We start from the raw sequence: 72,089 nt of genomic DNA, 5'->3' as shown, positions 1-72,089 counted from the left end.
GGAGAGTGAGGGAATTAATGAATGAGCCAATTATATATATATATATATATATTATATCACGGCCAAAAGCTGTGTGCGCCTGGATGATATTATGAATAAACGACTGCGTCGGGTTCTCCGACGTCTCTGGTCCTTCCACATCAATCTGAAGTCGCCGTTCAATCTGGACTTCAGAGTCAAAGCCAAAGTTTATTCCCCCAATTCCTTCCTCCACCATGGCCGAGAATCAATACACGGCTCTTATTTTGCAAACCTGCACCCGCCTGTACCCGCGAATTACGTTCCGCACTCGACCAGACCCACTATGACTGATATCGACGCCCGACCCCCACCCCAAGGACATTAGACCTTAGATGGAGCGCCGGGGTTACACGACCTGGCGTTGTGGTGCTTTAGATGCTGTGCAGAAAGCACATCCTCCACTGTGGACGGTTTAGACTCCTCCTGAATAACACCCAGCACCGGAGAAGTCTGGCTCACCATCGCAAGACCAGCGACCGACCCCACCCCCACCAGACCCCCACCCGACCCCCACCGACCCCCACCGACCCCCACCAGACTGCTGCGGTTCACTCTGGACTGCAGGGAGTGAACGCTGATTGGCTGTTATGTTACGTTCCTCAGGGAGTGACACTGATTGGCTGTTATGTTACGTCCCTCAGGGAGTGACACTGATTGGCTGTTACGTTATGTTCCTCAGGGAGTGACACTGATTGGCTGTTACGTTATGTTCCTCAGGGAGTGACACTGATTGGCTGTTATGTTACGTCCCTCAGGGAGTGACACTGATTGGCTGTTATGTTACGTCCCTCAGGGAGTGACACTGATTGGCTGTTACGTTATGTTCCTCAGGGAGTGACACTGATTGGCTGTTATGTTACGTCCCTCAGGGAGTGACACTGATTGGCTGTTATGTTACGTCCCTCAGGGAGTGACACTGATTGGCATTGTGGGAGTTGTCGTCTTCAATCCACAAGCGCCAAAAAGTCGCTGTCTGCCTTTTCTCAGTCAAGAAGGCACCAAATCAGAAATGAATGTTACTATTCGACTAAATCTATGACCCACTTTCAATACAGACTCATGTCTCCACCGGTGAAATTCTCCTTTAAAACATTCACGTGAAAGTCTGGAGAAAGCGGTTCTAGCTGTAGTGCTGGTTATAAATGTACCAACTTTGTGAGTAGCAGGTTAATTCAAACCCATGAACTCCAAAACTGAACCGTTTTGACACAGAAGAAAAGACAAAAAGACGACAGAAATAGAGCAAGCAAAAGTCAATCATCAGCTCCTCTCTGTTTTGGCACAGCTGTGGTAGAAGGAGATCCCTGCTGAAGCCAGGCCACAGCGTCTTTCCCCAGCCCCCGCAAAAGACTCACCCCCCCCCCCCCCCCCCCCCCCGCACCCTCCTACTTATTGTATGATGTACGTCCTGGCACTTATTGTGTGTCGTACTTCGCTATAGTACTTAGTTGTGTAGCGTCTTATCCTAGCCATCCTTGTTACACAGGGAATGGGTTAACCTAGTGATGGTTAGTGTGTACGGGGAATGGGTTGACCTAGTGATGGTTAGTGTATACGGGGAATGGGTTAACCTAGTGATGGTGAGTGTGTACGGGGAATGGGTTAACCTAGTGATTGTTAGTGCTTGACACTTGGTCCTATGAACATCCTCACTGTACCCACAGAGATATATTGTTGTTTCACCTTCTACTGACGTATGGACTTATTGTCAGTCTCTTTGGATCAAAGCGTCTGATAAACGCCCTTAATGTAGATAGAAATGCAATAGAGATGATGCATAACGAGATGAGGGGGACAGGAGGAGGACGGAGGACGACATCAGCTCACAGCAGTGCTCGGGTGCTTTGTTGCCTCTGCAATTACGGAGGTAAACACGTTACAGGTAATACGCTGCAGCCCAAACAAACATGGAGATGATTATTACCAGAGGAGCAGGCAGTCCTGCGGGCAGTTGTGTGTGTGCGGGCACCGTGGACGGCACCGTGCCCGTTCTGCGCGTGACCGGGAATCTCTTGAGTGGATAAAAAATGTCACGCGTGAATGAGTTCACAACCGCTCTTAGCTATCGTCGCCGTCACAGAGCAGGATATTTTAGGTAATGCTGTTCGCTCTCTCTCTCTCTGTCTAACTCTCTGTCTCTCACTACATTCCCGTTCATCAGTTTTTAACGCGCTTTTGAAACTTGCGGATTCAAAAACCTGAGTGGAAATGTTTACGCTTGGGGGAGCTGGGAGAGTTTATCGATGGCTTGAAGCAGAACTGTTCAAGCACAGAGCTGTAATGCCAGTTGTTAAACTCTTAACTTGTAAAGTGGAGAAAGGGTTAAATATCCTATTGATGCGCACTTGTTTGCAAGTAAAGACACTTCTAATCAAGAACACCTTTTAAAACTGACATCTGGTATTCCAGTCAGTTTTCCAGTCAAAACCAAACCGAATGCTATGCAAAATATCGATTTCTCTATAACTTCCTTATTGGAGGTTTGACTGGAGACCTTGTTGAGCCTTCTATTTATTAACAGTTGTATACTGGTGATGAACCAACTTCTAATAATCTAATAACAGTATTTTGGATGGAGACATGCATACATTTGTTTTCCTTGCAGACACTTCTATTAAAACTTGAATGGAAACGGCACCGTTTGCCTCTCTGTCATAGTTCTGGTATCTGGAGCTTTACAGAAGCTAGGTGAGCTTTAGATAACCTTGTCTCTTCAACGCAAAGCCCCAACCTTGGGAGAGGACACACACACACACACGCACACATACACACACACACACACACACACACTGGGATTCATAGTAGTACATCTTATCTTGTGATGTCTACATTGTTTTATGTCGATATATTTGTGTGTGCCCAGAGCTCTGCTCTGTGTGGTGATGAGAGTTGAGGTCAGCTATGGTAAACATGTCAGTGGAATGAGTGGGCTGTGTGTTAGTAGTATCAAAGGGACCTTAATGACAAATGTTTCTCTTATTGATCCTATTTCCCCTCTTCTCATCCTGTCCACTCCTCCCCCTCTCGTCGTTTCTTTATTAATAATAATAATTAATAATTAATTGAATTTATATAGCGCTTTTCTAGACACTCAAAGCGCTTTACAGTGAAGGGGGGACCTCACTAACCACCACCAATGTGTAGCACCCACTTGGGTGATGCACGGCAGCCAATCGGCGCCAGAACGCTCACCACACACCTCTCTTCTGTCCTCTCCTCCTCCACCTCTTCCTCCGACACACCTTCTCTCTGCTCGTCCTGACACCGCCTCTTCCTCCCACCTCATTTCCCTCTCGCCTGCTCCTCCTCCTCCTCTCTCGGATTTCCTCGCCTTCCTCCTTCGTTCCTTTCTTCCTCTGCTCTCGTCCCCTCACCTCCCCTCCTCCTCCCGGTCTCCACCTCCCCTCCGTCTCCTCCCTCACCTCTCTGCACTCTACGTCCTCCCGCATCCGCAACTGGTAACGTGTGGAGTTCCACAAGGGAGCGTCAGACTAGGTTAGTCAGGGTAGTGCCGGGGCTCACATCAAGGGGTCATGTGGGTAAGCTCCAGTTCCAACCGCTGCGCTGTTGGAAGGGTGGTCCGTAATGTTTGCAATCAAAAGTCACCGGCGTACCTTGAAAATCACTTCATAAGGAGTAGGGATGCCCATGCTTACCACACCAGAGCTAGTAATGCAGACTTGTACTTGCCTAAGTTCAAAACAAACATTGGTAAGTGTACTCTCAGATATAGTGGTGTGGTGAACTGGAACAAATTACCTTTGGAGATTAAGAGCATAGACAACTATCATTGTTTCAGAACAAAGGTCAAATCCTGGCTCATGGTGAATTTAAACCCCTAGTGACACTAACATCTCTTCCTCCATGTGAGTTGTGTCTGTTTGTGTTTGTCTTTGTCTGTGTATGCACATTGCACTTTAATACAGAAAGTAAGGGTTAGGGAAGATTCTTTTATATTTTCAGCCTCTCATAGTCTATTTTTTATGATGTTTAATGTTTTGTTTTATGTGGATATATGTCCTGTCTTTACATTATCCCGCTTATTACACGGCTACTTGCCAAAACTAAAAGATAACTTCACACGGTGTGTGTCTTTTCACAATTCATTTGTTACCAGCATCCGTAGCGTTGATCAGCAGAGGAACAGTCCGCCAAAGACGTTGACGTTGCTTAGCAACCGAGTACGCTGGGGTTGATAAGTTACCGGACTGCTTGCGCAGTGACACGAGAGACGTGGATCAGAGCCGCCGTCCTTTCCAGCGGTCGTTACGTGCTTAGCAGCGGTCAATATCGAAAAATAATTCACCAGCGGAAGTCGGGAAGGCCCAACGCAGGTGACCGGAGCGTTCCACCGCGCTGAGGAGAGTCATCAGATGTAATGAAAGGTACTGACTGTGACCCCCCCCCCTCTCCCCCCCTCTCCAGTCGGGGCTGGGCCTGGCGGCGTTGACGGCGGCCACCGCCCACACGCTGCTGTTCGGCTGGGACCGCGCCTTCGACGCCGAGCAGTACCGCCTCTGCCTGCCGCCCACCTTCGCGGTGGCGCTGGCCCCGGCCCTGGCCGTGCTGTGCAGCCGCGCAGCGCTCGGCCTGCCCTGCCTGGCCGCGCCGCTCGGGCGCATCCGCCGCGGCTGGGAGCGGAGCGGCCGGCTGCGCTTCTCTCTGCCCGGGGAGGAGGAGGGGGGGGGGGCGGGCGGGGCGGCCGGGAACGGCTGCTCCCTGGAGGACATCAGCAACGTGTAGCTGCGGTGTGTGTGTGTGTGTGTGTGTGTGTGTGTGTGTGTGTGTGTGTGTGTGTGTGTGTGTGTGTGTGTGTGTGTGTGTGTGTGTGTGTGTGTGTGTGTGCGTGTGCTGTTGGTGCACACACTCACACTGATGCAGGGAGACTAAGCTGGTGTAGTTTTAGTCGTAAAAAGACTCAATATGTTGTAAGTTATAAAATAGTTTATTACAAACTAGTTATTAATGAATCGGAGATTTAAAAAAAAAAAAAATACCGGTACTATGCAATCTAATAAGTATGTATTTATTTAGTTTGTGATCATTTAGAGAAAATAAAACATTTGATTAATTTGTAGAGTTAGTTGCGTTGTGACCATCGTCAGTCCCTGAGGTGGTACCAGGCGGGGGTCATCTACGTCTGGAAACAAGATGAGCTTGTTTGTGAACGTCGTACCGGTTTCCCACAGACCAGGACCTCTGCCCAGAGTCACTCTGTCCCAGGAGAGAGAGCAGTTTGATTGTTGAACGTTAAGAGAAGTCACTTGTACCCCAGTGTTAATGTGTGTTAACATGTTACTCTGTGGTACGTTCAGGAGCAACAACGTCAATCTGTCCCAGCGGGTCTCTGCTTTGCCGAATCAAAACACACATCCACCTCATTTAAGAACATCATAATGTTGTGAAGCTTGCTCTACTGTCTTTCTATTGAGTATTACGATTTGTTTTGTTCGATTCATATTTTTCTATTTAGTTAGAACTGGACAAGAAGATAGCGATATAACAAGTGTTTGTTTTGTTGAAAAAAGCTCCTTCAAGCTGCCATGTTGGATCGGATGTATCGATGGCTAATTGTTTTCCAATGGAAATGGACGGAATAAAAAAATTTGATATCTGTTGATTGTCGTCACTTCACTAAAACCATGTATAGTATCAGTGTATGTGTGTGGGGGGGTGGGGGTTACAGCATCGCGGGTGTCGACAGTGCCATCTGTTGGTGTCTTAATGTCATTACATGTTGGGTACTGGCGTCACCGGCGGTGGTGAAGAATGGATTATAAAAACATGGACATCCTTTTTTGTCTGGCATTATTTGAACAGCATTGGTTCAGTTCGAACACTCCCTCCAGGTCAACGATAACCTTTCACACACATCGTGTCCTCGGTGGGTGCTATGCAGATGGACCGGTTCTGCCACCAGAGCCTTTAAAAGCAGCGCTGCGCCCTCAGAGGTAAGAGAAGAGATCCAGCGGCCGTCATGTCTGTCAGTAACGTCTCTTATTCATTTCCCAATCGGGTCCATTCTACCATCTAACCCTGAACCACATCATGCTTTCCTCCGGTATGTGTTTGACGGGTTGTGTTGTGCAGGAGGAAGAGTTCCAGAGAGCCGTGGAGGAGTCGAAGGTCCTGAAGGTGAGGCCGAGTACCGAGGACCTGGGGGTCCTGTACGGGCTCTACAAGCAGACCACCGAGGGGGACGTCATCACCGGTGAGGCCCTCCACATACTGACCATCTGGTTACGCAGTGTGTTTAAAGTTAGGCCTGGAGATCGTTTCTTCCCCTCCAATATCACATGAGAAAGACAAGGCTGATCATTATCTCTGGGCACTTTGGGTAAAGCGAGATCGGTATATACCCAGTTGTTTCCGTTTCTTTAAATGAACAAAAGGGAACGAGACCCTAAGCATACATGTTTGAACTCTTCTGTACTGAATGTGTGCGTGCTGGGTTCGTATTTTGGTGTAAACTAAAGTCGAACGGAGGTTTCATCCAATAACCGGTTAGGGAGGTCGATGACGTGTGTTTATGGGCGTGGCTTGAACAAGTTGGTTAACATGTACCACAGGGTTCCCCAATTAGTTTTGCCAGAGGGCCAAATTTGGTCAAGCATGCCACGCCAAGGGCCGAGAATTTTTTTAATTCGCCATTTTTATGTGCACATTTTGCTTTAATTATCATTACTATAATTATTAGTAGTAGTTGAAAATACCCTGTGTTAGGAGTCACACAATAATGCTCTCTTGAAACTAAATTTGTCCAAAACCTACCATTAATTTATTAAAATGCCGCTGGAACATCAGCAAACAAAAAGTCCAGCAAACAAACACGCACACAGTGCAGCAGCCCCAAACATAAAAACTTAAATAGCATCAGCACAGTGTGTCTTCAACAGGGCATTGGGCCTGGTGCCATCCATCCAGATCAGTGTGTGTTCACATCCACTCTCTTCCCCTCTCTATATATGTCTCTCCCTCCCTCTCTAAGAGACACAGGAAGATTTTAGTTAGCTTTAAAATGTGATACCACAATATGTGACATTAGTTTTAAACTTTTTAAATATGTGTAGCAAATAACATCAGTCTGTAAACAACGAAAACTTTTTATTTTTTTATTTTTTTATTTAAATTTTTTACATGTGAATGCCACTGGGTCAGCACGGGCCGGACATTTGGCTCCTGCGGGCCGGATCTGGCCCGTGGGCCGCTAATTGGGGTTCACTGATGTACCACAATATATCTATATCTATATTTATACCATGGTCTGGGGGAATACTCGATTATATATATATATATAGAGAGAGAGAGAGAGAGAGAGAGAGAGAGAGAGAGAGAGATTATACATGCATGCAGTAGAATAAGCTATAGATCATAGAGATATTTGTTATGTGATTGTTATCATATCACTGACAATTTTTTATTTTTATTTATTTTTTTCTATTCTTATACCCTGGAAATCCAGAGTTCTTGCAGAGCACAATTTCAATTTGCTCAGCGAGTCACTCTGGGAACGAGCAATATACTCACTCCCAGATACCCCTGGCCCAGAACATTAACCAATCACATCGGTGTATCTGAAATAGGCGGGCCAAAAACTTTGCTGTTTTAACCTACCGGATAGAGAGAGTCTAACCTATCGTAGTATTATCCAATTGTGTGCAGTGATATTTTCAAATGCATGCTTGGTGCCGCCCCTCGAGTTGGGCCATTTTCATTACTCGTTGCCAGACCCTACAGCTTTCTAGATGTGGCTCTGGATTTCCAGGCTACTAGAGGTGGATTTCATGATTTGTTTGCTTGAATCAGTTCACCAAGAAGAGTCGTTCGAATCGTTTGTTCAGTCTCGTTTCCGGTAGTGGTGAATCATGATTCTCAGTCACTGAGTCGGTCAGACTCGGCTCCTCCCTCGTTCTCATTCTCAAACGAATCACGATCGTTCAATGGTGCAAACGGTCATCAATCAACACAACATTAACTAAGTTCCTTTTAGCTGAGGAGCGCTTCATGTTCGGAATCGGGATGTTGTTGCCCGGGTGGCTCTCGTGACTTCTCAGTCCTCGAGTCTTCACCGCTAAACACAGTCAGTGAACGAACGGCGACTCGCGAGTCAGCGCGACTCAGCGACTAGTGGGTGGAGCTGGGAGTCGAGTCTCGGAGAACGAATGATACGAACGAGACGAACTGAAACGGGGAATCAGGTCGGTGCGTTCATGTTAAAGAGTCGTTCGTTCGAACTGATTCGTTCACGAACGAGCCGCCACTACAGGCTACTATTCTTAACGAACCCGCATAGAAGGGGTCGATTGCATTAGGCGCGATTGATGATGAACATTTAAAATGGCTAATGGATATTTAAAATTGACGATGAATATTACAAACTGTGTACGTTTTGTGATTAAACATCTGGGGTTGCTTGCAGAACGCCCTGGGATGCTAGACTTTGTTGGGAAGAAGAAATGGGACGCCTGGAACTCCAGAAAAGGTCATTACTTCAACAAATACCACACTCAAACTCCACAGTGTATTCACATATATTAACAAATACCACACTCAAACTCCACAGTGTATTCACATATATTAACAAATACCACACTCAAACTCCACAGTGTATTCACATATATTAACAAATACCACACTCAAACTCCACAGTGTATTCACATATATTAACAAATACCACACTCAAACTCCACAGTGTATTCACATATATTAACAAATACCACACTCAAACTCCACAGTGTATTCACATATATTAACAAATACCACACTCAAACTCCACAGTGTATTCACATATATTAACAAATACCACACTCAAACTCCACAGTGTATTCACATATATTAACAAATACCACACTCAAACTCCACAGTGTATTCACATATATTAACAAATACCACACTCAAACTCCACAGTGTATTCACATATATTAACAAATACCGCACTCAAACTCCACAGTGTATTCACATATATTAACAAATACCACACTCAAACTCCACAGTGTATTCACATATATTTTTCCCTGATGTAATTCTTATTTTATCCCTAATCCTGTGCCTGTGAGAGTAGAGTAGACTAACGATCTATTTAAAGGACAATTCCGGTATTTAGCACATTGAGCCCCGTTTCTGGTTTGTCTAGGATGAATAGAGTTGTTGATACCGACATGTTGACTACTGGTCCCGTCTTGAGTATTTGGCTCATTTAGAATCGCCCTGCCTGCTTCAGAATGGCTGGCTACGGGCATGTTCCTTATCTAGTATCGTAGCAAAATACAGTTTCTGTTGTGTTTTATTTGGCATTTTGTAAATCCCATTGAAACGAAAACCTGACCGGAAACGGAAATGGGGCTGTTTACGTTTGGTTGTAGTCTTTTCGCTCGGTTCTCCGTCTCAACAGTAGGGCTAGAACCGAGCGAAAAGACTACAACCCTTTCTGTTTCTGGGTCAACGAGCAATGAGTCTTCCAACAGAAATCAATGGATTTGCCAAATGCCAAATAAAACTCAACAGAAACTGTATTTCGCTACGATACTTGATTTGGAACATCAACGAACACCACTAACCACTCGGTGAGTTGCACATTTCTGAAAACGTACGTTTATGGTTGTTTTAAGGACAGGTTTGTGAATGCCCGTAGCCAGCCATTCTGAAGAAGGCAGGGGCGATTCTAAATGAGCCAAATACCCGAGACAGGACCAATAGTCAAGATTTTGGTGTCAACCACTCTATTTCATCCTAGACAAACCAGAAAGGGGCTCAATGTTTAGAAGACCGGAATGGTCCTTTAAATAAACATGGTTCGACTTTTGAATATTAAAGAACATACAAAATTGAACTCTTAAACAATGTGAATCTCTCTCCCAACTGACTGCCTTCACTGTGTCTAACCAACAGGTCTGTCCAAAGAAGATGCAATGAAAGGCTATATTAAGGCTGTTGAAGATTTTAAAGTCAAGTACGGCATCTAGGTGCTGTTCCTAATCTTTACACTACATGTAATGTGATGTCTTAACCCACCCAAATGTCCTCTTTTGTAATATTTTGTTTGTCGTAAAATAGCCCAGTTAGGGTTTTTACTGGAAAAAAAATAAAACTTCAAGCATTTGTACTAACTCTGTAGATGTGTTGGGTTTTCTAAAAAGCACATATACTGTATATATTTTGCATCTTTGTGATTTGGAGAATAGACGTTTTCGGCACAATAACAAACAGTTTGCTTTATTTCGTCTGCATCAATTTCCATCCCACCAGCATGTATTGAGATATCAGATGAAGGACAGATGATTGTAGTAGACCATCATCACTGGAGCTAGACTTTATCCTGGAATAGATCATAGAGAGAAATACTTTTGGAAAAACTTGAGCTGAAAGATGTGGTGAAGGGTGGTTGAGTATAGGCCTTCTCACTGAATTATAAGGTAAGGCTTTATTGTAATCTAGGTACTGAACAATGTGCAGAAAGGTCTACATAGGTAAATTGTAGTTTTTCAGGGATATCATTTCAGATTATATCACACAGATCTGTATAAGCCGTGCATTGCTAATTAATGGAAGCAAAAAAATGTCTGCCTCACACACACACACACACACTCTTTTTAAGACGGCCACCTCTGTAAATAATAATCATAACGATAACAAAAGTAGCCATATTCGGGGGTTCTGTAGCCAGGGCCGCTGTTAATGGGGGGGGGGGGGGGGGGGCGCGCTGATAAAGGGTGCTCCGCCTCCGATGCGAACATTGTAATGTAATAATTATCAACCTTAATTTTGGGGGCCCCCCCAGGTACTCGGGGAGCTACGCGCTCTGCGTACTCTGCGTGTGGGGAGCGGCGGCTCTGTCTGTAACCAGTCTAGGGGTGATAGAGTTGCGCTTGACATGAGTCCGGTCACTTCACCTCAGCGTCCACCGGGGGGCGCTGTGGGACCGAGGGGAGCATGAGGACCTGAGTGAGAGCAGAGACAGAGCTTTAGCTGATCGAGCCGTGGTGGGGGGCGTCTTGGCCTAATGTGACCACCGCCACCCAAATGGCGTTTTGAACGCCATCTCCTCCACCGCCTCTGGGTCTCCTGCTGCACCTATGGGTGGTGGTGGGGTGATTAGTGTGGAGGGGGTCAGGAGGGGTTCATGGGGCAGGGTTGATGGGGTACAGATCCTGGGGCTGAGGTGAGATAGGTGAGATTGGGTTCTGTGTGTGTGTGTGTGTGTGTGTGTGTGTGTGTGTGTGTGTGTGTGTGTGTGTGTGTGTGTGTGTGTGTGTGTGTGTGTCTAAGAAATGTATCGCATATGTTTTCAACTGCTGAGGTGTAGTGGCGGTGGCGTAGTGGATTAGTTTAAGACCCGAACGCCAGCCACCGGGGCTCAAATCCGCCGGTCCATCATGCGTTTTACCCCATAGATGTGGTGCCAGCACGGCCTTGAGAACAAGGGTTCAAGTTCGAAATAAGCACAAAAATAGAATTCCATAAACTTTAGTGAATAAGTATTCCCTATCCCTATGACATAAGAAGTGGGACTTTTTACGCTTCACACAAATGCGCATCACTTGGGAGACGAACCCCGCACGCAGAAATTCAAGACTGACGCACTACCCCCACTCGACCACTCTCTCACGGAGACACCCTGCTCAACAGTACGCACTGTCTACATAAGGTCCAACGAGGACGATCAAATAGCGAATACCCTCTGATGAGCACCTGTATCTCTCATAAAGAATATTCTCAGGCAATGCCAAGGGATCGGATCTGTCCCGAAAGACCCTCTGTCTCCGGAGAGACCCCTGTACGATACGGGCTCCGAGGTCTACGGGGAAACCCACAATGGTGACGTCATTGTCAACGGAGGGGCGAGGAAGCTGCGCTTATCTCAGCTGAGAACCTGCTCCCGACCAGGTTTGATTGACAGCATAAGTCACCATGGTGATACAGCGACACTAAAAGAGAGGGACTTTCGTGTCCCAGCTAACCCAGGCTTTGAGCGCAACACACCTCTCTAACCCACTAGTCGAGGTTCGTAGTATACCCCACCGGTCGGTAAACTCTATCCCCCCACTCTCTTCCCCTGGAGATCAATAAAGGATCACTCTATCTATCTATCTATCAGCCGTTCTCAGGGAATGGGGATATTCTGATAGAGGAACATCCGTGTCCGTGACATGTTTAAGCCATTGCTTTGTCAAAATAGAGCTTAGAAGAGTGAGTATTGTATTGATTCTCCTCGAGTGTTGTTCTTGTCGTAGTGCTATTTGTCACAGCTCATAGGGGAAGGAACAGAATGGAAAATGCTTTTCGCAAGACCGGATGAGGGATAAAACTCTGGAACTCTGTGAACGACAGTGGTCCCTCAGTGGCCACTGAGGGGCCACTGAGCGTATCTCACCTACAACCCCCTTAAGTTGTTCAAAACCACAGTGGCCCCCTCTTAGAGTGAATATTATACCGGGATAATCTACTGGAGAATAGCCATTTGATAAAAACTGTTCATTATTGCATGGTGGTGCTGTAGATAGGCCCATGGGTTGAGGTGTTGCAGGCTTTTCCTTCCATCCTTCTGTCTGCCGAGTTAATCAAATAACTATGAATTGTTTGTAGCGTCATATACTCCCACATTCACCAACATAGACACATAAACACATTAAAAAAACATTAAGTATGTACAAATCCCCCATGAGAAGAAGTATTGAGATGGATTGGTCGTATACGGCTTCATCTGAGTATGCCTGAGGAGGCTATTACCTTCTGTGTTACAGTGTGTGTGTGTGTGTGTGTGTGTGTGTGTGTGTGTGTGTGTGTGTGTGTGTGTGTGTGTGTGTGTGTGTGTGTGTGTGTGTGTGTGTGTGTGTGTGTGTGTGTGTGTGTAAGAATTCAAATTGTCCCACATTCCCATGCAGTCTGAACAACTGGATGAAAGTCTAATTATTGATGACAGTAATTGAACAAGTTTGTACATTTGAACACTACAAGGTGTCGAATACTTTGTCTTATTGTGCACTGAATGTTGCGGACATTAAATACAAAATGTTAATTAAAGAGTGAATCAATTGTTTGAGACGAAACATTATTATCTAAAATATATAATAATGTTTTTCCAAGTACTGCCACTAGATGTCCATATAGTAATTCAAACAAATAGATAAAATCCTGCCCTCAAAATAACGTCTTCACAAAATGCCCAAAACCTAAAAAACATATATATATATATATATATATATATATATATATATATATATATATATATATATATATATATATATATATATATCGTCGGTGTGTGACGCTGTTTTATGTCTTGACAACATGTCTGACAATATTATTTGACTGTAGTTTGGGGCTATTTCTGATTGTGGACACATGGTAGCCTCCCTGTTTCTGTGGACGCATTGAAGGCAATCTAAATATTAATTTAGGCATTTCTCTTCTTCTTTAGCAAGAATGATATTGGAGTGACGATCTGGCGATGACTTCGCCTGCAATTCAAAATAACAAAACCCAGCATCAATAAATGTATAATGGTCTCTACCTCGAATGACAGTAACATTGTTAACACACCTGCTGCGAAAACATGACAACTACAACGGCTACAATATTTAACATAATGTCCCCTTTTTTGTCCTCGACGACCACACACATAATAATCAAAGATTAGATGTCATGATGAAACTTTTCCATATCGTTTTATTCAACAAATGATCATTCGTTGGCCTTGTAAAACTCAACCCATGGAGCCGCCCCCCCCCTCTCCATTCAGCCCCCTCCTCGCGCGCCTTTGTGTGTCACCATGGCAACCACTGAGGTGGCCGTGTCACCATGGTGACACCATGGAGCGTCTGACGTTGAGCGGGTAGACGCCACCGGATACAAACGAGAACCAAGCGTCCCTGGACCCTATAGTCGAGTTAGATAGTTAGTTAGATAGTTAGTTAGATAGTTCTACCGCTAAAGTGCACATTAACTAAGTGGTGGTGTTACCGAGGGCGTCTAAGCTCCGTTAAACGTCCGCACTGTCTTCAACTGTAAACCACACACAACTAGGTAAGACGACCATCGCGCCTAGAGGCTCGAGAGAGAGTGTTTACGTTGACGTCCAGATAGGCGCGCGAGTGTTTACGTTGACGTCCAGATAGGCGCGAGAGTGTTTACGTTGACGTCCAGATAGGCGCGAGAGTGTTTACGCTGACGCCAGTCCGTCGGCTGTGGTTTCGTGTTCGTTAACTTCCATAACACCGCAGCGTGCTTCCTCCTTGCGGTTTAATCTCGACTATAAACGTGGCGTTGGGGACCAGCCTGGGCTGTGCGAGCTGACGTCTTATTCGCTCTGGCGTGTGTACTGTACACCTGGGGGCCGAATGCTACGAGGGGGGTTCCGGCTGCAGCCTGTAGGACATCCACCTGCCACCGTCACACCGTCCAGTGGCGAGGCGTGGTTCACAGGGCGTGGAAAGTGTATCTTCTTTCAATCCCTAACCCTAACCACTACTACCCTAACCCTAACTCTATCCACTACTACCCTATCCCTAACCACTACTACCCTAACCCTAACCACTACTACCCTAACCCTAACTCTATCCACTACTACCCTATCCCTAACCACTACTACCCTAACCCTAACCACTACTACCCTAACCCTAACTCTATCCACTACTACCCTATCCCTAACCACTACTACCCTAACCCTAACCACTACTACCCTAACCCTAACCACTACTACCCTATCCCTAATCCTAACCATTACTACCCTAACCCTAACCACTACTATCCTAACCACTACTACCCTAACTCTATCCACTACTACCCTATCCCTAACCCTAATTCTATCCACTACTACCCTATCCCTAACCACTACTACCCTAACCCTAACCACTACTACCCTAACCCTAACCACTACTACCCTATCCCTAATCCTAACCATTACTACCCTAACCCTAACCACTACTATCCTAACCACTACTACCCTAACCCTAACCACTACTACCCTAACCACTACTACCCTAACCCTAACCACTACTACCCTATCCCTAACCCTAACCACTACTACCCTAACCCTAACCACTACTACCCTAACCACTACTACCCTATCCCTAATCCTAACCACTACTACCCTAACCCTACCCAATACTACCCTATCCCTAACCCTAACCACTACTACCCTAACCCTAACCACTACTACCCTATCCCTAACCCTAACCACTACTACCCTATCCCTAACCCTAACCACTACTACCCTAACCCTAACCACTACTACCCTAACCCTAACCACTACTAACCTATCCCTAACCCTAACCACTACTACCGACCCTAACCACTACTACCCTAACCACTACTACCCTAACCCTAACCACTACTACTGACCCTAACCACTACTACCCTATCCCTAACCCTACCCACTACTACCGTAACTCTAACCCTAACCACTAGTACCCTCACCCTAACCACTACTTCCCTAACCCTAACCCCTACTACCCTAACCCCTACTACCATAACCCTAACCACTACTACCCTATCCCTAACCCTAACCACTACTACCCTAACTCTAACCACTACTACCCTATCCCTAACCACTACTACCCTAACCCTAACCACTACTACCCTAACCCTAACCACTACTACCCTATCCCTAACCACTACTACCCTAACCCTAACCACTACTACCCTAACCACTACTACCGTAACTCTAACCCTAACCACTACTACACTAACCCTAACTACTACTACCCTATCCCTAACCCTAACCACTACTACCCTAACCCTAACCCCTACTACCATAACCCTAACCACTACTACCCTAACTCTAACCACTACTACCCTAACTCTAACCACTACTACCCTAACTCTAACCACTACTACCCTAACCCTAACCCCTAAAAAACTGAAAGGGACCTCATTTACTAAACATCATCGCTGGTGTGAAGGATTTAGCCAGTAGCAGTTGGATGTTGATGTCCTACAGGCTGCAGCCGACATTACCGGAGTCTACCAGAGAATGTCTGCTACTCTCTGGTAGCTTCCGGTCCATGTGAGGGCACTGGTGGGCGAGTGCAGAATGAACGGGAGTCGACGGGGTTTCACCCTCAAATTCCACTTTTCTCAGGGTGTCATTTATTGTCAAGTCACTTTGAAAGTTGCATTCAAACGAGGGGGCTAAAATAATACACTCAGCTGAATATTGCACTTTTTTAAGTTCACTTATCTGTTCTAAAAATCTGTTCAAAAAGATGACGACGTCACATATTTGGATACTGCCAGAGGTCCTGCTTTAAGGCAAGTTCTGAGTCACTTTGACTGACAGACAGACAGACAGACATAACATACAAGTAACTTACCCTAGCTTAGCTGTACTAGTACTGGCCTCACCCCACTGACCTACCCCCATCAAAACGCTCCGCCCTGTCTTTGTGTTTCTCTTCTCCTACCCAGAGCCTCTACACCACCGCGGTCCTCAGTGAAGAGGACCACCTACCTACACCACCGCGGTCCTCAGTGAAGAGGACCACCTACCTACACCACCGCGGTCCTCAGTGAAGAGGACCACCTACCTACACCACCGCGGTCCTCAGTGAAGAGGACCACCTACCTACACCACCGTGGTCCTCCGTGAAGAGGACCCAGCACCTACCTACACCACCGTGGTCCTCCGTGAAGAGGACCCAGCACCTACCTACACCACCGTGGTCCTCAGTGAAGAGGACCACCTCTACACCACCGTGGTCCTCCGTGAAGAGGACCCAGCACCTACCTACACCACCGCGGTCCTCCGTGAAGAGGGCTGCCGTGACGCTGAGGCCATGGCAGTGGCCCACCTTAGTTTCCCCGCCCTCAGACGGGGCTCCCCGGTGCCCCTGGGCCAGCTGGTGGAGGACAGCCGGAGCCCCAGAGCCTCCAGCGCCCCCCATCCCCTCCTCTCGTCAGGTGATAGCCATCGCCGCGTCCTTCCCTTCTAGGACCGTGACGGGGAGCTGAATCAACGGGAATGTGCTCACGTCTCGGCCGCCCCGCAGGAGCACATATGGAGCCGACCTGGAGGCCTTAAAAAACATTCAACGTTCATTCCTTCATTTGTCCTTTATGCAGGGGGAAATCAGCTGACAGATTATAAAAAAGACATACTTGCTATCTGTTGTATTAGGGGGGTTCTATTTTTATAAAATGATTTGAGTCACTTTTGCTACATCAATATATATCTATATATATATATATATATATATATATATATATTATATGTCACTTCTTTGAGATTCTATTTCCAGTTCCCCCATAGCCACGGACTGTCACTCATGTGACTGTGTTGCCTATTAAAATGGACCCAAATCGACTGGCAATCTTCATCCATAAAAAGATTTCTTACATCTTAACTAAAATGTCAAAGCGTATTATTTTGAATATCCTTTCATTCTTTCAGAGATGTCCAGTCGATGTCTGACGAGCAACAGACAGATACAAGCAGAACCGGCCGCCCTCCATTTTAACGGCTTCAGTCTGGGTGAAGGCCACCAGAAGGTCCTGGTAAGCCATCCTTCCCTTTCTTTCTGCTGAGTCTAGCTGTTATTGTTGTGCCAAATCTGTAGCCCCTTCTCCCGTTCTCTTTGGTCCAATCCCAAATAGCCCATATTCATCTTCACCCCGTCCTCGTTGTTATATTTACCCACGGGAATGCATAGCTGTTACCGTTTGGGATTAGACGGATATGTGCACAGGAATTCTTCATCTGTTGTCATGTTGATTCGAGTCATCATCTCGGTTCTAGATGTCGGATTTGTAGACATGTCGTACCAAGAGGATTGGATTGTATAAGATCTGAATTATTTCACTCAGAAGCAGAATTCTGAATTATGTTGGCACACTTGGTGAGGTTGGTGTATAAAAGTCAAAGTGCTTTACCAAATGCTTTCGTTAGAATTCTTCTTCTTCAAAATTGAGTTAACATTTAGTAAATATATATATATATATATATATACAGATATATAAACAATATTAAACAAGAATTCCAACCAAATATGAATTAATATTTATACTCTAAGTTATTTAGAGCTATCAATGGTGTAGGCTGTAAAAGGTTTCCGTGAGAGGGGCTTGAGGCTATGAGATGGGTCTGAGGCATGTCAACTATAATCATATCATCTCAGAGTAAATATCAATGATCTAGATTGGTGTGAGTGTGTATACATGTGCATAGCACACGTTCATGTACCACAGAGGTTAGAGTTCTCTGTGGTGCAGGAACATCGCTGCGTTGGGGAGGAAAGGCTTTGGTCTTAATGGAAGAGTTGTTTACCTCCCCCTCTCTCTCTCTCCCTTAACTCTCCCTTTCTATTTTTTTCGGTTAGAAATTAATCAATATCTCATCCGAGGTGATTAATATCCACATCATTCCCACGCAAACCAAGTACTTCCGAACGACGTATACCAAAAAGGTATTTTGAGTTATTAAGTAATCCACCCTTTAAGACGTCTTTTGATTGGACGGCTCCCCTGGACGACCTGATCCTTGTTTACTGTTGTACCCGCCCCTGGTTCTAGCACCGCCTCATCCCCGGCCTGGCCTACGCCGTCAAGGTCCACTTCTGTCCTGACCAATGGCGCTACTTCTACGACTGCCTCCGCATCCACTGCAAGGTCCGCCCTTTTCTTTTTGTCTGTGTTAGTTGATTTTTCTTGTTGTTCCCCTGTTGTTATTTATATTATTATTATATTTAGGGTCATGTCAGAATGAATCCCATGTCCATCCTCATATATTAAAGGTAAAGTGTGTCGAATTTAGTGGCAATTAAGCACTATTAATAAGTGCTTTATTTAGGGATTAAACCAGTGAAAATAAGAATGGTTAAGCATGTTTTTCTACAGTAGCCCTGGATGGAAAAACTGCCCTAGAGTTAACCCCAAAAAGCCTTTTATGCAAAGAGTTGTAGGAACGAGGGGGCGTGTTCTCCCCATGGCTACGACCCATTTGTGACTCTTTCTAGTGCCGTCGTCGTGTAGGAGTGTTATAATCAGCGGTGTTGTGTGTGAAGTGTGCCACAACGCTGTGGCGTTATGCCATACGTGTGGAAGAAGCCAGACCCTCTCTGGGACGCGCCTCCTGTAGCCAGGGAAGATGAGCATGAGCAGCCTCCCCGAGCCCCGCGGGCTAACCCGTCTGACCGCCAAACACAGTGCAACTGAATGTTACATTCTAATCTCTCTCTCTCTCTCTCTCCTGTGCCTTATGCTCCCTGACCCGGCTCGCCCACTCCCTCCAGGGCCAGGAGACCCTTTTAATTCCAGTTCATGCCTACCCTGTCATTGATGATCTGTGCATCCCCCCACACATCCACCTGCCCAGCATACCTCTGGGACACAGGTGTGTGTGTGTGTGTGTGTGTGTGTGTGTGAGTGTGTGTCTGTGTGTGTGTGTGTGTGTGAGTGTTTTAGTGAGGGGGCGGGCAGATTGGTTTTTGTTGTATTTATTAATGCATATGTGGGTCTCTCTCTATCTGTCTGTCTCTATCTCTCTCTATCACAAACACATCTCTCTCTCTGTCTGTCTGTCTTTCTACCTACCTATTGACACATCTATCTATCTATCTACCTCTCTCTCTCTCTCTGTCCCTCTCTCTGTCTCTGTCTCTATCTATCTATCTATCTATCTATCTATCTATCTATCTATCTATCTATCTATCTATCTATCTATCTATCTATCTATCTATCTATCTATCTATCTATCTATCTATCTATCTATCTCTCTCTCTCTCTCTCTCTCTCTCTCTCTCTCTCTCTCTCTCTCTCTCTCTCTCTCTCTCTCTCTCTCTCTCTCTCTCTCTCTCTCTCTCTCTCTCTCTCTCTCTCTCTCTCTCTCTCCCCTCCCGTAGTGTGAGCCACAGCCTCCCCCTCCGCTGCAGCTGTCCCGCTGACCTGGAGGTTGAGTTCCAGGTGCATGTGGTGCAGGCCCACCCAGCCTTCCAGGTGCAGCCCCTCGCAGGTACCCACCCATAAGGAACATGTCAGCAATAGATCACGACAGTCAGTGAAATGTGCTCATTATACCACAGTTAAGGGCCGTTGTCCATCCCGACGCGCAGCAGAGTTACGTAAGTATGGCAAAATGAAAGTCATAGACACCCTCAATTTTGAAAAAGCGAGAAAGTCGGAAAAGCATTTTTTTTAACAAATACAAAAAAGTAGTCCCTCCTGGCTGCCTGCAAAGTGTACGGCGGTTGCTATGCAACACACTGTAGCATCCTTCAGAGAGAAGGCTAGGCTAGAGATGGTAGCTTGGATCGCCGGGAATTTAGCCTACTATCGAGTTCACTCACCGTGTGCCTATTGCTTTACAACATTTCCACCCTCTCCAGCAATCAACATGTTTTTAGGCTTCAGTGAACTATGCTATCGCTTTTCTATATAAATAAACGATCGATCCAATTCCTTATCAATTCTCTTACCGATTCCTGAGTAGTTCATTGAGTGGCAAAAAATGAGTTCTACACAGTTCACACCAAAAGCAACCATTACATTTTTATTTCTTACATACTGAACAACACCATGACAGAATATAGAGTAGGAAAGAAAATAGAGGGCTAACTTGAGCCGATGTCGAGGGGCCAGCTGCCTGAGAGCTATCGGTGTCATCATCAGCATGAAACCGGAAGATATTTGTATGCACGACTATACTACTACTATAGAGGGATGTGACTTTTGAAAAAAAGTTTGAACGGATATCAAGCAATGTATTCGAATATATTTGAATATCTACGAGGCCCAGAATCGGAACTGCACAGCCCAAACAATGACGTGACAACGTAAACAGGAGACAGCAGCACGAGTACTAAGGCTTATGCCTATCTGCAAGAAATTATTTTATTAATGTTTTTTGCTAGAAACACCAATCTATCAACTTGATCTGGATCAAGTGCGGCTCTCTTTTTATTCACGGTGTTACGTGCGGCGGAGAACACACGTTGGGAACGCCTGGCACACAGGGATTTGCGCGTCAGTGTTGAGAGAAGCGGGTTTATTGCAGCCCGTGTCTCTCCACCAATGCAGCGTGTTGCTGTCAGCGGGGATGACTTGGGGTCGCAGTTTACCGCTCAGGCTGGCTGCTCCGTGCGTTATCCATTTTCGAATCAGGATATATTATTCGCTTGATTAGCGCGCTTGACTCAGGCTTTTGAACACATGGCACTCGACGAGAAAGCCAGAAAACGTCGCACAGGGATCGTTAAGAAGAATCAATAACGTTGGAGGCGTACAATTCCGATGGAATTGGTTAGTTGGAACCGGTTCTGAGTAGGAACCGGTTCTCGATTCCCACCCCTAGTTGGGAACCAATCAGATCGCTTGATTTAAGCCACCCGTTTTATAAAAGGGCACAGAACATACCACAAACACCCACATCGGCATCCAGGCCAGTGTGCGAGACCCCGCGGTGGCTGTTGGCTGTTGTCGGATTACGTCCAACAGCGAACGTCCAAAGCGTGTTTTCCAAACTTCGGCCACAATGCTCTTATTGGGTGGTGGTGTTCATCGGGCCAGTGTGCCTGCTCCTTTAAGGGCCCCAGATGTGTTGGCCATTACAAACCTAATTCTGTCAGTGACATCCCAGATGTATAAGGGCTATCTCAACCTACCATCTCGCCAGTTGGCTGATTGGGTTTGATACGGCTTGTAATGGTTTATTTAAATTGTTTGGACTAGGCATTCGATTCATTTATTTTTAATATCTAGATGGACCCACAAGGCTATGGATAGAAGGGCTGTTTTTGCTCTCTCATCTCCTCTATCCATCTCAAGGGCAGAGCATGGACTGTTGTTCCATACGTATGCCACAGACACCGCTGATACATAGACTCACCTTTCCAGCACTAAAGCGGTGGTTATTTCTGAGAGCAGAGGTGACCGCAGTACACTTTTTTTTTTGTGTGTGTCATAATGATGCCTACCTTCTCTCTGCGCTCACCAAGCACAGCCTCCTTCTACCTCAATACTGAGGTAGTGGTTTAGCTCTCACACACACACACGCACGCACGCACGCACGCACGCACGCACGCACGCACACGCACACGCACACGCACACACACCTCACCACCTCTACCGTGTTCCAGGATCCATTCCGGCGAGCGGGGAGGTGGCGGTCACCGTGACCTTCCGCCCGCTCCAGTACGGAACGTCTCAGGTGACCATTCAGCTGGTCATCTCCCAGTTCAACAGCAAACCCTTCCTGTGTACGCTCACCGGGAGCTCCGCCCCTCACCTGCCCGCCAGGTAAACACAGCACCCGCTAACCCGCCCTCCAGGGGCTTTTCATTCACACGTCTGCTTCGAAAAACGCCTCCAACACACGCTCGATTACACCAATCACTAGCTTATGTGTTGAGTATATGTCAGGCTATCGAGCCTCCTAAAATAGAAACTTCCTAATATCGATTTTGACTAAAAGACGACAATAAATGGACAAAAAATGTACATGTCGGATTGCAATAGGTCTTTGAGGTGTCTTTGAGGGGCAGCGCCACTGCACGCCTTCGACCACAGCTCCACTTAGTGGACAGGCCCCGCCCCCCCAGTGGACAGGCCCCGCCCCCCAGTGGGCAGGCCCCGCCCCCCAGTGGGCAGGCCCCGCCCCCAGCAGTGGGTTTGCCGCCCTCGGGTATTAATCCTCATATTGAGGACGTGGTTCCCAGGAGAAAAGTGGGGTCCACTATCCATCAAATCAGAGTCTCTGGCGGTGCCGCTGTTATCTCTGACACCAGTTCATAATCCATGGAACGAAAGGAAGAAAATATATAATAAACACATATATATACCGGTGTATATATATATATATATTCATTGTGTTTATGTCACTAGCTGTGACAGTGATATAGATATGAATCAGATGGATGTTTACAGCCCTCCCCCCCCCCCCGTCCCTGTCCCCTGCAGACAGAGGAAAGGCAGGGAGATGAGATATGCATTGTGGCAAAGGTGTCCTGTGGTAATAAATGATACCAAAGAAAAATGATATTGGAAAAATAATATGGAAGAAACACAACTTTCACAGCCTACAAAACTTGCAGGGGTTTCAGTACTACTTAAAAAATGGTATATATTTACATTTAGCAGACGCTTTTATCCAAAGCGACTTACTGCGGTTAACACACACCGACGGTGGAGTCGACCACGCAGGGCGACAGCCAGCGGGTCAGGAGCGGTCAGGGTTAAGCGTCTCACTCAGGGACACATCGACACTAGGAGGAGCCGGGGATCCAACTAGGAACCTTCCGGTTACAAGTCAACCTGCGCTACCTCCTGAGCTAAGCCCACCCATTTGTAATTATAATTATAATAATAATGCATGGAATAAGAAATGATGTCAGAGGTTTCCTCCAGCTAATTCCTGTTCCATGACTCTGAGGATGAACTGATGCAGTGGGCTGGAGGGCCACAAGGGCAGTAAGACTGAATGAATGAATTAGTGTAAAGGAGGACACTGCTCTATAGCCCCAAAGCTGATATCACGTCAGATTTAATGAATCAATTATGAATCAATAAATAGAGGACCTTCAAGGTCAACTGAATCTACTGTTAAACGTTTGACTGAAGGGTCGTGTGAGGCTGGCGGCGTTGAGAAACGTATTTAAAATAATACAATCTGATGCACACGGTGAAGAAGCGCCTCACAAGGTGCTTCTGCAGTGTTCTTATGAAAGATGTCCAAACAGTTCACCCTTTTTCTGAAGATAATTATTTGGCCTTAAGTTCCAGGAGGCCTAATGGAGTTTTCTTGACCACAGCACCGCTGAAGGAGAGAGGGCTGGCCAGGCCATGTTGGCGGCTGATTACAGGAGCCGGGGTGTGGCTCCTGTAATCAGGAACCGCGCCGCGCTTCAGGTCCCCCCCGCGCTTCAAATCAAACGCACTGCCTCCAAGAAAGCCGACAAATGGAAGGTACCGCCCCGCCACGTCTGGCTGTGTGTTCTGCCTGCATGCCTAGTGTGTGTGTGTGTGTGTGTGTGTGTGTGTGTGTGTGTGTGTGTGTGTGTGTGAACCTCAACCCCACAAAGCCTGTGGTTGTGTCTATTTGTTATCAGGAGATAATTAAATGCATGTCAGTAGGGCTAACAAACGCTGTGAACTAGAGAATAAACCGCTCCGTTTTCAGAAGAGTAACAGTAACAGTCTTTATACATGAACCCAATTCAGAAAATGGTTTGGAAAATGTACGGTATCTTTGGAGAAGGGCAACGCTCTGTATTCACAAAAAAGACTGAATTAAATCTAGTCGTTTATGCCTTTTTATTCACCTCTCACCCTGCCTCCCCCACCCCCCCTTTACCGCTTCATCTGTCCGCTGGATCAAAGGCCGCTGCCCGGCCCCCCGCCCCCGCCGACGTCTGCACCCCCGCAGGAGTGGCCAAGATGCTGATCAAAGACGGCGACCGGCTCTGCTCCAGGGACCTGCGGGAAGGTCGTGGTGGCCCGGGTCTTTTCCCGCTTCCCCCTCTCCCCCTCTGCATGTCAGGCTCTGCCGGTTGCCATGGTGCCACTGGGCAGTGGCCGTATTTTTAGCCCGGCCGCGCCTGTCTCTGGCCTAAGTCAGGTCGTGACACGGTGGTATTTTGCACACTGTAGTCTGAAACTAGTCTGTATGAAAACAGCTTCATTATGGCCCTTTCGGCCCAGCCCCGATATCGTTCCCCCGGGTACTGTGCTTGTGATTCCTGGTTGATGACGTTCTGATCCTCTCCCTGGTCGTAGCCATGTCCGGTGAGGGCGCCGTGGGTCCGAGGAGCAGACAGCTGAAGGAGGCCCTGTTCATGAAGAAGGTCCAAGGCGGCGTGACGGAGGAGAGGGCCAACCACCTCAGATGGTGATAGGACTGTTTGGTCTCTTCAGTGCAAGACATGGCCCAGTGTGTCACGTTTACATTCAGGGCGTTTAGCGACTTACAATAATACATTTGTCAGAAGAGGGTGAGACAATATCTCTCTGTCGGTACAGTATGGATGTTCATAGAACCACGTGCCAAGCACTAACAATCACTAGGTTAACCCATTCCCTGTATACAACAAAGACAGCTAGGATAAGAAGCTACACAATGCTAAGTACTATAACTAAGTACGATACAGTACATTCAGTGCCAGGATGTACAACATACAGTTAGTAGGAGGGTTGGGAGGGGGAGCAGAGTCCAGGTGAACTCTGGACTCTGCATAATCATGTTCTTACATCTTATTAACATCTTATTAACATCTTGTTAATGTTGCGTTAACTTTTGGTAACATTCATTGAGTGCACACAGTAAGACGTACCCTAGAAAACATGACAATACTTTTCTGTTCTGTAGGCAACAACATCTGGGCAAGACCCCTATATCTGAGCAGAGCAGGGGGCAGGTCCTAGAGGAGAGAGAGATTGCTGCTCATCAATATAGGGTAAGATTTATCCTCCAAGGTCAAAGTTGTTTATGAATAGACAGAATAATAAATATTCGTTCAAGGTAAAGGATGTTGATGAGAATACAGTAGGATTCTTCTTCCAGGGTTAAAGTAATTTCTGAACATACTGAATATTTGTTATGCTTTAGGTCAAATATGGACTTAGATTTGACATCTTTATTGTCCACACCGGCACACACTAGGATTTATTTTCTTTGGCTTCACAGACATGCATACACAAAAAACGTATAAAAAAGACATTTAGGAATGTACAGTCATATTTGTTCCTTTCCTGTAAACAATCGTGCAACCACTGACACCTCATTTCTTTATGCGTCCATGTTGGGTAGAATACAGCTCTGCAACAAGATGGGTGTTTTAATTTCTGATTCCAAATGACATCCAAACATCAAAGCTGACCCCTTGTGTACAGCCTTATTCCAGAGAGTAAAACACCCTGAAACAACTTGATTCTCACGTACTTATGCCACCATACGCCACTAACAGTGCAAGCAGGCCAATGGCAACCAAGCGCGCAGTCCTTCCTCCCTCACTTTAAAAACCACCAGCCGCCACTGGTTGTAACAGACAGTTGGCTCCTGGCTTGGTGTTGGGTTTTCACTTTTTAAATTTTGAGTTTATGACTTTGCTGAGTGTCTCAAAGGAAGTAGCTTCCCAACTCTGTCAGACATTAGTTGAGAGAGAGAGAGAGAGAGAGAGAGAGAGAGAGAGAGAGGAGAGAGAGAGAGAGAGAGAGAGAGAGAGAGAGAGAGAGAGAGAGAGAGAGAGAGAGAGAGATAGAGAGAGAGAGAGAGAGAGAGAGAGAGAGAGAGCGGAAAGTTCCAGACACTTGACAGCACCTCCTTTCCTGGCTATTTCCGTGTGAACTCACACACATTCACATACACACAGCCCCACACACACATAAGCTCCCCCTTTACAGCTCTGCAGCAATGCCTTCCATGGGAACCAATCAGCTGAATGTACCTTTCGTCTGTTTGCATCGTCTACTTTCCATTGTGTTGAGCGTCGGGAGCCAGAAGTGTAATTTACGAATCTCCTGTCTCTGTTTGAGTAATGATTCAAATATGTTTGTCTGGTTATGACCACAATGTGGCTCATCCACAGTTCCACAGCTCATACACTCCCTGTTTCTCCGGCATGCAGACCCAGCGGGACTCTGGGCACCAGGAGGAGAATGTGTTTGTGTGGGGGCCGCCCAGACTGTCCACCGAGAGGGTGTTGCGAGACGCCCGCCAGGTGAGGAAACATGGTTACTTCGTGGTCAAGCCAAGCTAAGGCCCCGTCCACACGGAAACTATTTTTTGGAGAAAACGCAGAAGTCTTGTGCGTTTGGGCCGACCGTCCAGACGGATCCGGCGTTTTCGGTTCTTTGAAAGCAGGTCCCAGGGTGGATAAGATAAAAACGGCCCCCTGCGTTCTCCTGTTAGGATTCGTGTGGACGCCTGATACGCAAACAATGATGTCATCGCCCCCCCACCACGAGGGGAACGTTAGAGTTCCGTCAAATTAGTTTTGTTTAATTCGATTTGTATTATTTTTGCAGCCCCCTTGGTAAATTGAATTACTAACTGTACATTAGAAAGTATTTTCTGCTCAATCTAAAAGGTTTAACAACTGCTTTCTCCTCCTCGACTGTTTGTTTGTATACAGCGCGCAGGCTTGATGCACATGAACCAGCGCCACACAGTGGCCGTGAATATGTACTACAGCGTTTCTACTGTGAGATGCGTTTTCGCGATGAGTCCGTCTTCACAGAGATATTCCTGAAACGCAGCCAAGGAAAACGGAGGGGGAAAGATCGTTTTCGCCCGTGTGGGCGGGGCCTAAGACACATTTACTTTTTGTAGCCCCATTTCACAGGAGGAGTCTCAAACGGCTTCACAGGCCCTTCACACAACCTCAATGGGCCTTATTTACCTGCTAGAAAGTAACTGGACGGCATTTTGTCTTCTTTTCAAATGGAAATAAACTGTTTGTCGTCAAATACCCTGCCTTCCACCAACTGACGACGTAGCAGAGTAAAGCAAAATGCTTTTTTCAGTGGTATCCATTGTGAAGTAAATGTAATTCCACAGATTATAAGTTAAACATATACAAAGGTATACATAATATAGTGTCTGCCCACTCTCCCAATGGTAGGCTCAATGTGTTAAACTGGCAATCTGAGCCCATATTCTGTATTATTCATATACTGTTCGAGAGCACAGCGTACTCAGCGTACTAGCTTAGTGTAAACCTCCACATTGGACCTCCGGCACCGCCTAGCAGCGGCTCGCATGCTTCGCGCCTGGTTCCACACCTGGTTCCACACCTGGTCCGCTGTTGCATTGTGCTTGCTGCACGCCACCTAGGTGACTGCTCTGGGCTCCGCCAAACAGGACGCAGGATGGTGATGTTGGATAATTGTAAGGTTTGGTGGTGACGGTTCACGGCCTGGTGCTCCATGTTGCCATGTAGGGGATTTCCCCGAGTGTGTGAATGGCCTCGTGGTGGTCAGGGGTGTGGGAGTATCTGCAGTCCATACCCTGATCGGGTGTCTTTGAGCAGCCTTGAGCTTCATGACTCGACAGCAACAGCAAAGTCCATCAAAACCTTTCACGACAACCTCCGTTCTTTGGCCGCCGTTGCCGATGCTGCGTACCCAAAAGTACCCCAAAATGTGTCTGTCCCGCCCCCAGACGGAACCACTGAACCCCGGCAGTGTTCATTCCCCTCTCTACAGAAGTTACCAGAGAAGGGAGGCGGTAGAAGGCAGTCTGCAGGGACTTCCACACGCTCATGTATAATAAATCAATGAGCATTTGTGATGTTCTCATTTCTCTATTGCAACACTCCCAACACAGGCTGTGGTGGGAGCTCCGCGCTTCACCTTCTACTGTGGACCCCAGCTGCTGCTCAGCCTCCGGGCTCTGAGACTCTTCCAGCAGGCCGCACGCAAGGTACACACACACACACACACACACACACACACACACACACACACACACACACACACACACACACACACACACACACACACACATGCATTATTCATGCAGAGTATATATGTGAATATATAGTTCATTATGTCCAGGTCCATATGCTCGTCCATCCTTGTGCATTAACTAACAACTATGACTCAGATCACACAGTTCTAGAGGTACCATGTGTTACAGTTGTGTTGGGTTTCTGTATGTGTCTAGACTGCAACTCGAGTGCAGTCTAACGTAAATAGAAAGCGTTGAGGTTTATGCTGTCAGTGCATGGATTCTATTGCATTTAAAACCTTTTAAGGCATCATTTTTTAACGTTGGGTTCAGTGTTGTGTGTGGTTGCTCTTGGTGACTGGTAGCATTCCACTGCTGGGTGGAATCCTGCTACGCTAAGCTAGGCTATGCTAACCACCGTATTGTAGATGGCCCGATCACCTCTTGTGTGTAAAACAAAATACAACAAAAGGAAAGCGTGACACAAAAAGAGCCAGTAGGGCGACGCCTTTATGGACAGCGTCTTGCAATATAGTGGGAGCATGTGTTCTGAACATTGGGAATCAAACCCATACGAATGCCATTTGGATTTGGCTGTTGGAACATCATTTCACTGAACCCCTTGTTCTTGGGGTTTGAGATTATGTCCAAATTATGTAGATTATTATTATTATGTAAATTGAGTACCCTTTTGCCCTTTTTCTTAGGTTGATTATCAAATTATTCATTATTATAATTATAATATAATAATTATTATTAGGGGTCAGTGGTAGCCTAGTAGTGTTAGAATAATATATACAAGTAGGTGAATGTTTCTACCAGGTCGTAGAAATCTGTGCAGTAGAATCAGTAGAATCAATAAATAATCCTGAAATTTATCATTTTATCAGTGACTAAGTAATATAACAAATAAGTTAAGACTAACGAATGTCCACAGGTCTGCTTATGGAGCTTTAAAGGAAAACAGACGAAGCATTTGAGGACGTGTATAATCTAGTAGAATCTGTGGACTGAAGCTTCATCGGTTCAGCGCTGTCATATGCACACTTTCAGAGGCGGACATCTGCCTTTGTCTGCGAAAGTAACGCAAAAGTAGTAATGTAATGTAATAGTAATACATGGTAAAATGACCACGTACCAGATTCATAGTCATACTGTAACCGATCTCATTACTTTAAAATGAGAGTAACAGTAATGAATAATATGTTACATTTTGAAGTCACTTCCACACCACTGAGGCTGTGACTGAAGGACGTCTCTCCTTCCTGGCGCTTGTGTTCAGGTGGTGATCCGATGCCGCATGACGCACCGCCTGGCTTGTCTCAGGAGAACAAAGAGGCCATCACTCCACAACCAGCAGCACGGTTTTTATTTTCTTGATTGTTTATCTATCCTCACGTTATTACTTTTTCCCTTTATGGATTTCCCAGAGTCCTGGGATTCGTGACATGCGTCCCCTTCCTCCGTCTCGCGCCGCAGGAATACCGAATCTTGGTGTTGTGTTCTGTTTACAGCGTGGTGTTGTGTTCTGTTTACAGCGTGGTGTTGTGTTCTGTTTACAGCGTGGTGTTGTGTTCTGTTTACAGCGTGGTGTTGTCCTCTGTTTACAGCGTGGTGTTGTGTTCTGTTTACAGTGTGGTGTTGTGTTCTGTTTACAGCGTGGTGTTGTGTTCTGTTTACAGTGTGGTGTTATGTTCTGTTTACAGCGTGGTGTTGTGTTCTGTTTACAGTGTGGTGTTGTGTTCTGTTTACAGTGTGGTGTTGTGTTCTGTTTACAGCGTGGTGTTGTGTTCTGTTTACAGCGCGTGCCTCTGTGTAGTGACAGTGGGGCTGTTTACAGCGTGATGTTGTGTTCTGTTTACAGTGTGGTGTTGTGTTCTGTTTACAGCGTGGTGTTGTGTTCTGTTTACAGTGTGGTGTTGTGTTCTGTTTACAGCGTAGTGACAGTGGGGCTGTTTACAGCGTGGTGTTGTGTTCTGTTTACAGCGTGGTGTTGTGTTCTGTTTACAGCGTGGTGTTGTGTTCTGTTTACAGCGTGGTGTTGTGTTCTGTTTACAGTGTGGTGTTGTGTTCTGTTTACAGCGCGTGCCTCTGCGTAGTGACACTGGGGCTGTTTACAGCGTGGTGTTGTGTTCTGTTTACAGCGTGGTGTTGTGTTCTGTTTACAGCGTGGTGTTGTGTTCTGTTTACAGCGTGGTGTTGTGTTCTGTTTACAGCGTGGTGTTGTGTTCTGTTTACAGTGTGGTGTTGTGTTCTGTTTACAGCGCGTGCCTCTGCGTAGTGACACTGGGGCTGTTTACAGTGTGGTGTTGTGTTCTGTTTACAGCGTGGTGTTGTGTTCTGTTTACAGCGTGGTGTTGTGTTCTGTTTACAGCGTGGTGTTGTGTTCTGTTTACAGCGTGGTGTTGTGTTCTGTTTACAGCGTGGTGTTGTGTTCTGTTTACAGCGTGGTGTTGTGTTCTGTTTACAGCGTGGTGTTGTGTTCTGTTTACAGCGTGGTGTTGTGTTCTGTTTACAGTGTGGTGTTGTGTTTTGTTTACAGCGTGGTGTTGTGTTCTGTTTACAGCGTGGTGTTGTGTTCTGTTTACAGCGTGGTGTTGTGTTCTGTTTACAGTGTGGTGTTGTGTTCTGTTTACAGCGCGTGCCTCTGTGTAGTGACACTGGGGCTGTTTACAGTGTGGTGTTGTGTTCTGTTTACAGCGTGGTGTTGTGTTCTGTTTACAGCGTGGTGTTGTGTTCTGTTTACAGCGTGGTGTTGTGTTCTGTTTACAGCGTGGTGTTGTGTTCTGTTTACAGCGTGGTGTTGTGTTCTGTTTACAGCGTGGTGTTGTGTTCTGTTTACAGTGTGGTGTTGTGTTCTGTTTACAGCGCGTGCCTCTGCGTAGTGACACTGGGGCTGTTTACAGTGTGGTGTTGTGTTCTGTTTACAGCGTGGTGTTGTGTTCTGTTTACAGCGTGGTGTTGTGTTCTGTTTACAGCGTGGTGTTGTGTTCTGTTTACAGCGTGGTGTTGTGTTCTGTTTACAGCGTGGTGTTGTGTTCTGTTTACAGCGTGGTGTTGTGTTCTGTTTACAGCGTGGTGTTGTGTTCTGTTTACAGCGTGGTGTTGTGTTCTGTTTACAGTGTGGTGTTGTGTTTTGTTTACAGCGTGGTGTTGTTCTGTTTACAGAGTGGTGTTGTGTTCTGTTTACAGCGTGGTGTTGTGTTCTGTTTACAGTGTGGTGTTGTGTTCTGTTTACAGCGCGTGCCTCTGTGTAGTGACAGTGGGGCTGTTTACAGTGTGATGTTGTGTTCTGTTTACAGCGTGGTGTTGTGTTCTGTTTACAGTGTGGTGTTGTGTTCTGTTTACAGTGTGGTGTTGTGTTCTGTTTACAGCGCGTCATCTGAAACATACGCAGCGCTATGTGCCGCGTTAGTGTAGACCCATTAGCTCACATTTGATCACAGTAAACATACCACTTGGCTCGCGTTACTTGTTGTCTGTAAATATGTCCTTAACGTGTCTCTTTATTTTGTATGTTTTCCTATTTTAAGTAAAGGGAAATAAGAAAGTGGAAGGTCTGATCTCGCCAGACAAAATATTTCCGTTTTCCTTTCCTGTTTGTGTCAACACGGCGGACCATCTGGTGGGTAACAACACTGAGCTCTGCTGACATTCAGTTGTAGAAATATCCCAAAATGATTTATAATATATTTATATGAGAGCAGCAGTTGACAGTGGTGTCGTGTTTAGCCGGAAGCGGACTGCCTCAACATTTGGAAGTTGCCTTCCTGCACCGTCGCTTTTTGGCTAGACAGATTTGGTCCCCGCCTCTTGCCCTTGATTGGATGTTTGGGACAAGGCATCAGCAGTTGAGTAGAGGATATGCCTGTCACTCAAGACCCCTCGGGACACTAATATTTAACAGCGTGTAACGTGATTAGAATCAAATTGAAACCAAATCAATTGTATCTCGTCCTGCTTTAATAAATAAATTAACTGATAAATAAATGATCTAAAACATGACCCTCAAGCTTAAGGACTGAGCTCTGTCCTGCACACTGAAAAGAGGGAGATTTCTACCCATCCATAAGGTATAATAATGATGTGCTATTAGCACTCCCAATGTATATACAGAAATATATATATATATATATATATATATATATATATGCTTTTGTTTGACCTCATTTGACCTTGAAAACAGAACACAGTTGTATCTCAATGAGGTGGCAAATGTAAGCAAAGTGCCGATCATTGCGCTGCTCATCAAAACGTCCCGTTAAAGGCACAAGCTAATGAAGCGGCGATGCACAGCCTCATGACAGAGCCATCTCTGCAGTTTGAGTAGAAAGAGGGGGTCCCCATGCACAGAGCGTCTCTGTTGTTATAATGTAGCAGAAAGAGGGGGTCCCCATGCACAGAGCGTCTCTGTTGTTATAATGTAGCAGAAAGAGGGGGTCCCCATGCACAGAGCGTCTCTGTTGTTATAATCTAGCAGAAAGAGGGGGTCCCCATGCACAGAGCGTCTCTGTTGTTATAATGTAGCAGAAAGAGGGGGTCCCCATGCACAGAGCGTCTCTGTTGTTATAATGTAGCAGAAAGAGGGGGTCCCCATGCACCCACTAGATTCTGAATGAAACCTGTTTGATTGCAACCCTGCAGCTATTCATATTTGGATGTTCCAATCATAAAACATTTCCCAATGTGTTTTTCCTTGTAGAAACATATGGCTGTAGCTTTAAAGATAAAGTCAGGAGAATTAAACATGAGGGCCTAGTGGTCCCCAAAATGAAGCATTAAGGCCTAGCGGTTCCCAAAATGAAGCATTAGGGCCTAGCGTAGCACAAAATGAAGCATTAAGGCCTAGTGGTCCCCAAAATGAAGCATTAAGGCCTAGTGGTCCCCAAAATGAAGCATTAGGGCCTAGCGTAGCACAAAATGAAGCATTAAGGCCTAGCGTAGCACAAAATGAAGTATTAGGGCCTAGCATAGCACAAAATTAAGCATTAGGGCCTAGCGTAGCACAAAATTAAGTATTAGGGCCTAGCGTAGCACAAAATTAAGCATTAGGGCCTAGCGTAGCACAAAGTGAAGTATTAGGGCCTAGCGTAGCACAAAATGAAGCATTAGGGCCTAGCGTAGCACAAAATGAAGCATTAGGGCCTAGCGTAGCACAAAATGAAGTATTAGGGCCTAGCGTAGCACAAAATTAAGCATTAGGGCCTAGCGTAGCACAAAGTGAAGTATTAGGGCCTAGCGTAGCACAAAATGAAGTATTAGGGCCTAGTGTAGCACAAAATGAAGTATTAGGGCCTAGCGTACCCCACGATGATGCTATGTGACCGTACAAGTAAAGATGAGGGGTAAAACCATAATGCTTTAAATCATACATATACAAAATAACACATTTTTCCAAATCATTTTCACGTGACAATTGGATTGAGATTGTTCTCTTGGTGATCCAAAGTGTTTTTCATCATGTACATCACAGTTATTAAAACATCTACACCCTTAGGGGGTTAGTGGGTTAGTTCCAATACCTTCAATTCCTCTATACATAAACCATCTAGGAGTCAGGTGATCACTGCTATAAATACTGCATTTAAGTCGAAACCGTTGAGTGGAAAAACATGTTGTGTAAGTGTCACACTGTGTGTGTGTGTGTGTGTGTGTGTGTGTGTGTGTGTGTGTGTGTGTGTGTGTGTGTGTGTGTGTGTGTGTGTGTGTGTGTGTGTGTGTGTGTGTGTGTGTGTGTGTGTGTGTGTGTGAAATGGGCTTTCTCCTCTTCTCAGTCCCTCGGCGATTTGACCACGGTGGCCGCGGCACTGGTTGACATCACCATGGCAACGCATGTTCCTCTCTTCCAGCTTAAAGTAAGTGCACACACACACACACACACACACACACACACACACACACACACACACACACACACACACACACACACACACACACACACACACACACACACAAAAACACACACACACACACACACCCCTTGGGGTCTGGTGTTACATGAATGGAGAGTACGTGATAGAAAGGCTGGGTTTCCCTGCACTGTGGGGCTGCAGACTGGATAATGGCTCAAAGGAAGAGGTTATATATTATATCAAATGTATACATCAACTTTTGTCTTGCTCAAGGCCCCTCTGACCATAGGGCCAGTAGAGCGTCAAACTCGCAGCTCCCTAAGCCACGGTGGCTCTTTATGTTGCTGTGACTTAATAACATTGTTTATGACTCAGGGTGAGGAGATGGATTTGAATTTGGAGAAATGTATTGTCAGTGGAGAGATTTATGGCCCATACCAAATAATAATGTACGACCAAAATGAAATAATAATTTAGGACCAAAGCGCTTCCTTCCTAAACTCCATAGCTATATATACTGACTAGATATCACCTCATAGCTATATATACTGACTAGATATCACCTCATAGCTATATATACTGACCAGATATCACTCCATAGCCCTATATCCTGACCAGATATCACCTCATAGCTATATATAGTATACTGACCAGATATCACCTCATAGCTATATACAGTATACTGACCAGATATCACCTCATAGCTATATACAGTATACTGACCAGATATCACCTCATAGCTATATACAGTAAACTGACCAGATATCACCTCATAGCTATATATACTGACCAGATATCACCTCATAGCTATATATACTGACCATATATCACCTCATAGCTATATATCCTGACTATATCACCTCATAGCTATATATCCTGACTATATCACCTCATAGCTATATATCCTGACTATATCACCTCATAGCTATATATCCTGACTATATCACCTCATAGCTATATATCCTGACTATATCACCTCATAGCTATATATCCTGACTATATCACCTCATAGCTATATATCCTGACTATATCACCTCATAGCTATATATCCTGACTATGGTAACCGCCCACCTGAATGAAGGAACGTGGCTGGAACAGAGGTCCTTTCCCAGTCTAAATCACTCTAAAACGCCTTATTTTAAGGCAGGTCTGGACGCTGGGCTTCTGTGTGATGATTGGAGGGTCTGCAAAAGACTGAGTTGCCGTTTGATTGACAGCGATTTTGAACTATAAAACGTCGCCAGAGCTCTCTTTAGTCCTCAGTCCCATCGAGGATTTTGCAAGCGAGTCGAAAGACAAACTGCATCCTATTTCTTGATATTGCTTGGCGAAATTGCTAGACAATTTTCATCGTACATTTCATACACTTATACACACAATTCCTTGTTTCAGTTCAACAGAATTCCCACATTTCCTTGTTCGAGTTTAATATCGTTTTGGTAGTTGGCCATCACTTAGATTCAGGGAGCCTGAGGTCTGAACTTCAAGTCCTGTATTCAGATCAGGACTTGCAGGGGGACAGGGGAAAGCTGTGTGATTTCTTGGTGTTCCTTAAAGACATGGAGTTGGACAGTGCAATGCCTCAGCTTTACAAACTGTTCTCTTCAGTGGCAACAATTGGAGCTACATCTGCAGGTGTATAAAGGAGCTTCTCCTGTTTAAAGCGGCTCAAGTCCTACACCTAACACAATGGACCAAGGCCGTTTAAGCAGCCTAGCTCTGCTGGCCATTGAGAGGACACTGGTCAAGGAACAGCTAGTTGGTATGACAGGGTCACAGAGCATTTTCATGAAAAGTAACAGAGAGCAGAATTGACATAAATTGACAATTTATATGATGTAGGCCGAAAATGAGCTTCCCCTCTTTGAAAGACCAGCAGCCGCCACTGATCTAGTCATTATATATACTGTATCTATGCCTAAACTCCTGATGTAATGGTGTGTGTGTGTGTGTGTGTGTGTGTGTGTGTGTGTGTGTGTGTGTGTGTGTGTGTGTGTGTGTGTGTGTGTGTGTGTGTGTGTGTGTGTGTGTGTGTGTGTGTGTGTGTGTGTGTGCGCGTGCGTGCCCAGGTTCCTCAGCACTTCAAGGTGATGGGCTACAGCCCCCCGCCGCCCATGGAGGCCTTCAGCAGCTACGTCCCTCCCGCTCTGACCAGGCCCCTTCGTTCGGGAGCCCTGGTAACCATGACGCCCTCTTGGCCACCGCCGGCCGCGTGATGGAGCCGCTGGGGCCCTGGGTGGAGGCCTCTCCTCCAGGACTAGAGCTCATGATGGAGCCGCTGGGGCCCTGGGTGGAGGCCTCTCCTCCAGGACTAGAGCTCATGATGGAGCCGCTGGGGCCCTGGGTGGAGGCCTCTCCTCCAGGACTAGAGCTCATGATGGAGCCGCTGGGGCCCTGGGTGGAGGCCTCTCCTCCAGGACTAGAGCTCATGATGGAGCCGCTGGGGCCCTGGGTGGAGGCCTCTCCTCCAGGACTAGAGCTCATGATGGAGCCGCTGGGGCCCTGGGTGGAGGCCTCTCCTCCAGGACTAGAGCTCATGATGGAGCCGCTGGGGCCCTGGGTGGAGGCCTCTCCTCCAGGACTAGAGCTCATGATGGAGCCTCTGGGGCCCTGGGTGGAGGCCTCTCCTCCAGGACTAGAGCTCATGATGGAGCCGCTGGGGCCCTGGGTGGAGGCCTCTCCTCCAGGACTAGAGCTCATGATGGAGCCTCTGGGGCCCTGGGTGGAGGCCTCTCCTCCAGGACTAGAGCTCATGATGGAGCCTCTGGGGCCCTGGGTGGAGGCCTCTCCTCCAGGACTAGAGCTCATGATGGAGCCTCTGGGGCCCTGGGTGGAGGCCTCTCCTCCAGGACTAGAGCTCATGATGGAGCCTCTGGGTGGAGGCCTCTCCTCCAGGACTAGAGCTCATGATGGAGCCTCTGGGTGGAGGCCTCTCCTCCAGGACTAGAGCTCATGATGGAGCCTCTGGGTGGAGGCCTCTCCTCCAGGACTAGAGCTCATGATGGAGCCTCTGGGTGGAGGCCTCTCCTCCAGGACTAGAGCTCATGATGGAGCCTCTGGGTGGAGGCCTCTCCTCCAGGACTAGAGCTCATGATGGAGCCTCTGGGGCCCTGGGTGGAGGCCTCTCCTCCAGGACTAGAGCTCATGATGGAGCCGCTGGGGCCCTGGGTGGAGGCCTCTCCTCCAGGACTAGAGCTCTTGCGTTTGGCTGTCTGAAAGTGCTACTCTTCAAACCGACGTTGCCGACCCTGGTGCCATTCAGAGTCGTTCTGGTTGCTGGTTTTGCATTTGGTTCTGGTTGGCGTTCTGTCTTACTTACTTAAGTTACTTTTATGTTCTGTCACTTATTCTGCATCCATCCACCATCCATCATCCATCATCCATCCACCATCCATCATCCATCATCCATCCACCCATCATCCATCATCCATCCATCTATCCATCATCCATCCACCCATCATCCATCCACCCATCATCCATCCATCATCCATCCATCCATCATCCATCCATTATCCATCCACCCATCATCCATCCATCCATCATCCATCCACCCATCATCCATCCATTATCCATCCACCCATCTACCCATCATCATCCATCCACCCATCATCCACCCATCATCCATCCATTCACCCACCCATCCATCCACCTGTCCATCACGCCATTCCTTGCCTCCTATTGGCCGATGGCCCCCTGCAGGACGAGCTGTTACCAGAGTTGCTGAGCGCCCAGCGGGCCGCTGGCCCAGTGGGGGGTCCAGGAGAGGCTCTCCTCCAGCCGGGCCCTGCTCACCCCACGCGGATATTTGTACGTTTTCATCCGTCCATCCATGCGTTCATCCGTCCATCCACACACTAGAAAATGGATTTCATGGAGTTACCAAAGCATCACAGTCTAAAAAAAAAAACACTTTCAAGCAAAAAAGCTTTCTGATAATAAATGTGAGCATATGTTCTTAGATACAGTATAATATATGATATCCTAATATACTGGGTAGATTGAGTGTCACGGTGTCGTAGCGTAGCGTTGGTCCAGTGCAGAGAAGGTCGTTCCTCCATTGGGATTCATAAAGTAGACGATGTGTTTGTCTCTGTACCGCTCGGCCTTTAGAACCCAGCGCCGGGCCTGCAGGTCTACAAAGCCGTCCCTCAGTACCTGGAGACCAGCGCAGAGCTCCACCTCTGTCCTCTGCCCAGGTACCCTGCACCCACTGGAGAACACATCTGTATCCGGACAAATACTCTGTTACAAGTACAAGTCTTACTTAAGTAAAAGGACAAAAGTATTAACGTCAAAAAATACATGAAGTACTTTTTTAAAAGTAAAAGTTCTCATTATGCAGAGTGGTCCATTTCAGATTACATTGTATAATTTCACTATATTTATTTAGCCGTTAAGGATGTACATTTCTTTAATGTTGCATATAGTGGAGTGAAAGTACAATATTTTTTCTATCTTGTATGTATGTGGCTGTTCCTGTGTATGTGAAAGCTAATTCACAGAACATCTATTTAAGCTGCTAGTTCAGTGGATATAGATTAAAGGGGTAGTTCGGAATTTTGGACATCGGACCTCATTTCCAAGTGAGTGCGCTTCTCTGTTTACCTTCTGCTGTAGTGAATTGGTTGCTACACCGGAGCAAAGTGAAATTCCGCTGCTGCTGAGAAAGTAGTCCCTCAAAATGTAATGCCATCATTGCGATACATAGTTTAGCGGATAGTTTTATTTCTAATATTATTCTATCAACGCAGACATTTACATTGATAGTCGGGCGTTATAATTGGTTTGCATCGGGTGTACTGTGGAGTGGAGTGTTTTTATTGGCAGGCTAGCAGTTCCCCTCGACTTGCACTAGCCTAGCACCAGCGATTTCTGCAACTATAAGGACTGAATGAAACGTGTTGAAAACGGTCTCCAATGATAAATAACACACTGGCTCACTTGGAAATGAGACCCAATGTCCAAAATCCCAAACTACCCCTTTAAGGGCGATAAAACAAAGCATCTGCTGATCGAATAAATGTATGTATTATGATATCTATGTTTTGCTACTGTATCCATGCAGGTTTACTGACAACAGGAGCAAGAAAAACTATCTAGACCAAAAGGTACTTTTATTTTAGAAATCTTTTCAACAGTGCAGATGTGCAGACATAAACATGTATCAGCAGAGAGAGTGGTATAAACAGTAAAAAGCCATGAAATAAATGATACTCCTGAAAGTGAGGATGGTTTGTTTGTCGCAGTTATTAAAGTCACGACAAAAAATACATGAAGTGCAAGAGACATATGTATGTCTTTGTAACTAGAGTGTGTGAATGTATAATGTATACCAAACTAATTGCAATAAATAATATACAAATACGCACACAGCATAATATATATATATATTGTATCGGTGGGTTTGTAAGATTACACAGCGTATCTCTTACTTGCAGGAAGTGATCAAAGGTCTCATGACCTGGAGGAGCCCTGATTGGACCGCCTTGAGAAACCTCTCCCAGCTGCCCACTCTCTCCACCATGGCCACGTGGACGGCAGGACGGTAAGAGAGAAATGAAAATCAATGGCTTCTTAAACTCATCCTTCTCTTGTTCACGTCAAAGTGAGCGGAGGGGTCCAGTGTGAGCGGTCACAGGGCGCGGTCACAGCGGATCCTACTCAACAGTAGAGCATAGAAACAAATGTCAAAACAAGGGGGCCACACACACCGATGCTGATGAAGAGGATATGGAGCGCCATGGGACAGTTGACCCGCGTCAAACCAGCCTCTGGCTCCATGAGCTCATACAACAGCAGGGGGTCCCAATGGGAGTCAGTGGGAGAGAGGAGGAAAGGCCTCCTCTGAGGGGGTGGGACTAGCTGAGGGATCGGAATCGCGTCAACGTCTATTCACGAATAGGCTGGAGCCCTGGCTGCGCTATGAACCAATAAGAAGAAGACCTGGCTGCACTATGAACCAATAAGCAGGAGCCCTGGCTGTGGAGCAGCCCGGAGGGAGGGTTTATCCCAAGTCTCTACTCTCTAGGCTACGAGAACCAACGAACCTGCTCAGTCGTATGCCTCGTTTCCACTGAGCGGTGCACTACTGTTCGTTGCGGTACAGTGCGGCTCTGTTCGCTTATATTGGCGTTTCCACCGAGCGGTGTGGTTCGGTTCGCTTATATTGGCGTTTCCACCGCCAAAAGTCAGCCGAAATAAACGAGCTGAGTCTAGCTATTTTCGGTACTCCACCGTTGGGTTACCAAGCCGTCTGAAAGGGTGGTGAAAACGTGGAGTTACACACGCCGTTATTCTGAAATCACTTAAAAAATATCCTGTTTGGTATGACCAGGTCACTGATATCTTTAACACTAACAGAGAGGAGGATTGACTTGATCTATAAATTAAGTCCCTCAATCTTATTTGGCTTAACACCTTGAACAACATTCTCAAACATCCATTAACATCCACATTTGCCTCAAACAAAGTTAGGCTTACAGCCCATGTCAATAGTTAAATAAATTAAAAAAATAAAAATGATGTTCTTGTTCTTTTAATTTTTTGTTACTCTGACCGTTCTGTTTAATATTGTGGATAGGGGTGGGAATTTATAAGTTTTTTATCAACATCGATGCCATTGTCGATTCTGCCTATCGATCCAATTCCTTATCAATTCTCTTACAGATTCCTGAGTAGTTCATTGAGTGGCAAAAAAGTTCTACAGTCTTCTGCACCAAAAGCAACCATTACATTTTAATTTTTTACATACTGAACAACACCATGACAGGATATAGAGTAGGAAAGAAAATCTAGGGGTAACTTGAGCCGATGTCGAGGGGCCAGCTGCCTGAGAGCTATCGGTGTCATCATCACCCCCCCCCCCCCCCCCCACAGAGATTCAATCACAAATGTAGGCTATAACGTGACAAGAGGAGACATAAACAGGACTAAGGCCATATCCTCTTTGTTTGAAACAGTATATAAACTTAATCAATATAAAGTGCCACTATGCATATCACAAAATGAGGCTATGCAATGAAAAACTAAAACGGAATCGGAACTGCACAGCTCAAACAATGACGTGACAACTTAAACAGGAGACATAACTTGATCTGGATCAAGTGTGGCTCTCTTTTTATTCAGTGTTACGTGCGGCGGAGAACACGAACATGTTGGGAGTGCACAGACGTGCCTGGCACACAGGGATTTGCGCGTCAATGTTGAGAGAAGCGGGTTTATTGCAGCCCGTCTCTCCAAAAATGCAGCGTGTTGCTGTCGGCGGGGATGACTTGGGGTCGCAGTTTACCGCTCAGGCTGGCTGCTCCGTGCGTTATCCATTTTCGAATCAGGATATATTATTCGCTTGATTAGCGCGCTTGACTCGTACGCAGGCTTTTGAACACATGGCACTCGACGAGAAAACCAGAAAACGTCATGCAGGGATCGATAAGAAGAATCGATAACGTTGGAGGTGTACAATTCCGATGGAATTGGTTAGTTGGAACAGGTTCTGAGTAGGAACCGGTTCTCGATTCCCACCCCTAATTGTGGAAAGGATGTTAGTGAATGATTCAGAGCATGGTGCATTTTAAATGGCATTTTGTTTCTTGTGTCTTCATTTTTCTTAAAACAATTGTAGCTGAAATTTAACATAGCCAAATTACAACCAATTGCTTCAGTCATTGAGGGCAAAAATAGGCCCAATGATAGGCCCAGATTTTTTAATTTAGTTTTACAAATCAAGAGTAGGCCTGATTTAACTAATTGGCTTTGCATCCTTTCCTTCTGCCCTTGTAGTCCAAGACATGCTGCCCACCAGCTTTCAAAGTACAATGCTGCCACTGGTGGATTTGTATACATTTTATTCACATAATTATCCCTCCCTGCTATTTTGTACTTCACCAAAACACCCTGAAACAACTTGATTCTCACATACTTATGCCACCATACGCCACTAACAGTGCAAGCAGGCCAATGGCAACCAAGCGCACAGTCCTTCCTCCCTCACTTTAAAAACCACCAGCCGCCACTGATGTAGGGTACTAGTTGAGCTACTAGTGTGTGTAGGGTACTAGTTGAGCTACCAGTGTGTGTAGGGTACTAGTTGAGCTACTAGTGTGTGTAGGGTACTAGTTGAGCTACTAGTGTGTGTAGGGTACTAGTTGAGCTACTAGTGTGTGTAGGGTACTAGTTGAGCTACTAGTGTGTGTAGGGTACTAGTTGAGCTACTAGTGTGTGTAGGGTACTAGTTGAGCTACTAGTGTGTGTAGGGTACTAGTTGAGCTACTAGTGTGTGTAGGGTACTAGTTGAGCTACCAGTGTGTGTAGGGTACTAGTTGAGCTACTAGTGTGTGTAGGGTACTAGTTGAGCTACTAGTGTGTGTAGGGTACTAGTTGAGCTACTAGTGTGTGTAGGGTACTAGTTGAGCTACCAGTGTGTGTAGGGTACTAGTTGAGCTACTAGTGTGTGTAGGGTACTAGTTGAGCTACTAGTGTGTGTAGGGTACTAGTTGAGCTACTAGTGTGTGTAGGGTACTAGTTGAGCTACTAGTGTGTGTAGGGTACTAGTTGAGCTACTAGTGTGTGTAGGGTACTAGTTGAGCTACTAGTGTGTGTAGGGTACTAGTTGAGCTACTAGTGTGTGTAGGGTACTAGTTGAGCTACCAGTGTGTGTAGGGTACTAGTTGAGCTACTAGTGTGTGTAGGGTACTAGTTGAGCTACTAGTGTGTGTAGGGTACTAGTTGAGCTACTAGTGTGTGTAGGGTACTAGTTGAGCTACTAGTGTGTAGGGTACTAGTTGAGCTACTAGTGTGTGTAGGGTACTAGTTGAGCTACTAGTGTGTGTAGGGTACTAGTTGAGCTACTAGTGTGTGTAGGGTACTAGTTGAGCTACTAGTGTGTGTAGGGTACTAGTTGAGCTACTAGTGTGTGTAGGGTACTAGTTGAGCTACTAGTGTGTGTAGGGTACTAGTTGAGCTACTAGTGTGTGTAGGGTACTAGTTGAGCTACTAGTGTGTGTAGGGTACTAGTTGAGCTACTAGTGTGTGTAGGGTACTAGTTGAGCTACTAGTGTGTGTAGGGTACTAGTTGAGCTACTAGTGTGTGTAGGGTACTAGTTGAGCTACTAGTGTGTGTAGGGTACTACTGTTTCCCGTTGACTTTTATCTTTGAGCGTTGTGTGTAAAGTGTAAAGCAGTAGTGTAGTGTAGTGGGTGAAATTACCCCCTCAGCCCATCCACCTTTCCACGTCTTCTTACTTTTCCTTAATTATTGTATTTTCCCTGAGGGATTCATGATGAGGTAGTTAACGGCATTACACTTTGTTTTCCAATCTTTTTTTAACAAGGTGTTTTTTCGGCCGTAATGCGGTTCATTGTGTTGTTGAGCAGCAGGGATATTTCTTGAAGCAGCCCCTCTGGCGAAGCGTCTGAAAGGTTAGCCGACTCTTCAGGTAATCTGCTGCTGCTGTTCCTCCTCAGCCAGCTGTGGCCCTTCTCAGGAGAGCAGTGACCTGTTAGCCTGGCTATTGGCAGACCGAGCTCAATCGTAGGTCTGGGTACGCTGCTGTCATTTTCTTCAGCACCAGAGGCGTGATCAACGGGCGGAGTTAAATTGATTCTGTACGCAATTGGCTGCTTGCCGTCACTTCCCTGTCATCATTGTGTTAAACCAGCCAATAGCGTGCCAGGGGGAGAAGCCAGCTTGGTGATTGGCTCCTGCAAAAACGTATCGAAACTAGAGAAGAAACTAGAGAAGAAAGAAATGCATTGCTCTTCTCCAGACCCTTCTGCAGGGCGAACTCAGATCACCGGCAGAATGGGCGGGGCTACCCAGTCTAGCAACCTGTGCTTCAAAACTGCTTTTAGCTGATATCCATTTAGCTCCAACATCTGCCAACATCTCCTTCTTCATGAAGTGTCCCCATGGCTCCTATTCCTCTCTGATGACTTCAGTGTCTGATTGCTGCATTGGTCCATAAAAAGGAGGCTCTGTTCCTCTAAGAGAGATGAGTGTCATATCCTCTGAGTGGTTTGGAAGAGCGACGTACAACCCTGTTGTACATATATTCATGTTTCTCTAAAGGGTTCAGAGCGGGAGGAGTACAATCTGATTTGTATATTCTTGTTTTATTAGTGGCCAAGAGAAAAATAAGTCCAGTGTTCTTATGCTTTATAGTACTTCCAGTGTTTTCCTTTTTGTTGATTTGTTTCTTGTTCCTCCTCTTGCTCCTCTCTGAAGGTCTTTGGACCTGAGAGCAGACCTGTTCCCAGAGAGGGCCCCCCCAGCCCTCACTGGCCCCTCCCATGACACTGACCCCGCCCTGGGGGACAGACTGTGAGAGCCCTTAATTAAGCCTTAAAGTCCTCAACTTTTCCCAAAAGCAGCTTCATAGACATTGGCTTGAAGTAGAGTGTGTGTGTGTGTGTGTGTGTGTGTGTGTGTGTGTGTGTGTGTGTGTGTGTGTGTGTGTGTGTGTGTGTGTGTGTGTGTGTGTGTGTGTGTGTGTGTGTGTGTGTGTGTAACAGTACAGAGGAGCCGGCTGTGTGTCTGACTCCAGAGATGATACGAGCAGAGTTCTTGGGGGATGAAGATGTCTCCGACCGGACCAGACCCACGGACCGGACCAGAGAGGCTAACTAAACACTCACTCGCATGGACACACACACACACACAAACACATACATCATAACAGACATACACACAATCGCAGACACACAAACACACAGTCGCACTCCTGGAGTGACGCTCAGACACCTGCACACACAATCCCATGAAGCGTAACGATTTCCATTAAAACCAATTGACTAGAGCGCCGGGCGCGCACAAAACATGTACATTAGCACGGTTCCCTTCGGAGGCTGACTGTGCCACTATACCCTCCCCTCCCCTCCCCCCCTCCCCTCCCCTCCCCTCCTCTCCCCTCCCCTCCCCTCCCCTCCTCTCCCCTCCCCTCCCCTCCCCTCCTCCCAAAACATGTACATTAGCACGGTTCCCTTCGGAGGCTGACTGTGCCACTATACCCTCCCCTCCCCTCCCCTCCCTCCCCTCCCCTCCCCTCCCCTCCCCTCCCCTCCCCTCCTCTCCTCTCCCCTCCCCTCCCCTCCCCTCCCCTCCTCCCAAAACATGTACATTAGCACGGTTCCCTTCGGAGGCTGACTGTGCCACTATACCCTCCCCTCCCCTCCCTTCCTCTCCCCTCCCCTCCCCTCCCCCTCCCCTCCCCTCCCCTCCCCTCCCCTGTCCACCTCTGGTTCAGCCTCCAGCAGCCCCTCCCCACGTGCTGTGGGGAGCGAGGCTCCACTTAGCAGAAAGGCTTTGCCTGTTCCCGATCAATAGCCTGACGCTGGCTCCACCACCTCGGTGCTGAACGGTGTGGCTCGGTTTTCCCCCGACCAGCTCCTGGAGCTTTAAACCCCAGGGGGCCCCTATAGGGGCCGACCACATGATCTGATCCCCTCTTCGGTTGACACAACAACGTTTGATATTCCACGAGCTGAACCAGAGAAATATCAGCATTGCCGGAGGAATGTTCTGCGTACTACAACCTTTTTTTGCTGAACAGTATCGCAGAGAGCAGGCCGAATTTCCTGTTCACTTCCTGTTGTGTTTGTCTGGATAAAAGGGGTGTTTGGGAAGAGACGGGAGTCCTCCTTAATCTCCACCGACAGCCGAGGATCATCTGTGTCCCTGCCTGTGTGACTCGTCATCATTGCCGTGGCGACAGGCTCCGGGACATGAGAGAAGAAGCCCAGAATGTGGGCTTCTGATAAGTGTGTTGTTGTTGTTGTTGGCGCCGTTGCCATTGGTTTCCAGTTGACAAGCGGAGGGGCACAATGTGGCCCCTTCATCTGGAGCTCCCAGAATGCACCTGCCGTCTCACCATTTTGATGGTCTTTTAGATAAATACGCACACATTTAAAATGGTGGACAATTATTTTCCTTGTACGATTTCTTTTGGGCTATTTGCCAATATCCATTAGCAAGTAGTATGCCAAATAAAAATGAAATACAATTTTCAAATTTAATGTAATTGTTTAGTTGTTTTTTTCCATCCAGATAAAGACATGTCAGCTGTAACATTGCTATGGACCTCTCCGTGGTTTAAAGTTCAAAGTGTTACGGTGCGTTCACACCAAAAACGACGGGGCGACGCGACTCCGTACAAAGTCAACGTAGAGACGCGTATCAGGCGACTTTTGTCGCTAGAAAAACCTGCAGCGCGACTTGATGAATGGCGCGGCATGAACGCCCTGCCACGGGCCAGCGCGTTCACGAGGATTTAGTAGCGCGACACGACGCGACACGTCGCTTGAGTTGAAATATTTGAACTTTGCCGCCTCAGTCGCGTGATGACAGCCAATCAGTGTTCACTCCCTGAGTGACGTAACGTAACAGCCAATCAGCGTTCACTCCCTGAGTGACGTAACGTAACAGCCAATCAGCGTTCACTCCCTGAGTGACGTAACGTAACAGCCAATCAGCGTTCACTCCCTGAGTGACGTAACGTAACAGCCAATCAGCGTTCACTCCCTGAGTGACGTAACGTAACAGCCAATCAGCATTCACTCCCTGAGTGACGTAACGTAACAGCCAATCAGCGTTCACTCCCTGAGTGACGTAACGTAACAGCCAATCAGCATTCACTCCCTGAGTGACGTAACGTAACAGCCAATCAGCGTTCACTCCCTGAGTGACGTAACGTAACAGCCAATCAGCGTTCAACCGGCCAACCGCTCCCTGCAGTCCGGAGTGAACAAAGATGAAAAGTTTGAATCCCCATTAATCGCAAGAGTTCCTGCGATTAATCACATTGTGATGCACAAAATTCAATAATGAATTCAAAAGTAGTGCACTTTTATTTCAAATGTAATCAAAGCAAATACAGTAAATACAAAACTAAAGCTTATTGCAAGTGCAAGGGCATAATGTCATCCTGTTTATTACATAGCGAAACAGTCTATGTTCAGTACCAAATGTCCCTGTTAGAGTGGGGTCAAGCACAAAAAACAACAAAAAACAGTCCTTTTATACACTTATTAACAGTTAATGAGTACTATATGTTGTCAAGGTTGATAAAATGTGAGATAAAAAAAACTACACATACTGTAAATACAATGTTATGGCGGTAAAACACAAAAACACACTTTAAGACAGCTCTTTTGAAAAATATATATTTTGTTACTGTATAAAGAAACTCAAAGAACATTGACCACAATAGAGTTAGCAGACAGGTTACAATAAGCAATTAAGCCGTGTAGACATGGATTCATGACACAACTGTTTATTATTATTAGTATTATCATGTATTATGCTGCGTTCCAGGGACACTTTTCAACCCGTAAGTTCCGAATTAAAGTCACGACTCACGACTTGGTAGCGTTCCAGGCGAGTCACAAGTCACGACAACAAGCCCTTCTGCGGCTCTTGTGCGCTGTACCACGAACCTCGATTAGCGGGTTAGCGAGGTATGTTGCGCTCAAAGCCAGGGTATGCTGTGAAGCCAAAGTGGCTGTTTTAGCGTCGCTGTATCACCATGGTGACTAGAGCAGTGTGTAAAAGCACCGCCTACTGACCAATCAATTATCTTGAAAAACAAAACATTATCTCACGTGTAAGATTAGGTCATATATGTTACAGGGGGAGCTCCGCCTATCACAACACTTTGGATCTCGTCACAGGTGCATTTAACACTTTTGCGCCTGAAAAAATGCCACTTATATGGACGTTCATACCGTAAAACATGTCCCAACAACCGATTTATTAGATTTTATAGATAGTACCAACAGAGGCCGCCATTGTTGTTCATGTGTGCGACGTCAACCGCTCTAACTGGGAGCACATCGATCCGGTACGAGTTCACGGGTAGTGGGGTACGGGTTTGACGTTTGGCGTTCCAGGGCACTTTCACGGGTACAAGGTTGTGAAAACACGAGTTACGGGTTGCCTGGAACGCGCCATTCGATACGCTTGGTTACCTAGTTTCATATGATAGCATAAGCTAAACGGTAGCTCAACAATTGAGCACGCCAAAGCCTCTGAAAGAAAGTAATGTAAGGCAAAAAAGTTCACTAGCAAACAACTAGCTAGCTAGAACCAGCTAACGTTACCGTAGCATTCCATTCTTAAACTTACCAGAAGAGTCGTCCTCCAGTCCGGACCTCTTCCTCTTATCCGTGTTTTCTGTGCTTGTTCCTGTCGTTTGTCTGTCGGTTGTTTGTTTGGGCTGCTGACGATTCCGACATGTTCTCCAAACGATCGTCAAACATTACGTCAAGCATAGCAAGAGTGTCTGGTGTCAGACTCATGGGGGAGCGGAGCTCCACTGAAGAACGCAAATACGTCACCTCCACTTGAATAAGGAAGTAAGTTGTATGAACAACTTGACCGCAGACAGATACTAGGTTTGTGTTATTTATGTCTTTGTTATATGTATGTGAACATACATCAGGGTAGGGTAATGTTCTGTTGATCTACGTAATTGGACGTTTTACGTGTTTTTCCCTCCGAACATCCACCGATCATTTTGTGTGTTTCCACCGGCTATTGTGTACTTTTAACAAAGAAACCAAATGCAATATGTTCTTGTACTATTGTGTTTAGTGGTCAGTTAGATCGAAGATCAAATCACATTTCAGTGACCATGATGTGTTTGTGCATCTAAGACGTGGCTTTGTAACCTACTCAACAAATGATTCACCACAAGACATGCCTTCTTTCGCGTAGCTCCTCCAAGCCAGTGGTTCTCAACATTTTTGAGTCGCGACCCCCAATTTAACATGCACTGCTGTCCGCGATCCCCCCCCCCCCACACACACACACACACACACACACACACACACACTGTGTGTATATTGCGCATTATGTCAATAACAGGACAAACTAATACAACGAGACATAACTACTTGTATAGGTGGTTTATTTAAGTTTAAACATATTTGACAACATATTACCTACACAAAAATAAGTAAATGAGCTAATGGCCAAGACCGCAGACCTCGCTCTCGCTCGCTCACTCGCTCTGACAGTAACTGGTTTTGAGTAATTAAATGCCTGTTTGAGACCAACCGCTCGTCGTCCTTCTAATGTCCGGTCGGACGCTGCATTCATTTTGATAAAAATAAAAAATAAAAAATAAATAAATTGATATTTTTCCAAAATGATTTGGCGACCCCCAGAAATCATCTCGCGACCCCAATTGGGGTCGGGACCCCAAGGTTGAGAATGGCTGCTCCAAGCGATAGTGCACACACACACATGGAGTGTTGTACTAGTCCAATAGGGGGCAGAGTGGCTGGAGGCTCCTAGTGGGTAGTGGAGGTGACGTATTTCCGTTCTACAGTGGAGCTCCACTCCCCCATGAGTCTGACACCAGACCCCTCTCAAGCATAGGCGTCAAGCCATCAGCCACTCGCATAAATATAACTTCCGGTTTCACAACCTTCAAAATAAAAGCCTTTAAAGGATCTGATATGAGGCACCAAACACATCACACTCACTCAACATGCGCGTTAGTAAGACTCAATAAATGGGTTTGTAATGCTTTTATTAACAACTATAAGAAACTCATAAGACTTATTTATGTTATTGAGCTATCAGTTAACAAGTTAACAAGTGCTTATAAAAGTCTTATAATCTCACAATAAACATGTTTATTATGTTATTATTAACCCTTATATATAGGCTTATTAACACCAATTCATGTTAAAAAGCATATAATAAGGGTCTTATTACCTATTAACTGAGGCTTATTACAAGGACCTTAATATAAAGCGTTACCCAGTGGCGGCCTGCAGAAAGGCCGCCTGCCGTCAGCTCTACACGGACACAGCGAGTGAGGGCAAGAGTCACGTGACTCTATGGGGTGAACCATAGAGTCACGTGACTCTATGGGGTGAACCATAGAGTCACGTGACTCTATGGGGTGAACCATAGAGTCACGTGACTCTATGGGGTGAACCATAGAGTAAGGCATGCATGGTGCATGCGGCGAACGCACATCAAAGCGGATCTTGCCCGTGGCAGCATGAGTTCTCCTGTCCACAACGTTGCGCTGCACTGCCAGGATTTCCGGGGGTCGCAGTGAAGATGGCAAAGGAGGCAGGTTTACGTTCAGTGTCGCTCACTGAGAACTTGCATAACTTGCGTGCTTTACCCGACATACAACAGTACGCACGCAGACACGTTTCAATACCGTCTATACCGCCTTTCCAGATTATTGGTCAAAGATATTGAAGGTTCCCATTACCCTGCCATTCTGTGATCGGCAATGATCGGCAATCGGCAGATCATGATTTTGGTGATCGGTAATCAGTGATTGCCCCCAAAAGTGCTGATTGGAGCATCTCTAGAATATATGCATCAACATACAATGTTGATATAGTTGATTGAGAAACAATAAACATGATCTTGACTTACATGCAACAGTGTAGCCAATGGTTTACTTTTACGCAATACACACTAATTCATGCTTCATGGCTGGTGATCATTTCACATTTTGGCCTTTTAAAAATAATCTCTGGTTTTAAGTTAAGGCTTCCCTAGCTGTCTGCTTTATTTCAAAAGAGAATTGATTGGCTACATATTGAAACATTTAATAATTACTCTGTAGCCACCAAGTTCTGTGAAAGATTGTAAAAAGTTATGTAAAACATTTGTGCATATCTGTTTGGTCTCTTGAATGCACTTTATGCTGAGGCTATCGTACGTACATACATCTCCACTGAGCCATGCAGAAGCCTGATAGTATAGAAGTATAGGCTACATGCTCTTGATAAAAGCGACTTTGTGATTGTTGCTTTGGGGCAGGGTGGGGGGGGGGGGGCTTGTTGCCTAGGGCACAGGAAATGACAGCCATGCCCACATACATCCTGTCGGCTGAGACCAGAGAAGAGCCATTAATAACAGGTGCCCTCTTGAGGAACAGTGAGCCCGCCTACATGCCTCTTCATATCTATATTCATATCTATATCTCCCTCTAAAAGGTCCATGTCTTCTGAGATCATCAGAAAGGTGTGGGCTAAAAGGCAGTGAAGAATATTTGATATATGGTTCAAGTTCAAGTTCAAACAACTTTATTGATCCCGGAGGGAAATTCAATTCAGCAGTCGACAGACTATACAAAAATGTACACACAGACAACAGACAGGACACAGGAGTATGTCAGAGAGAACACAATGGGCTGGGCAAGGAGTATACAGTTCAAATTTTAAGAACAATGATCCAAATAAATAAATAATAGGGTTGGAAAAGTAAGTCTTTCTGACGAACTCTGATTATTTTGGAGCACACCTTCACGATACTGTCCAGGCTATTCCTGTCCCTCACACAGAGACCGTCCAACCAGCAAATGAATGACTCAATAAATGACTGATAAAACATGATTACAATTTTGTTACAAACATTTTTAACTTCCTCAGTAAGTGGACTCTGTTGACCGCGTTAAACAGTAGAATCTGTGTTTGCATCAAACTTTAACTGAGAGTAGAACACAGTTCCCAGATATTTGCAGGTGTCAACGATCTGGACCACCTCACCATGACTAATACTAGCCTGAGGGATGGTATTGTTTTTCCTAAAATCAATGATGAGCTCCTTTGTTTTTGACACGTTGAGGTCAAGGAAGTTCTCATCACACCAGTTAACAAATGTAGGGAGGGCGCTGTCGTGGTGTGACTCTGAAGGAGAGACAAGAGAGCTGTATCGTCTGAGACCCGGCAGCTACCCTGTGCATGAGACAGCTATCAGTGTAAAGAATGAGAAGGAGTGGTGACAGAACACATAGAAACCAGGACATTTGACATAGCTCCATTAACTAAAACCCGCTGTTTCCTCTCCGTTAAAAAGTTTAAGAGCAACAATAAGAGCTGATCAGGTAAGTTAAAATAAGCAATTAGATGATTGATTAAAATGTGTGGTTGCATCTTGTTAAAAGCAGACGAGAAGTCACCAAATAAAAGTCTCACATGTGATTTTGGTTTGATGTTAACCCTGTCAAGGATGAGGAGTCATCCACCCCTTTACATGCTTGATAAGCAAACTTCAGGGGGTCTAGTTTGTCTTCAACCAAGGAGCCAACCACATATTTAAAAATTCTCTCAAAATGTTTCATCACCAGTGATGTAAGAGCAACAGGTTTGAACTGATTAAATTCTCTTGGATTTTTTGGATTGGGATAACGGTTGAAGTCTTCCATATTGAGGGCAACTTGCAACCATCAGCACACATCTGAAAAAGTTTTGAAAGTTTTGTTTTTTTGGCTGTGACATAGCCTTGAGATATCACCAAACCTTTTGGGGGTACAAGAGAATCATTCAGGTTGGAGACATCGTGCATGAGGTCAGGCCTTTCAAAACAAGGCCTTTCAAAAGAATTGAAATAGTTCAATTATTTAATAATAAATGTTGTTCTTATAGTTCATTTTAGCCTTGACTATTGCACTCTTTACTTCTCTGGAGACAGCTTTCTTTTCAAAAAGATAAAAAAATATATATATTTTCTGTTTTCAGCTCTTTAGTTACCCAAGGTTTATTATTTGGAAAGATAAAAAAATTTTGGGTTGGGTTTACAGAGTCTACGCAAAAATAATTATAGGATGAAACTGTGTCAGAGAGTTCATCAACATTGTCGCAAGTATCAAAAAAGCAGTCCCAGTCGGTGCGTTGAAAACATGCCTGGAGAGCCGAGACGCTGTCCTCTGAGCAGGTTTGTACATCCTCCTCTCTACCCTCGAGGCGTCTGGAGCAGGGTATGTACAGGGGCATTACAGACACGCTGTGTGATGCAACGAGGGAAGGCATGGGAAGAGATTTACAAGCGCCAATCACAGATCCATGACACAGATCTAATGTGGAATTTGTTTTAGTTGTAGAGCAAGTGACATAGTGTTCATAAGTCCTCAAAGTTTTCCCTAGAGTACAACGGTTAAAATCGCCACGGATGAATTTAGGGGCATGCGGGCAGATTGAGTCAAGTCGGTGAGTGACGTCAGCGATGAGCTGTACAGCCGCGGATGCCTTGGCTCTCGGGTGGATGTAAACAACAGTGGAGAAAAGTTGCTGAGGTGATAGGAGTGAGATGGACAAGAGTTCAATATCGGGAGTACAGAGCTACAGTACCTCTGGTTTACGTAAAAACACACCCCTCCACCTCGACTGTTCCCCGTGATTTCTGGTGACCGGTCCGGCCGTAGTGGGCTGCCAAACCCACTTATTTCAAAGGTCCTCATCCCGATCCGCTTCACTGAGCCACGTTTCAGTGAAAGCTAGGAGGCAGGTGTCCCTGATTTCCTGCTTGAATTTGGCCCAAGCGTCCGACTCGTCTACCTTGTTCCTGATAGACTGCACGTTGGATAGCCGGACCGTGGGAAGCGGGGGAAGCCTGCAGCGGTTATCCAGACTGAGGCGTTTCGGTCTCCAGCGTCCTCCAGCAGGGCGGCAGTAGCTCAGGAGGTAGAGCGGGTTGGCTGGTAACCGCAAGGTCGCTGGTTCGATCCCCGGCTCCTCCTCCTAGCGGAGTGTGGAGGTGTCCCTGAGCGAGACGCCCTCACCCTGACTGCTCCTGACCAGCTGGCTGTCGCCCTGCGTGGTCGACTCCGCCGTCGGGGTGTGAATGGGTGAATGTCAGTCAACACTGTGAAGCGCTTTATTATTTATTTATTGTGTGTACTGGGGAGGTAAAAGTCTGTTCCGACTGTGAGGTACGAAAAGCTCAGTCGGTAATCCCACCGGCACATCGCCCCTCATCGGTGTTCGTAGCGACAGAAGAAGCTCGCGGCTGAAAGTCACTCGGCTGGCTGAGCCGTCATGGAGCCCGTCCGCGTCTTGACAGAAGAAAGCGTCGACCAGTAATAGCGTCGACACAAAGAAAAGTCCATAGGACTGTGGAAAAGAGAACTCCACGTCAGGAGTCTCTGACATAAAAACTCCAGACAAACATTTAAAATATGCACGGTTCATTGGTATTCTTATAAGCTATAGAAGCCATTCCTATACAGTGTTTCTTCTCTTAAAGTTGGCTCCTACTCTAGTCTCTGGTCCTTACCCTAGAGGGCCCTCATACACTGTACCGCTTCACGATGGACCCTTTAAACTGATCCTCAATAGTGGGTAAGGTCACTTCCATCTCATTTGGTAGCATCCCCTTACCTAGTTGTGTCTATACTGGTGCACTGCTACACACACACACACACACACACACACACAGGAGTCCTGTTGAGCTGCAGCTGTTGTTCCTACTGAATGTGAACCTCAGCACATGCATGTGTCCACCCACTGTGTGTATGTGTGTGTGTGTGTGTGTGTGTGTGTGTGTGTGTGTGTGTGTCATTAATCCCATGGCGATAAAAGGCACAAGTCCAGTCCATCTGCATCCCATTTGATAGATGGGGGCGGGGCAACTGAGCACTGTTGCATATGTTCACCGATTTGTATCAGTGAATCCATATGAACATATAAGATGCGGTTGCATCGATGGCAAAAGTGTGCATCGGATAAAAATTTGGATGAACTCGAGATGTATCGTATATAAAATCTCTGCATCGATAAAAACCAAATCATATCTAATAATATCAAATAATGTAATAATTTATTCTGAACTTCTAAAACTGATCTAGTAAGGTTTGCGTTCTCTCCACTCTGGTCTCGCGGGAGTTGGAGGCGGGGTAAGCAAACAGCAGCTTTCTTTGAATCAGAGGCGGTGGAAGAAGCCTAGTAAGCATGGAGCAAGACGTGATACACTCGCCGGCTGCCTACAAGTCTAGTGTTTGGAAACACTTTGGGTTTTACAAGCGCGATGGAGAGACGGATAAATCCAGTGCAATATGTGAATGGTGCCGTGTCGCGATTAAACATACAGGGAGCGCAACAAACTCAAGTTCTCACCTGAAGCGGCGACATGACATGAATGTTCCCCAACCCCCGTCGACTCCATCTAGCGGTGGTGCTATTAATACACCTGCTGAGCAAAGTCGTTTCCCACATTTTTTTTCCACTCACCACTGCCTAGTAATTTGGTTCGATCGAAAGCCATATCGTTCTTTATATGCAAAGACATCCAGCCTTACAGCGTAACAGGGAAACAAGGGTTTTAAATACCTCCTTGAGGTCTCAAGGTATAGCATACCTGACAGGAACGTCTTTACTGCCAGGAAATCCCTGGTCTACACGACAAAGTAAGGCAAGATATAGTGGAGTCAGTGAGCCGAACACACTACGGCACACTACGTAGAGGATGAGACGGTTGTGAAGTAGTCAAGGTGAGGAAAGTGGTTTCATATTTCATATTTCCACAAAAGCCCACAAGCGACGGTATATAGCGGGATATACAGTCCCACTTACACCTGCCCTACCATAAGCTTGTTCATGACGTTTCCACAAGATGGAATAGCTCCTTAGATATGCTTGAGCGATTCTGGGAGCAGCAAGCTGCCCTTTAGTACGCTCTGCTCACTAGGAGAGAGAGAGAGAGAGGGAGAGAGAGAGAGAGAGAGAGAGGCTTCGCTGCAGCCAGTACAACCGAGGATGACATGACTCTAATCCAAGAAGTCATCACGCTGATGTTCCCTCTGAAAGTGGCCACCACACAAGGGAAGAAAAGAACCCCACCATTTCAATGATCGCCCCAACACAAGCTGAACTCCACAAACGTCTCTCTGACGACGACAGCGACGACCTGCCAGTCATTGCAGATATGAAGCGGCGCTTTAGACAAGATTTTTCTGGCCGTTACTTGGAACTCCAAGACCTCCTCCACAGTGCATCAGCCCCTCGATGGTGTCGACACCAGAGACCTTGTCTTCATGAAAAAAACAACTGAGGTGGTGGAGATGCATGTAAAGGTAATATACTGATGGTTATTTGGAATTTATAGAATGTGACAACCCCCCCTTCCTCTCTCTCTCTCACTCACTCACTCACTCACTCACTCACTCACTCACTCCATCTCTCTATCCTGTACTCTATCCCCCCTTTTAACATTTCCATGTTTAAAGGGGTAGTTCAGGATTTTGGACATCGGACCTCATGTCCAAGTGAGCCAGTGTGTTATTTATCATTGGAGACCGTTTTCAACATGTTTCATTCAGTCCTTCTAGTTGCAGAAATCGCTGGTGCTAGGCTAGTGCAAGTCGAGGGGAACTGCTAGCCTGCCAATGAAAACTGTTTTACCCACTCCAAAGTACACCCGAGGCAAACCAATTATAACGCCCGACTATCGATGTAAATGTCTGTGTTGATAGAATAGTGTTGAAATAAAACTATCCTTGTATCGCAATGATCACATTACATTTTGGGGACTACTTTCTCAGCAGCGGCGAAATTTCACTTTGCTCCGGTGTAGCAACCGATTCACTACAGCAGAAGGTAAACAGAGCACTCCAGGTAATATCAGTCCGCCGCTGTCGTAGCCCTCTTCCAACTACAGGGATTATAAACTAAATGCAATGCGATGCAAGGGTAAGTTTATTTCAACACTATTCTATCAACACAGATATTTACATCGATAGTTGGGCATTATAATTGGTTTGCCTCGGGTGTACTTTGGAGTGGGTAAAACTGTTTTTATTGGCAGGCTAGCAGTTCCCCTCGACTTGCCCTAGCCTAGCACCAGCGATTTCTGCAACTAGAAGGACTGAACAACATGACACATGTTGAAAATGATCTCCAGTGATAAATAACACACTGGCTCACTTGGACATGAGGTCCGATGTCCAAAATCCTGAACTACCCCTTTAATGCTCAAACTGTGTCCTAATTTGTAATTTGTGGATCATCAGGCAGGTGGCAGTGGCACACTGAAGGAGGAGGTGACATGAGCCCAACAAGGAGGAAGAGACAGGTCTGTCGTGACTGTGCCAGGAGTAATATACTGTTGATTTAAGATACATATGTCATCATTGTTAAGCTGTGTGTGTGTGTGTGTGTGTGTGTGTTTGTTGTGTTTGTGTTGACAGCTCTTATTTTTCAACACTAATAATCTCCTCATCTCATTTCTTCCACTAATAGATGACGCCTCGACAGTCCTGGACCAGCTGTTTGGAGAGTTCCTCACCACAAGAGCACCAATGAAGACCACAAGGGAGAACGCCGAGGATGAACTGAAAGAGGGCTTCTGTTGATCTAGGTGGTGATGCGTTGCAGTGGTGGAAGAAGCAGGTTGCTCTGCCACTGCTTTCAGCCTTGGCTAAGAACTACTTGTCCATACCAGAAACTAGTGTATCTTGTGAGCGTGTCTTTAGCACAGCGGGGGATATTGTTACTGCCCAACGCGGTCCCCTTCACACTCATCATGTTGATCAATTGATATTCCTAAAAAAAGAACTTGGAAAAAGAAACATCTGGATTAAATGTTTGAATTCAGTAGCTTGAACTGCCAGATAGGGACTGTTACTGCCTTGTTACTAACCAACATGCCCTTTTCTTCATCATTTTCAATCATTTTGCATTTTGAGGAAGACTGTGTCCCTGTGTTAATGTTTTTTTGTTAATTAATTTGTTATTTTGTTCTATAATTGCTCATAGGAAGAGCAGCACTTGTCCCTCCTGTTGATAGTGTGAAACACTCCGTAGTAATGTAGAGTAATCGCTTATGTTCATACTCTGTGCAACTCCCTACAAAATGTAGGGAGTTTAGGATAAAATGTAAAACAAAGGACAAGTGTGGCCGGCGCCGCGGACATTGACACGCTGTTACAAAGACACCTCAGAGCAAAACTTTATTTCTGTGGGGTCATTTTTCCTTGAAGCAGAATTGTTTTATGTAATCTGATTGTGCACTTTCCCATTGTCCCCAAGTGTGAAGCACACTAGAAATAAAGAACAGATCTGTACTACTATGTATTCCATGGTATAATATTCTTCTGCATCGCATCATATCGCATCGTATCGCACTGCATCGTAATGTGTTAAATCGTACTGTATCATACTGTATCATACTGTATCGTACTGTATCATACTGTATCATACTGTATCGTACTGTAACGTAATGTGTTAAATCGTACTGTATCATACTGTATCGTACTGTATCGTACTGTATCGTACTGTATCATACTGTATCATACTGTATCGTACTGTATCATACTGTATCGTACTGTATCATACTGTATCGTACTGTATCGTACTGTATCATACTGTATCATACTGTATCGTACTGTATCATACTGTATCGTACTGTATCGTACTGTATCATACTGTATCGTACTGTATCGTACTGTATCGTACTGTATCATACTGTATCGTACTGTATCGTACTGTATCATACTGTATCGCAGTAGGTGGGAGAATCGTGTCGTATCTTATCGCTGTTGTTTAGTATGAATCGTTAATGTTTCGAATCGTTGGCAGTGTGTCGACATGCGTATCGTATCGCTTCAGTGATGACGATTCACATCCCTAATATGCTCCTCATGCACACACACACACACACAAACACACACACACACACACACACACACATAAGCATGCATGGCCACCAGCGCCAGGCATGTGATTTGAATATCCATGTATAAAGAGGTCACAGCTTGGAGACGCTAAAACAAGCCCATATGAGAGGGCCGTGACCTCCCCCCTCCCCCCCAGAGCCCTGTCAGAGCCTGTCAGCGGGGGGGACAGTAGAGGTGGCTCACAGGTAGTGGTCGTATGGCTGTTGGACACCCAGGCAAACCCTTCCATGCGCTAGCCTGGCTGTAGCCAGACCAAGCTCCATGGTAGATTGCGCGTTGGTCTGGGGAGGCTGCTGTCATTGTCTTCAGCACAAAGAGGCGTGATCAACAGGTGGAGTTAAATTGACTCTGTACGCAATTGGCTACTTGCCGTCGCTTCCCTGTCGTCATTGTGTTAAACCAGCCAATAGCGTGCCAGGGGGGAAAAGCCAGCTTGGTGATTGGCTCCCGCAAAAACGTATCGAAACTAGAAAGAAATGTATTGCTCTTCTCCAGACCCTTCTGCAGGGCGAACTCAGATCACCCAGTCTAGTGATAACCCACCCTGACCCGTACTGGTGCCCCTTAACCCTATACCTCCTCCATTAAGAGGCCCTTAACCCTATACCTCCTCCTTTAAGAGGCCCTTAACCCTATACCTCCTCCTTTAAGAGGCCCTTAACCCTATACCTCCTCCTTTAAGAAGGCCCTTAACCCTATACCTCCTCCTTTAAGAGGCCCTTAACCCTATACCTGCTCCTTTAAGAGGCCCTTAAACCTATACCTGCTCCTTTAAGAGGCCCCTTAACCCTATACCTCCTCCTTTAAGAAGGCCCTTAACCCTATACCTCCTCCTTTAAGAGGCCCTTAACCCTATACCTCCTCCTTTAAGAAGGCCCTTAACCCTATACCTCCTCCTTTAAGAGGCCCTTAACCCTATACCTCCTCCTTTAAGAGGCCCTTAACCCTATACCTCCTCCTTTAAGAAGGCCCTTAACCCTATACCTCCTCCTTTAAGAGGCCCTTAACCCTATACCTGCTCCTTTAAGAGGCCCCTTAACCCTGTACCCTCTCCCTTAACGACAGTATCTGATCCCTGGAGGAAAGCTTCTGGGTAACCCTTTACGATAAGGGTTCACTAATGAACCAATATGAGCATAAATAAGCATCATTAATGTAGGGGTAAGGGTAAGTGGGTTAGTGGCTAACCACATCTGATCATGTCAACACCATTACCTTAGCTAACTTGAACACCACTAGTAAACATGGACGCCATTAGTCAATGATTACTAAGCCATCAGTAAACCTTCAGGTTATTGTTACTTAATGCTTGTTTCTGCATTACCTCATGTTGATTCATGGTTCTAATGTGTGTGTCACCATCTTAAGCCAGAGGACTGACTATAATAAACGATATTACAGCCTCAGAGAGGATGGACATGGGCATGTCCGCGGCCCTCAGCCTGTGACAGCGTGATAGAGAACCACCGGCAAGTCATTACCACCACCGCCCAACACACACACACACACACACACTGTCACACACACAGACGCCTCCATCTATCTTCTCTATATTCACTATTTCCTCTTCCAGTCTCTCCTTGTGTGTGTGTGTGTGTGTGTGTGTGTGTGTTAGTCTGTATCCACGTACAGTAGTTCATGTGGCTTTTTTTTCTCCGCACATCCCCAAAAGTGACGTCATCTTCACACACCAGGGCACATCTTTGTCAGTCAACAATGTGTTTTTCATTGTTTTAAAAACAACAACAATGTCCTCGATTTAGAAATGGAGGACATACCTAGAGGACACGTGTAGGAAACAATACTTCATGCACTCACTCTGGTGGCCACAGAGTCCTCACAGAGACCCCGCTGTGCCCCTCGTCTACTCTTTGTCTTCCTTCTGTTTCCTCTGTTTCAGGGCCGTTGAGTCATTCGGACGCTTTTACCCGACGTTTCACGTACATGTCGTACAGGCTGGCAGCCGAGGGGGAAGCCGTCTCCGTGAGGCCTACAGGTTAGGCTGTAGCTGGTTGAAATTGTGGATTGAAACATAAAAGCATCTTCAGCTGAGAGCCGAACTTCCTGACCACTGGAATGTCATTCGCTAACATATATCATTCGCTAACCCCTAACCCCCCCCCTCCACATCCTCTGGTCCCTCAGCCCCTCCACCCTCTCCACTCCCTCCACCTCCTCCACCTCCACACCAGACAGCCTACCCTGATGGCCAACAAGTTGTGGAAGATATTTTTAGAGGTGAGAAATTCTCACTCTGAAATGGGCTGGGCAATTTCGGTACCATAGGCCCTCTCTCCACTGCACATTTTCTCTGTAAATCGTGTGATGGCGTGTGTAGCCCCAGCGAACATTTTTAAATCCCGGGGGGTGGTTACTTCACAGTGGATTCCACTCAGGGCAATTGTGAGAAAACACAGTTAAGTTTTGTACTAGTAGTACCCAATTCACAGCAGTGTGAAGTAACAAACTACTTTGTTACATTCAAGTACATTATCTGTACCTGACTTGAGTTTTCTCACTGACAATGTGCAGCAAGTTCAAACCAAAGTAATGTCGTGAGCGTCAGTGAACGCAGCATTACGACGGCATGCTGCTCATCCACTAGTCGTAGTGCCTCTAGTGGACGACGACCGAGGACCTGTGCTCTGCGTCCCTGGACCCGTGTCCCAGGTCTGAATGAAATCACTGTTTAATACCGTGAATCATTGCCCCTTATCTCCTCAGCTTTTGAACACCTCGCCAATGCCACCATTTTCACGAAGAAGCTTGATCTGTGCATACCAGCTGGTTTGGATCAGGGAGAGGGATGAATGGAAGACGCCGTGTCACACCCCCCACGATGAAGACCCCGTCATGCCCTTTGGTCTCACCAACGCCCCCCCGCTGTCATCCAATCCCTTGTCAACAACATCCTCCGAGACACGTTTCACCATTTTGATTTACTTTACTGGTTGGATGATATCCTGATTTCCTCCAGTTCCGCGCACAAACATGCCCGTCAAATCGGCCAAAACCTCAAGGAAAAGTGCCTTTATATGAAGGCGGAGCGGTGTGTTTGACCAGTGCACTTTGTCCTTGGCGACATACACTCAGCCGACAACACTCCGATGGATCCTGCCAAGCCTGCCGACAAAAGAAAGGCATAAAATGGTTTCATGGGCCTCGCCGCCCTTTCATCTGTTTACAGTTAGCTCGCTGCACCTCTCAGCTCGCTCACCTCATCTTCGTTCTCAGTCACCTTGGGTCACCGTGGGATGTGGGTGCGCTCCAAGCAATGGTTCCCCACCATCTTTTATTCATCTCCCATCTTTATTTATGCCCCCCATGCCGATCAGTATTTGGTGAAGGTCTTCAGATGTCAGAGAAGGGACTGTTCACAACACTCCTCCGATAACCAGAACCAGAACTGTGTACTCTTTTCTTACCACCTCTCGCCCTGCTTTTGAAACCCAGGTACATTTTATTTGAGGTACTTTATTTGAGGTACCAAGTGAATTTCTTATGGATGGCTTGAGCTTTGATGACTCATTCAACCAACATAACTGTACTTTATTCTCCTTTATACACCATCCTTTATACTTCCTTCTCACATGTGCTGGCACGCAAACTCCTGCGTGGTTTGAAAAGTGGTGTCTGGAAATGTCAGAAGTGTCATCTCACCGCAGTCCCCGCCTGCCACTCACGTCTCTCCCCTCTTTTTATTCTTCGTCTTGTTCTGAGTTATGAGTCAGCGCTGAGCAAAGTGTGCGAAGGCATCTCACCCCATTTTTGTCTTCATCCTCCTCTTTATTTGCTCTTTGATACGCTCAGGCTAAGTTACATCGATTGATTGCAATGATTTATTTATCCATTAAGAATCGCGATGGTCTTTACTCAAACAGCGTATGTTTAACTAAGCAAAAAATACATTTTTGTCAAATAACTCTAAAACAACCTTTTAAAACGACCTTTCCCTTTCTCATTAGTCCATCGCATTAGATAGATATTCAATCAAATGAGATGTACACAGTTATAATACATCAGAGTGTGCTAAAAGACAAGGAAAATATAATTGCATTCTTGTGCCATTAAAATGGACACAGCAATATAAAAAAAACTGCTCTGGGTGATCCACGCTGATTAGTACAGATTCTGTACGAGACTCGGCAGAGCGTAAAACAAGATGCAATTAGGAAGCTGTCTCGTGAACAATTGCTTCCATGCTTAAACTTAAGCACTTAAGCACATATTTCCCATGATTCATAGCGGCCCGCCGGCTTTCCATTTCTGGTCGAGTGCTGCGGCTAGCACATTTGCACCGCTAGCGCATATCTTTAAGGCTACGGCGATAGTTCTAAAAGTTATATTATTACATGAGGTCCAAAAGTGGAGCCCGAACTCATCCTCTCACTAAAGTACTGCCAGCTACGTATTCTCGTTTCTAACCGGAAATGGGAAAGCGGACTGGTCGTCATGGCGGCGCCCATTGTTTAGCCTGGAATGAGGTGGATAGGGTAGGAAGCTTCAGGGAGTTTGACTCCCAGCCAAAGGGTCTGGGTTTGATACCGCACACGTCCACTCTCTACCCGTATGATAGGTAAGATGCCCCGACCCCCTACCTGCTCCTTAATGAAAAACTGAAAACCTGAGAATTTGGATGAAAGCATCTGCTTAAATCATAAGATAGTAGTAATAATCATAAAATGATTCTAAAGCTGAAATAGAACCCCTACTTTCCAATGACATTAGAGAAGCTACGCTGGCCTGTAACCTTGACTAGCTGTTGTAGAGTTTTATAGTTAACTTTACGGGTAACTCTTGGTGCTCTTGGTTGGCTGCATGACCAATATTGTATTTAATATGTGCTACCATGATTATTCAATTTCTTCCTTTTTTTCGGACACACTTCTTGAAAGATGATGTGGGCATGTGAAAAAAGCTGCAAATTACAAAAAAAATATATTAAAAATTATTCCATCAGAAACCATCTGATATTTTGGGTTTTTATGGGTTTATGTTTTATAATGCAAATATGGATATTTATGTTAATTCCTGATATGAGAGCTGATATGTTAGATGAGGAAACTGTCACGAATGAGAGCTAGAGCAGCAGCAAAAAAAGAGATGAGATCTTAGATGTTCCTCGCCAATTACAACCAATTATGGCTTTACTTTAATGATGATGAAGCAGAATAGCGTAATTTGCATAAATTGGATTGAATATTGCCATAAATTAATAATTGAACTGCATTCAATAAATGATGACAGTAAATGTCTGTGACTGTGAAATATCTCCAGTATTTGGAGATGCCTAGGTTCTGATTCCCCCAATGTATTGTGAGATATGTAACTGTCAGTTGTACATCAAAGCAATGTTTTAATAATACATTTCTTTGCGTGGGTTTCTCCAAGACTGTTGACGACATGTTGAAGGAAAGAGGCACTAAAAGCTACTAAATGCAACAGCATCCAGTCCACTTAACAAAAACTTGTTCATCCAAACAATTTACTATTTTTAAGCACATTCATTGTAGAATATAACTCTCCATTGGCTGTGGTTGACAGCCAGGCCACAGGGGCCATGTTCCCGAATAGTCAAATAGCAAAGCAATATGGCTGTGCCCGAACCAAGACGGCAAATATAATAACATCACTGGCCATCAATGACACAGAGGGAATTACGGAAGCAGTGAAAAAATACTTTAAATCCTTTCAGCCTAGCTACCAATGGGAGTACGGACATGGAGGACATAAAAATGTATCAGCTTGTCGTGAGTCTCTCTGATGCTATGGTTGGGAGGGTACTGGTGCTATTTTTAAGCTCTGTGAATCAAGAGATTCTACTGGTAAAGGCATATTTGATGTTGAATGGAAACAGCTCACTGTGTGAGCTATATTGCAGATAATGCTGCAGTGATGCACACAAGGCCTCTGCAAAGGTGTGACAGCGTTTGTGAAGGCACAAAATAACAATATTTATATGGTTCATTGTGTGTCATCTCATCCACCTCACACCAGGAAGGGCATCAAGTCAACTTATTGTCAAAACAGTGGTCCTACCACAATATTTCACTATCTTGATATGAGTTGCAAGAGGAAGGCAACTCTGCATGAAGTTGAAATACTCAGGTGGGGGGCCCAATTCTCCTGCTGGCATTCCTAAGATGGCTCTAACTTGGGCATCGACCGCGTTCAACAACAGTGAGATTTTTTCAAAAGAGGTGGAGGCTGGAAAGAAGGCTGTGCCTCCAACCTCCTTTAAAACGGCTCAAACCACAAGCTGCCCCTGCTGAGGCCTAGAGCCACAACAGCCTCCACCATGCTTTCACTTGGCACTCCTCAGAGGCCTAATGTTGCTCAGTTTGAGTTGACTCATTTCTTCTTCAATAAAAAAAAAAGCAGAAAATCAAAGCTTCAAAATTAAAGACAAATAAAGGAAAAAACTTAACTTACCTTAAGATCAAGCAAAACCTGTTGCTGATGCTTTCTTTCTCTAGAGAACGAATCCTGTTTTGTTTTTTTGAGATTGGAAACCAAAGCATTCAAAGAGAGGGACCACACAGATACATTCTGCCCTCAACTGTAAAATTCAAACTAAAAACAGACATTTCTGTAAGAACAGGTGAGGGCCATGGTGGAGGAAGTAGGCAGAAGTGTCAAGCCTACGCAGTGCCCGAGAATAAAGAATCATCTTCCTCACAAAGTGCTGGCATTTGGCCAGGACCCCCCGGGACCCCCCCATGTACAGCCAGGGCCAGCTCCGTCTGAACGCATCCCACCATGTTGTGAGGAACACTCTTCTGCAGCTACATGCATACCAAACTCATTTGGAGATTAGCTTCTAAGACATGCACTTGTAGCAGACGTAGCCAACAGGCAAACGGCTAAATCAAGATCAGTCTACATTTTAATTGACCAGTATCCAATCGTTCTTCCTGAGAGAGAATGAGGATAAGTTCAGCCTCTACCGAGGCACCACTGTTATGGAAAGCCTGCTCAGTAAACACACAGACAAGGCCTAGTGACATTTTTCAGATGTGTGGAGTTTGGTTTTCTTCCAACTTTCCGCTGCGATGATTCATATCGAAAAATAAATTGGATATCTGCCAAGTTTGTTAGTCTGGAAACTGCCAAATTCTACACAGTACAGCTTTTTTTCCACATTTACTTCACATTTATTTCCATATGCAATCATACAAAGAACAAATATACAACAATACAAAACAACATAACACATATTCACTCTGCATTGACCCATTCAATTCAAATCATATTACACATACAGCAGGTACCCAATTCAACTAATTCAATATGCAATCACCCATGTATTTTTACCACATCACATTTTCATCGGGAGACACTTCCTCCCTGTTGATGTTGTTGAGAGTTTGTTTCCTTAATCAGTCTCTTCAGCTGCAGTATTACAGGTGCCCATTTAACAGTGAAAGCATCAGTCCTGAGTTGGAGATTGGCTGTAATACTCTCCATCAAATATACATTTTTTACTCCTACCCTCCACTGTTGGACAGCTGGTGGATTAACATTCCTCCATAGTACAGTTCATAATACAATCATCTTTTTTGCGATCAACAGCAACACCCTGATTAAATACGCCTGATTTGTACTCATTGTATTTCCTGGAGTCTTTCCCAATATGAACATGTCTGGCTCCAGTGGCAGGTCTACCCCCATAATTAGTTTGATCTCAAGCCAAATGTCTCTCTAGTATTGATCCAGTTTGGGGCAATCCCAGCAAATGTGAGTATGGTCTCCAATCTTCCCACATTCTCTCCAGCATAATTCTGAGGTGTTGCTCTCGCCAACATACTTGGGGTCTTAAAAAAATCTTATTTTAGTTTTCCACTCAAATTCCCTCCAGGTAGGGCTGCTGGTTAATTTATGACCATTAAGGAGCGAATTTTCCCACATCTCATCTGTGATGCAATTATTAATTTCTAATTCCCATTTCTGTTTCGTATCCAAAGTGTTTCCAATTACATTATCTTGAAGCCGTCTGTAAAAGTGAGATATCAGGTTCTTTTTAATTATTTCTTTCATTGTCAACATGAAAATCCTTTCCAAATGAGATGGTGGTTTACGTATCAGCTCCCAATCAGCATGTGTCTGTAAGAAGTGTCGCACAGTACAGCTTTAATACTATATATTATTATACTATTAACGTCCATAAAGAGATGGAGGAGGTGGTGGTGTATGTGTGTGTCTGTGTGTGTATTATATGTGTTTGTGTGCATTTCTTTTTTTTGCACCAATGTGTAGCTGTATGTGTGGCTGTATGTGTATTCTGTCCATTTAGAGATCATTTAGTGTCTGTCACACTCCATGGCAAATGCACACGGAGTGCTCCGAATTGGAATTGGAAGCAATTTGAAAAAATAGTTACAGAAAAGTATAACTTTTTCTACCTAACTTTTCTTTATGACATGCCATTGCCGGTCCAGCAGCTGGTGCCAGGGTTGTGTTAGTTGTGTGTTGGGTCAGCATATGAAAGGTCTTGCGGTTCTCTCACAGAAATATCTCACAATATTAAAATATATAGTTTACCCTTTCAATGCCCTTTCAATCAGGTTATTGCTTTGGCAGACTGGAATAATTTTGCCTGCTGCACAATAATTTTAAATGTATTAAAAACCATGAATCTGTATTCCTAGCTAGGATGCTGGTGAGTACTGAGTTTTGGTTGGCTAAAATGTTTTCAGGCCATTCTTCCTGAGAAGCCTTTGTGTGCATTTTGAGCAAAGCCGTGCACAACAACCATTGAAATGAAAATCCTTTGAAAGCAAAGTTGGTGCAAAGTTATCATCTAAACTGTTTTTTTTTCTCCACTTAAAATGTACTTCTATAACAAATGGAATTTAGTTAGCTGTGCACTTTGAGTGTCACTGGAAATGTGGCCGACATGTAGAGCCGTTTTTTAATCTGGGTTTTGTGAGGTGTGTGCGCCATAGCATTAAATAGGCCACCAACACTAATACCCTTTCAAATAAATCCTCAAATGGCATTTACGTGAACAGAAAATGAAGGAGTGTGGAGTGAGTGTGGTTGATGGCTGGGTGAGGATACACACCTGTGGTGCATTGAGCAATAAATGTGCACAGGTTAAAGCAGCCATCACCACACATACTCATGTACCATTGTCCATCAACTTCTACCATTAACCGTTTTTCGACAACACCACCCCATGTCCATGTGTCTGGAGTGAGGTGGAGTGTAGCAGCCCCTAGGTGGCGTATAGCATGAACCTTGCTACAATAACTAAATGTTATGTTTTCCGATGAGGTGTAAAACACAAACCAAATACAAAAACGGTTTTGGTTTAATATCTTTTCACCTCCCCATATCTGGAAAGAAAAAGGATGAAAAAAGGACACTTAAGGATTTAGTAGATATCCGCAGATATCAAGTACAAGTTCTATTGTATGAATTATTTGGGAGTGTCTCGTTGATCAGAAGCAGGGTATGGGGAATGCCTCTTGCTTAAGGAGACTAGCCCGTACGGCAGAGGACACTGGAGAGCACAGGAGCTTTCCTGCTCGCCGTAGAACCCCCCTAGCCACTAGACTGGCCATACATCACTGTTAAAAAGGCCTATTCTTGTGCCTCCTACATTTGGTGCTATTTTTATGCTTTGATGTCCAGATTAAAGAACTAATTGAGCGCTACGATAAGATGCGGGCAGGATAGTTTGGTGGGTAGGGAGTTCGACTCCCAGCCTAAAAGGTTTCTGGGCTGAACCCATAGATACACAGTCCACCTATTGGCCCACTTGGTGACTGACTTGGTGATTTTGACAGCCGGCCTTTTGCCTGAGGATCCTTCCACATTAAAAGCTCCTCCTCCAGCCCTCCTGTCCCTGTTCACCCTGCAGGTGAGGAGCAGGCACTGCACATCACATTTACATTTAGGGCGCTTAGCAGACGCTAAACGTCCATTTGTCAGAAGAAGGGAAACAATAGATTGCTGTCGGTACAGTAAGGATGTTCATAGAAGTGCAAAACTTTAACGCTCGCTAGGTTAACCCATTCCCCATGTACAACAAAGATAACTAGGATAAGCTGCTACACAACTAAGTACTATAACTAAGTATGACACACAATAAGTGCGTACGTTAAGTGCCGGGATGTACCACATACAATAAGAGGGAGGGGTGGGAGGTGCATTTCACTCTCCTCTGCTACATGGAGACCTCGCTGATTTCTTCTCATAACCTGCCGACGATGTGTAGCTAGTCGTCATTTATTAATTTATTAATTTATCAAGGCCATTTTATTTGTGGAGCCCTTCATCAGATTTCCAGTCTCCATCTGATGGCCTCCTAACCCTGGCCACTCTTCTACAGAGCAAGGGAAAGGTCTCTATGTTCAAGGAAGAGACCTTGTGAAAAATGTTATGTATATTATGTGTAATTATTCATTTTGTATGTAATTATTTATATATTTATTGATGTATTGTGTATTTGTCTACATTATTCATGTCTTTATGATGTGTCATCTATTTACTTATGTATGTTGTCTTTTATCAATCCAATATTTCACTCGGGCATCTTCGCAAACCACCCCAGAACTTCTTCAATACTGCTGTACGTAAAATGGAACAACGGGAACATGCTTTTAAACACCTGTTCCTCTCTCCTACTCCCTCATTCCTACCTCCTCCCCTACTTCCATACGGTTCCCAGGCTACAGGGAGACAACACTTCATAGCTGTTGATCCAGTCCACACACCAACACACCGCTGGTTTCATCCTTTGGTGTCCCCTTTGGCCGCCTGTAGAACTCCAAAGAAAAGAACCCCCATGGACCCCGCGTTGGGGAACCATCGCAGTCCTTCTGGAGACAAGTTAAAAGGGTTCAACGATTGTATGCATGTATGGATACATACATACATACATACATACATACACACACACACTCTTCCTCTCTCAGATACAAACACAGACACATATACACACACAAACACACGTATATACATACACACACATACACACACTCTCTCTTTCTCCCTCTCAATCTCAATCTCTATCTCACTCTCTGCAAGTAGGACATCACAAACCCACAGGGCGATCTCTGCACTTGCGTGCAGCAATGCACAACAACGCCGTTCCACTGGTGCTGCACACCTCCACACATCCATCCTTCTACACAACCTCCAGGCACTTTTATTACAGCCTTATTCGGACATTATTCTTTGATATTTGATTCTGTCATGGGTGATTGTGATCAATCAATATGGTTATTTTATACGACTATGGTAAATATTTGGTATTATGGTGGAGGTATTTGTTGATATTAATCGGTACCAATAATATGGTGATCTTTTATGTGATAATGTTAAGGGGATCTTTGATATTGTTACGGTAACATACTACTGTATTGGTCCGAGACAGGGAATGTGGGGGCTACAGTACAAAGTACAATCATTTCCTTTTCAAGTAATACATTTCCAAAACATACAGAGAAAATATGTCTATGACAATATAAGGTTTTATTGAATTTCCTCTTGTTGAGACGGCCAGGAGCAGCCACAAAGCCTTGCTTCCCACCCCAGGGCCTTGATGCCCTTGGCTCTCAATATATTACGATATTCCATTTGTAAAAGCCAAGGGGAGACAGTAGGAGAGAGAGAGTAGACGTTTTAAAAGGGAAGTAGTGGTATATCCATATGTTCATAACCTTAGGGCAGATAGTTCTCTTTGTGTTCAACTGGGTGCCTGTGTAGCCGTACGACGAGTGCAGTGCTCAGGGTTGCTGGGATTAACAATGTTTTTGTTTAACAGCATTCTATGTTCGTTCCAAATCTGTTGCTCTGGTTTTCAGTTATCATTCCATCACAATACGTTTATTAAAAATGCTTAAAAAAAGTATAAAAGGTTATCATACCTAGTGATAATCAATGTGAGATGGAACAGAAAATGTCTATAGTCCTCTTCTTAGTGCCAATTTCACTCATTGCATTCTTGATGGCTATTCGATACATGGCCTTGAATAGTCTTTAGAAAAAGCATAACGTTGCATTCTTCCCTCAAACAAACAAGCAGTTTGCCTCTTAACTGACAAGGAGGTCGAGAAAGACACATTGTTGCATGTTGAAAAAACAGATTCAAGATTCAGTGCTGCTGTTTTGAACTGCAGTTATTTCAAAGGACCTTTACTTTTAAAAAGTTCCCATCGCTCCATTCTGCTGACTAACATGTCAAGTTTTTCACCAGAGCTAGCAGTGGCATTCAGTTAATGTCAAACACGTGAAAGTTCATTTATGGCATATCTTTTGGACCGTGTTATGCTGTATTTCCAAGTAAAACTGGTAATCAGCAGAAACTTAATATGGGGAAGAAGTAGATTTCATCCAATGAAGACCTGGCAATATAATAAAAAAGATTGCTCTAACCCTAAACATATAAGGTTTAGGGTTAGGTTGAAATATATTAAATGTTAAGCCCGCCCTTTTCCATAAGTTGTCTGTTATCAACTGACGTTACAATGAAATGGGTTTGCAACTCCTAAAAATAGATCCCTTATTTTGAAACACAATGGTACGTGTTGGGGGTTGGGTACGTCGACCGCTGCTGGATGTGTTGTTTCCTTTAGTCTGAAGGTGTGAAGTCCAACCAATTATTTCACTGCACTATCCCGTTTGTGTTGATTGACGGGCAGAGACAGTGTGATGACAAGTGACACCATGCAATGAAAGTGTCACTTGAAAGAAAGGCCACCTTGAAAGAAAAGAAAAGCATTTTGATTAAAGTCGCAACAAAACACGGTTATGATTAAATTACATGTGACTACATATTTCCTAATAGCATATACACACAATATTGAAACAAGTGGCCTTCAATAAAATGGCTTTCGACCAAAAACAATCAACAAAATCCTGCATGGCTCAGACAGTAGTGATGGGTCGTTTGCGACCGAATCAGTTGGAATGAACGACTCTTTAACAAGAACAAACCAACCTGATTCCCTCTTTCAGTTCTCTCTCGTTCGTCTCTATCGTTCGTTCTCCCAGACTCCCACTCGCTGACTCGCTGTTCACTGTGTTCAGTTAGCAGAGTGTCGAAGAGGGACTGGCCTGGGCAACAACATCCCGATTCCGACCATGAAGCGCTCCTCAGCTGAAAGGAACTTAGTTGTAATGTTGTGTGTTGATTGAAGATCGTTTGAGAATGAGGGAGGAGCTGAGTCTGACTGAGAACCATGCATTCCACGATTCACCGCTACCGGAAACGCGACAAATGATGAACAAACTAATGATTCTGAACGATTCTTCTTGGCGAACTGACCGACCCGAACTGAATCAAGGAGACGAATCATGAAATCCATCACTGTCAGACAGTAGCCTGGGTGGTGAAGCCTTAATGTCGTCCAACTGGTTGGATCAATCTATTTCCCTATTCCCTGTGCTATGTCTCACCAACCGAAGCCCTACCATGTC

General features: G+C 45.4%; 1 protein-coding gene across 1 annotated transcript; it reads left to right on the top strand.

Annotated features, from left to right (window-relative positions):
* Positions 1–16,793: 16,793 nt before the first annotated feature.
* Positions 16,794–45,677, top strand: cfap221 (cilia and flagella associated protein 221; the record flags this gene model as incomplete). The annotated part of the gene is made up of 23 exons (XM_084487994.1): positions 16,794–16,917; positions 17,408–17,511; positions 18,333–18,419; positions 18,526–18,621; positions 19,245–19,345; positions 19,854–19,963; positions 22,086–22,245; positions 23,757–23,910; positions 24,325–24,430; positions 24,721–24,832; positions 25,310–25,397; positions 26,568–26,660; positions 28,268–28,363; positions 29,673–29,754; positions 31,924–32,015; positions 34,165–34,245; positions 36,312–36,419; positions 37,942–38,049; positions 38,353–38,438; positions 39,308–39,350; positions 39,681–39,787; positions 44,465–44,560; positions 45,623–45,677. The coding sequence occupies 23 exons, from the start codon at positions 16,794–16,796 to the stop codon at positions 45,675–45,677; spliced, it is 2,289 nt and encodes a 762-aa protein (XP_084344120.1).
* Between the last annotated feature and the right edge of the window lie 26,412 nt (positions 45,678–72,089).

The sequence above is a fragment of the Micromesistius poutassou genome (genome assembly GCF_964030765.1).
Source record: "Micromesistius poutassou genome assembly, chromosome: 24".
In the NCBI taxonomy this organism is placed as follows: domain Eukaryota; kingdom Metazoa; phylum Chordata; class Actinopteri; order Gadiformes; family Gadidae; genus Micromesistius; species Micromesistius poutassou.
The sequence above is the reverse complement of the archived record's forward strand: the minus strand, read 5'-3'. Positions and strand labels throughout refer to the sequence as shown.